Genomic DNA, 72,089 nt, shown 5'->3' on the forward strand with positions numbered 1-72,089 from the left:
AAGGGCTGCGTGAGAAGAGAGATGCAGCTAGAGTGACCGCGCCGTTGGCGGGGATAGACAAGCCGCAAGCGGCGGAAGCAGCGTCCGGTTCAGGTAAGCGGCCATTGCCGATCGCAAGGGACGAGTCAGCACCCTCTCGTAGAGAGAGATTGGGACAACATGTGCCTTTAGCAATAAAGGAAAAGATCTGGGCGGGAGAGTATGTGAATATTTTCTCCTTGCTTGTTGATCATTATGAGGTGGAGCATGTTAAGAGTCAGAAGGACCTAATGCATCCGAGTGTTTGGCGCGCAAAAATGGCCGCCTTTAAGGTAAATGAGAATATTGGCAACTGGGGCAATGCGCCGGGTATTTTTACATCGATTTTGGGGGGACGTAGGCCCGAGTTGCTTCCTGAGTTTCCCATTTATCAGTCACGAATTATGAGTTACTCGACAGCGTATCAGGGTAACCATTGGTTCTGTTATGACAACTTGTTTAGGAAAGAAAAGGAGCATAACAAAGGTTTAACGTGGGATTGTTACGATTCTGTGACATGGGACAAAATGAAAGAGTCAGGAATGTTGAAAATGCCGTTAGTAGGGAGCAATGTTGTTGATTACTCCCGCCAAAATGTGGGGACGCCCTTTCGGTCAGGTACGAGCACGGACGATTACCCGAGACCTGCCGGCAACACGGGGAAAAGGGGTTTCTGCTTCAATTTCAACAAGGGAAAATGTACCAGGCCTCCGGGATCGTGTAAATTCAAACACAAATGCAGCAACTGCGGGTCGTCCCATCCTGAGTCCTTGTGTAGAGCCAAAACAAGTGAGAATGGGGGTAAAGGAGGCGCCAAACAAGCCTAATATAGGCCGAGGGGCGCCTTTACCGACCCCGATTGATACTTTGGCGATGACTCCTTGGCTCAGTGAGTACCCAGATCGTATCTCTGCTGGGGTGCTGCGGAACGGTTTTTCATATGGTTTCCGCATCCCGGTGGGGGACTTTCAGGGTACCGGGACGTGCAGAAATCAACTTTCCGTCTTGCATCATACATCTGTAGTACAGGATAAGATCCAGAAAGAGGTTAGCAAGGGAAGGGTCGCCGGGCCGTTTATTGTACCCCCGGTACCGTATTTTGTCTGTTCTCCGTTAGGGGTGGTCCCCAAGAAGGACCCAGGTGAGTTTCGACTAATCCATAATCTGTCAGCCCCACGGGGTATTTCGGTAAACGATGCAATTGATCCAGAAGTATGTTCGGTGCGGTACGCATCATTTGATGAGGCAGTAGCCATTTTGAATCGCCTGGGGCCCGGGACGTTGATGGCAAAATCAGATATCGAGTCAGCTTTCCGGTTGCTCCCGGTACACCCTGATGACCAGCGTTTTCTGGGATTCATGTTTCAGGGATCATATTACATGGATAGGTGTATGCCAATGGGATGCTCTATATCGTGTGCATATTTTGAAAAATTCAGCACTTTTTTGCAATGGGTGTTCACGAAGAAAACGGGTTTCCGAAATGTGATGCATTACCTTGATGACTTTCTGTTTCTTGGACCCCCCGGAAGTCCCGAATGTGCCCAGGCCTTGGCTGAATTCTGTGTGTTGATGGGTCAATTTGGCGTGCCATTGGCACCAGGTAAAACTGTGGGTCCCACGACTTGCCTCGAGTTTTTGGGGATCGAGTTGGACTCTAGTGAGGGCTGTTTCCGTCTACCAGCTAGCAAAGTGTCGAAATTCAGGGCAGCCCTGCAAGTATGTTTACATACATCTAAGGTTACACTGCATCAGTTGCAACAATTGGTAGGGAAGTTGAACTTTGCCTTTAGGGTGATCCCAATGGCCCGCCCTTTTTCCCGTTCAATTGCTCAAGCGATGGTTGGCCTTAAGGAGGGTCATCATCGCACGAGGTTATCGGCCGAGGTCCGCCAGGACATGCGTATTTGGTTAGCATTTTTGGCGGACTTCAATGGTCGAGTCGTCTGGAACAAGCCAGCCGTGTCCTCTGAAGAGCTTGGTCTGTGGACAGATTCAGCGGGAAGCATAGGCTTTTGCGCCATCTTCGGCACAAAATGGTCGGCACAAAGGTGGCCCCCATGGTGGCATGAGGAGGGGCTGACGAGTAATATTGCTTTCCTTGAACTGTTTCCCATTCTGGTGGCCCTGAGAACCTGGCCCGAAGGGTTCAAAGATCATTCTGTCGTGTTCTGGTCTGACAATATGACCGTTGTAGAATGCATCAATAGTCAGGCTGCCCGTTGTAAATTGATTTTGAGGCTACTCAAAGAAATTGTCTTACTGTGTATGCAACTGAACGTGATATTCAGAGCAAAGCATGTCCCGGGGGTGATGAATCAGGCTGCTGATGCACTGTCTCGTTTTCACATGCAGGCTTTCTCGGGTTTCCTTCCCTCAGCGGACCCAGAGCCGGCACCCTTCCCCGAAGCTCTCTGGTCTCTCGGTGCCCCGAACTTCGTCACCTCGTGGGAGAGAGTCTAGCACCCAGGACGAGGAAGGCATATGAAGGGGCGTTTCGGGCCTATTTAGCCTATTTGGGGGCTGAGAGAGGGGGACTTTGGGGTCAGGAGGAGTGGGTAGTACATTTCCTGATGTCCTTACGTAGGGCTGGGAAGTCGGTGGCTACGGCCCAAAGGCATCGTGCCGCCATTTCCTTTGTTGCCAGGGCCCATAACATCCAGGACCCGACAGCGTCTTTTGTGGTACAGAAGGCGCTGCGTGGGTGGCAACGCCTGGAGGGTCGCAGAGTAGATGAGAGACGACCGATAGGTCTGGATAGGTTGTCCCCGTTGCTGGCCGCACTCCCTACCACATGCTCGTCTCCTTTCGAGACGTGTTTGTTCCGGGCTGCATTTACGCTGGCATTTCACGGGGCAATGAGGATAAGTGAGCTGGTTGCAAGGAACAAACAGGATGTGGTGGGGGGTTTGTGCCGGGAACATGTTCAGATCAGGGGTGAAACGATGATTGTCTCCTTTGCCAGGTCCAAGACCGACCAAGATGGGATAGGAGACTGCACGATCATTCGCAGGATCCCCGGGTCCTCCATGTGTCCGGTACGGTGTTTAGAGGATTATCTAGCACGAAGGGTGGCAGCATGGGGGGGGACATTGTTGAGACACGCAGACGCCACCCCACTGATGAAATTTCAGTTTCAGCGGGTGCTTGCAATGTCCATTACCGCAGCGGGCTTGGACCCGGGCGAATTCGGGACCCATTCCTTTCGAATAGGGGCTGCCACCGAAGCTGCAGCCAGGGGTCTTAATGTTGAACAAGTGAAACGAGTGGGGCGGTGGTCCTCCAATTGTTATAAGAGATATGTGCGATTGCACATGTTGTGAAGCCGTAATAATGTACTCACGCTTCTTGTCTTTTGTTTGGTTTTCAGTTACGCAAGCCTACGAGGCGAGGCGGACTATGCAGTCGACCCAACACCAGGCCAGCGGTCAGACGTCACCGGCTGTGAGACAGGAGGTGTGGGTCGTGGGCCACTCATACGTGAGGCGTGCCGCAGACGTATTCGAAACAGGTGACATGATTCACGTACCTGGGGAATACGGGTACAGAGTGTCCTTCTACGGAAGGGGCGGTCTCTGTATTGACCAGTTTCAAGAATTCTTTGAGGGTTTGTTAGGGCGGACGAGGTCACCGCCGTCTGTAGTCATAGTACATTTAGGGGGCAATGATTTGGTCACCACCGGTAGACGACTTCTCCTAGAGGCAATGCTTTCCACGGTAAGTTGGTTAGCAAGGAGAGTTCCGGGGTGCATAATTGCGTGGTCTCATATGATCCCACGTAAAGTGTGGCGGGGGGCTATCTCGATTCCTGCTTTGAATCATTCTGTTAGAAAACTTAATAACAAAGTGAGTAGGTTGTTCCGTTCCAAGACACTGCATTCTATCTCGCATAGTTGTATTAACGATGACAGTATGTATTTGGGGGATGGTGTGCATTTGTCACGGGTGGGGAATGAGTTACTCATAGGAGACTTCTTGGCTTGGTTAAAAACGTTAAAACATGACCTTTAGGTAGGAGTTTTGTGGGGGGTCCGGATAGCCGGTCAACTATCCGGACCTGTGTGAATGATGAATGATGATATGTGTAATATGTGACATCATCAGCAGTGGATTGCGGGTGCGCGATATATAGTTAGCGCATCTAACTATATATGGAATTTCAATGGTTTTATGGGAGTAAAATAAGGTTTTGTAAATGCAAATCCCTAACTATATATGGCCTAAAACCAATGGTTTTTTCATTGAATTTTCAAGGTTTTGTAAATGCAAATTCCTAACTATATATCGACTATAACCTATGGTTTTTTCAGTGAATTTCAATGGTTTTTTAATAGCAAATATGAAAAGCTTTATCAAGTACGTGATAGATAAAAACATTTTCGTATTTATGCACGCTGATGTGCTTTGAACGCTGCACCCCCCCCTCCCCTCTTTTCTCTTAGTAGTACTCTCTCTTTGCAGATAGTGAACGGTAGTTAACGCAGACCTTTACCCCCGTTGTAATCCGTCGTGCCTGCTTGTCTCTCCATTTGATTGATTGTTATCCAAGCATTTACTGTTTTAGAATTGGTTCTCTTTGGATCATTCTCTATTTACAAACAAGCACAAAGTCGCAATACTCTGTTTAGTCTTTGCAGATAGTGAAAAATCGTGTAAAAAAATAAAAGTAATCGAGCAAAATCAGTAGGCCACTAATTGGATCTCTTTTTGACCTCGCTAAAATAGAAATATTTGGAACAACCCTTCATGAGAAATATGAAAATAGTGAGATGAACTGAGCTCCACACCATGAGGGCTGCAAGACAGCTCGACTCCGTCACCCACCCCGCCCAAAATAACGACAAACCCTATGCAAATATTAAAAATATAGACAACACACCAGCAAAGAAACAGGGTAAAACATTTTATTAAATAACTATTTACATAACTATTTTATACTTTTTATTGCCCGATCCGGCTAGCTCAATCGATCGAGCATGAAACTCATGCACTCTGATAGCAAGCGTTGCTACTGATGCTATGCAGACCAAAACTGGTTTTCAGTTTGTACATTTTTCTAGATTTTTCCATCCAAGGTTGGTTGACTTTGTAGAACGATGGCTTCAGATTTTCAACATACGGTGTGGTGGCGCGGACTGGGAGGGGGCGCTTCGCTCCTGCCCCCTCCCCAAGTAAGATTTTCATACGTGAAAGTACGTTAATGGTTTTGGTCCCTGAGTTGCTTCAATGTCACTGCCATTCTCAAATGGCATAAGTTCTGGATGTTGGGTGCCATAGTTCAGAGTTCTGAGCAGCGCTTGTAACACTGTCTGAAGCTTATTTCCACCTACTGCAGCTTCACTATTCTCAAAGTAAGTGAGTGTCGTTTGTGGACCTGACTGCATTTGAAAACAATGTGATATGTTACCTTCCTAAACAGCTTGACGGAGGCCCCCGAGGGGCGGTGTGATGGCCATGGACTCGGAGAAGACGCTTGGCTCCGACCCCCTCCCCAAGTCTTATAGCACCGGTGTAGCCTGAGATCGCCCCCGACATAGGCGGCCGGCTCCCGGGGTCCGGCGGAACTTTTTGCCTTTTGATGACTCTTCTATTCTGGACCTTGTCCCACAATCCGTTTGACCTGAAGACACGCTGTAGTGGGGCGCCCCTTTACCGTTTTAGTTGCCATTCCGCTAGCTTTTGCTACACTGTGCCTCTTCCGCCATTCAGCTGTTTACCGCCCGCTCTTGCAACTACAGCGTCTCGCTCACCATGTAGTTGAGTTGCTCCCGCTCTTGCGATGCAACGATAAGCGACTGCCACAGGACTCTCAAAATGGCGGCCGGCTCTTCAGATTTGGGCGTGGTCCACTAAAATGGCCCTGGGACACCTTGGAACTCGGACGCTTCCCTGATAGGGCTTGGGTCCCATTCTCGATAGCGTCCCCTCAGCCGTGAAGATTCTACAAAAGTCTTGGGGGCCCCCGACTCCCGCAGGCTTCTGGTGGGGAGCGGCTGTCATGTTTGCTCGTGGAATGGCCACGACGGACCTACGAGATGGTAGTGCTCTCATGCTGACGCCAGCTTTAGTCTGAAACATCCAGAAACACTGTAGACTACCAATTCGATCAGTTCCGGTAGCGCCCCAACATGACCCGGTAGAGAAGAACTTGCCCTCCCCTCTTTGACTGATGGTTCTTGTTGCCTGTCCCCTCTGTTGTTATTTTACAGAACTTTTTGGACTGCTGAAAGGGGTTGTGTTCCGAACGCTGGTTGGTGGAGACATTTTGACTATATTCTTGACCTACGTTGTCGCGTAATGCTTTATATGACACGCCGCGTTAGCGCACCCGGAAGTAATCCGGGGCGCGGCGCGCAGCGCGCAACGTAAGCATAACAGGTCATGTGACTTGTTAATAAAAAATTTTATTGGTTCATTTTACTTTTGTTATTTTAATAATGAAAAGCTTGGTCATATGACCTAAAAAATACGCTTTTTATTGATTTCGAACTTTTTTTTAAAAACATATATGTTATAATATTCCAGGCTAATGTACTTTCCCGGAAAATTTACAACTGTCCTGCAAGTAAAATATATTCCTTTTTCGAGAAAAAGGGCGTTTCTTCGTTCCATGACGGAGCCGTTGAGTAAAAGAGACTCGGCCTGCTGTCTTAGTCGCCGATACGCCTGATTATCAGATTCTTATCGATCACTTTATGTTGCAGAAGTGGAAAACACAACTGCCCTTGACCATTTATCTTTACTGCGTTCCTACATATTATACCTTTTATCCGTCATGTAATTGGACTACTTTATTTCACTTGCCTTTTACTGATTCGAAAACAGTGACTAAAAGTAAAAACTTTACCAATGTAAATACTACTACCATGTTTTGTTTTAAAAACCTTTATTGTGAAAATGTCAGTATACAAATACGGGCCTATAACCACGTGGGCCGGCCACGGAGCAAACTGGAATCGTATATGATGAGGAGACATTTACATTATAGAGGAACGTAACGAACGAGCCATTAGGTTGCAAGAACTAAGGTGTCTAACAGTTGCGGAATCGGTGGACGTACATTTTGTAATTAAAATACGACAGGGCCACTTACAAAAAAGTTATCTAGATATACATTTGCGTGCAAGTACCATGGGTGACGTTAATTCGAACTTTCAATAGTACAGTAATCAATAACACATCAGAACTTAATATCAATAGGGATGTCGAAATATTCAATCAATTCTCGTCCCCGCCCGCCATGAGCATCAAAACTGCATTCATATCTCGTGATATCAAGGTTGTTCAACTAGTACACAACAATGAGTTACGAGTCCCATTTATACCGGCGCCATTTTGGGCGAGGCCGGGCAGGTCCAAGATATAGTCAAAATGTCTCCACCAACCATCGGCCAGACCAGAACCCCTTTCGGCCCTTTATGCTACAAGATGGTGTCTTCCATTCAGAAAATATTGTTGGCAGCATTTTGAAAGGAAACATAAACAGCCGTTCTCCTTGTGAGTCTCACATTGTTACATTTAGGAAGAATGTTGAAGAGTAGTATGTGGAAAATCTGAAGCCATTTTTCTACAAACTCTCAATCAGCCTTGGATGGAAAAAAAAATCCTGAAGAATGTACAAACTGAAAACCAATTTTTGTCTGCATAGCATCAACAGCAACGCTTGAGTCAGCTTTGTGTCAAGCCGCCATTTTCATTCAATCAATAGCGTCCCCCTGCACACATTCAGGGACCTGGTCGTGTCTTCAGATGAAACGGATTATAGGACAAGAAGCAGAAAGGAAAAGGAAAAAAGTTCCGCCGGACCTCGGGAGCCGGCCGCCTATGTCATGTGCGACCTTTGGCCACACCAGGGCAATAGTGAAGCTGCAGCAGGTGCAAATAAGCTTCAGACAGTCTTACAAGCACTGCTCAGAACTCTCAACTATGGCACTCAACATCCAGGACTTGCCATTCGGATCTTGGCGCCTTGTGCTGGTTCCGACCTATTCACACATCGGTCCACTACTGACATCACCTCATAAGCCAACGGGGCACCCCACGCCGACTTTTGGCGCAGCATTGTAGGATGGCCACACCAGTGCGGCAACTTGCTGGACACCACCTCGGTGCCATCCGGATCTCGGCGCGTTCGAGTCACTGTACCGCAAGAGTGACCGGAACTCAGCTGGACACGCCGTCTTTCGGCGCAGCATTGTAGGATGGCCACACCAGTGTGGCAACTTGCTGGACACCACCTCGGTGCCATCCGGATCTCGGCGCGTTCGAGTCACTGTACCGCAAGAGTGACCGCAACTCAGCTGGACACGCCGTCTTTCGGCGCAGCATTGTAGGATGGCCACACCAGTGCGGCAATTTGCTGGACACCACCTCGGTGCCATCCGGATCTCGGCGCGTTGTGCTGCCTTCGGCCTACTGTAGCCGCAAGTGCGGACGCAACTCAGTTGGACGGCGAGTGAAACACTAAGGGGCGCCGCACTGCAGCCGAGGAGCCTCCATCTTGGGGGAGACGCACAGCCCCCACTGACTGACGCGACCTCACAGGCCAACGGGGCGCCCCACGCCGACTTTCGGCGCAGCATTGTAGGATAGCCACACCAGTGCAGCAACTTGCTGGACACTAACTCGGTGCCATCCGGATCTCGGCGCGTTGTGCTGCCTTCGGCCTATTCGCACATCGGTCCGCTACTGACGCCGCCTCACGTGCCAACGGATTTTCTACGCTTTTTGTAGCCCTATGCCGCATAACAGGTCATGTGACTTGTTTATAAAACTTTTCATTGGTTCATTTTACTTTTGGTTTCCTAAAGATAGAAGGCTTGGTCATATGACCTAAAAATAACACTTTTCATTGGTTTAGAACATTTTTTTTTCCCAAACGATGAAAGCCCCACCTTGTTTCTGGATGATTCAGACTGAAGCTGGCGTCAGCATGAGAGCACCACCATCTCATGGCTCCGTCGTGGTCATTCCGCGAGCAATCATGGCAGCCGCTCCCCACCGGAAGCCTGCAGGAGTCGAGGGCCCCCAAGACTTTTGTAGATTCTTCACGGCTGAGGGGACGCTTTTCGAGAATGGAGCCCAAGCCCTAGCAGGCAAGCGTCCGAGTTCCAAGGTGTCCCAGGGCCATTTTAGTGGACCCGGCCCAAAACTGAAGAGCCTTCCGCCATTTTAAGAGTCATGTGGCAGCCGCCTATCGCTGCACTGCAAGAGTGGGAGCAACTCAACAACATGGTGAGCGAGACACTGTAGCCGCAAGAGCGGGCGCAACTCAGCTGGATGGCCGCAACCTGGGGAGGCCCGTTCACGCCGCCTCCCCCACGCCCCCCCCCCCCCCCGGGCCGCCCCACGCCAATTTTCGGAGCAGCATTGTAGGATACCAAAACCAGTGCGGCAGTTTACTGGACATCACCTGGGTGCCATCAACATCTCAGCGCGTTCTGCTGCCTTGGGACTATTCGCACAACAGACCGCTACTGACGAGGCCTCCCTCCGCACCACCCTGGACGCCCCACGCTGTTTTTCTTTGCTGCATTGTAGGATCCCAAAAACCAGTGCGGCACCCAGGTGACATCACCTGGGTGCCGTCCAGAACTCAGCACGTTGTGCTGCCTTGGGACTATTCGCACAAAAGACAGCTTCTGACCATTGTTGCTTTTTTTTGTGAAAAATGTTTAAATGTTTTTACAGTTTTTGTTCCGTTCATTATATTTAAAAGTTAATAAAGTTTTATAATCCTACTTTGTTGGAGTGTTATATATTTTTTTAAAAACGGGTGAATGGGGCCTTGAATCGGGTTATTGTCATGTGTGGGCTTTGCAAGTGTACTGCTACAGGATCGGACATTTCAAACTCAAATGCACGTTCTTTTTCTTACCTTTCCGAAGCATGGAGCGCAATAGCAGGCAGAGAAAGGGTGATGCAAGTGTTGAACACTGCCTGGCCTGGAAGTTGCTGGCAGTGCCCCCCCCCCCGCCCGCTCCTGAAAGAGGACACACACACACCGCCGCCCCGAGTACTTCACAGATCTTTAAAAGACCATGCGCTTGTTCATGAGGCTTAAATGGTTTATCACCCCTTCTAGAACCCCTGCATCGACCCTCTGACGTTTCCTGGAAGAATTACCACGTAACACAATACCAAGCCCTGTCAGCTGAAACCCCCGAGGAATCATGGGGCATATTATCAAGGGGGTTTATCTCCGCTTTTTTGGCTTTAAAAGCCAAGAAAGCGGAGATAAAATTATCTCCCTATTACCAAGCTGTCGCTAACACCAGTTAGTGACAGCTAAAAGGAGATAGCGACCATCTTGGGCCCCGCTTTGCATGTCAGTGATACTTATCACTAATGACATGCAAAGTGGACGTGCCAAGATGTTAGCGACTGGAAACAGTCCCTAACATCGCTATCTCCTATTACCAACTTTTGGAGATATTCGCGCTAAGCGCGAATATCTCCAAAAGCTAACACCTGACCTGAGCAGTTCTTAGCCATGTTATCCAATGGGAGGTGGATAACATGGCTAAGAGCATTTGCTCGATAATACATGAATATCGCTGACTTTTCTGCGATATTCATGCATTGCGGCCGTTTTTTATCGCATTTGCGATAAACCTTGCTAATAGCAAGATTTATCTGCGATAAAAATCGCCGATGTGCGGCGATAATTTTTGTCTCTAAACAAGTTAGAGACAAAAATTAACGCTAGTTGTTGGTAATATGCCCCCGGGTTTTTGCTTGCAGAAATCGGGAGGCGGGAGACTAGCACTGAAATCAGTATTCTCACGCCTGAATCGGGAGGGTTGGCATGTCTGGATTCTCTACAGCTGGGGCCATAAATTACATCCGCAGGGGTAGGTGATAGCCTGGGACCAGCCTGGCATCTAAAATGGCTGCCGTGCACGACAAAATTGTGGCATTGGAAAAAAGGCAAGATGGCGCAGACAATGTTTATCAATAAGGATTCATTTATAACAAAATATTTTATCACAGTGACAAATTGGCGGTCAACACTTCCTGATTTCCATCGAATCGAACGTTAACAGACGTCACGCAGCAAAAAAATAAAAAGCTCATGCACAGCCGCTGGAAGAGATGTATCAACATATATGAGCCTCCTCAGCCACCCTCAGGAAACATAGGGGATTAGGATACGTCTCCCGCACCCCCTTATACCTAGTAATTTAATTAAAACGAAGCACAAAATGGCGAATTCCCGTTTCGCTACCAGTTTGCGGCCCAGTTCGCGGCCCGTGAAGCGCTTCTACCGTGAAAAATCATTTTTTTTTATTTTCCCCACGGGACCCTTTAATAACCCCAGCAACATTCCTAGGGGGTCAAGAGGGGTATACCTTGCCCCCTTTCATTAAATTCCCCAAAAGGGGGCAAAGTTCCGTTTCGCGAAAAGTAAGCGAACCGGAGCGCAGCCCGGAGCGCTGTTACAGATATATATCTTGTTTTGAACGTTAATTTCTCAAAAACTACTGGAGCACATATATTGAGACCTAGCAAAGGCACATCGGGCTAACAGTCCCTACAATTTTGCCAAGTTTCGTGCAAATCCATTCAGCCGTTCGAGCTAAAAGTGAGTCCAACCGCCCTATGGAAATTAACATGGGAAAAACACGTTTTGGAACCCCCCTTTTTTCTCGGCCCCCCCTCGACAAAACCCCCCCAAATTTTCAAGGGCTGCTCAGAAACAAAATGTGCCATTTTCCTGAAAATTTCAGCCAATTCCGTCCACAAACGCCAAAGTTATTAGACATAGAATTTTCAAAAATCCCATAGGGAATAAATCCTAACTATATATACCTACTGGCGATAGCCAGTAGGTAATATATATATATATATATACATACATATATGCATATATGCCTTTATATATTGTTGTTATTTGCTTACCTGCGAATAAATGTACTCCAAATGCAAAAGTGGTAAACTTTCCATCAATGTAAAAAAATATATATATATATCCGTGCAAAGCAGGACACTGATAGTGAGGCCAAAACCACTTTGACTGTTGCTGATAACATCGAGGGCGCTGATGAGGCTAGATGCTGAAATGCATTCGCTCGTTAAGATGTGTCTTTAATAAATTTCCTCCATGGTGTCTCCCACTGCTGGCCTCTGCCTTTTCTCCGAGAAGGTTGCTTTTGGATATTGTGCACGAGGGCCAGAATCATGCTACAGAGCCCCCCACATGTAAAGTTGGCCTTGACGTTCTGGAGCTGCTTCGGCTGTGTTCTTTTCACCAAGGTATTGGTTTGCCAAGGCCCCTGTCCCTGCTGGTTGAAGGAGAAGGCGGTGAGGGAGTTATCCAACTCCACGCCGGGCTGGTAGCACTGTCTCCAGCCACTGCTGAAACTACACCAGCCCGGGATGGTATGCGGTCTGGGAGACCCGAGGAGGAATTCGCAAGTCAGAGGTCAGATGGAACATTTCCCTACAGCGCTTCACACTATACTGAGTATACGAACATTTACTTCAGCATTTTCCCCTGCACTTCTTACCTGGCTCCGGACATGGGATGCTGGGAAATGCAGTTTCTCGAGGCTTCGAGGAGTGCCACAGTTGTGCTGTACCATTACGGGGGGCGAGGCGGATATCCATCCAATCTGTGCGAAGCAGGACACTGATAGTGAGGCCAAAACCACTTTGACTGTTGTTGATAACATCGAGGGCGCTGATGAAGGCTAGATGCTGAAATGCATTCGCTCGTTAAGATGTGTCTTTAATAAATTTCCTCCATGGTGTCTCCCACTGCGGGCCTCTGCCTTTTCTTCGAGAAGGTTGCTTTTGGATATTGTGCACGAGGGACAGAATCGTGCTACAGAGCCCCCCACATGTAAAGTTGGCCTTGGCGTTCTGGAGCTGCTTCGGGGTTGGTTCCATGCACTGTTGTATGCTGGAATAAAAATATGAAGAATATGAAATACGATCGTTTGGTCTGAAAAAGTGGTGTTTGTGTCCGGAGAAAGAGTGCATTCTACGCTTCTTTGCAGCGTTTTGTGAAACTGAATATATATATATATATATATATATATATATATATATATATATATATATATATATATATTCACTGAAAAAACCATAGGTTTCACACCAGTTATAGTTAGCTGGAAATTTTACTGATATAAAACCATTGAAATTCCCACGTTATAGTTAGTCGGACTCACTATAACTTGCGCGTGCAATGCACTGCTGATGACATCACATATTACATCACTCATGACATGGTCAGTGACATCAGTGGAAAAGTGTGGCTCAGGGGTTAGAGGCGGCAGACCCGGAAGCTGAGATCGATCCTGGACCAGGGTTCAATTCCCTGCCTTGGCGGGTCTTGGGCTAAAAATTCCACGGACTCGATAATTCTCGCTCCGGTGCCTTCTCAACTCACGGGGTCACACTCTGCGACTCTGGGCAATAGCTTGCTTAATCTCCACAACGGCCCCTTGCGGCGGGATGCCTGACTTTCACCTTGTGGATACCCGCTGGGGCTATCACACAAGGGAATATCAGGACGGGTTCCCTAAGCAAGCGCCGGGACACCCACTGCGGGTAGCTGTGCGCTATATAAGCTCAATTATATTTACATTTACATCACTCATGACATCACTGATGACACCATCCAGTGAATGTGTGTCTTTCTGAAAAATAAATATGTTTTATATATGTATATGTAAAGGTCGATGGGAGAATAAATGTTTAAATAAAAGTCTAAATGGATGGTTTTAAAAAAAATAAATATTGAATAACTGGCTTATTAAGTGTATCTGAGTGAATACATATATTAGTGAGTAATGTTTAAATATTTAAATATATGTATCAGTGTTTCACTTTGTGTATAAGTAGCTGCATGGGTTGGTGAGTAGCTACATATGTGTGTATATGAGTTATTAGATGTTTTTTTTAGTATCAGTATAAGTGTCTGTATGATTTGGTGGGAGTGTTACTTAGCACATAGATGCATAAATGACTGACTCACTGTTTGTATGTGTTTTGAAGACAGCATATGTGCCGGACTGTATGGGTGAATGAGTGTGTATATGTATGTGTTAGTAAGTGAATGACTGTCTTACTAGTGTCTTTATCAGTAACTACATATGTTTTAATCTAGTATATGTGAGTATTGATGTATATAAGTGAGTATATATGAGAGTGAGAGATTGAAAGAATTCTTGTTTTAATAAGTATGTGTTTCTATAAGTGATTTTTTAAGAGAGTAAGTATGTGTAAGTTTCTTTAGAAGTAAGGTGGTAGTGTGTGTATAGCTGTATATGCAAAAAAATGGATGTTCAATAGTTTATTTGCATGTGTGAGTATGTGTGTGAGCAACTTTTGGAAGACTGTCGGTGTGTTAACGGATGTATAGGTGTCTCACTACATATGATGAGTGAGTATATGTATGACTGACTATATAGAACTGTTGATGAATGAGTGGATGTGTATATAAATGGTGGAATTACTGAATTGGTTGTTGCAACTGGTATAGATATCTCCACTTTTTTGAAAATGTTAGTTTCTATTTTTGAATATGTGTTTCAAGGGTTACTTTACAGTGAAAGGAGGTCAGTCACTCTGTCACAAGGACGGTGTCATCAGTGATGTCATGAGTGATGTCACTGACCATGTCATGAGTGATGTAATATGTGATGTCATCAGCAGTGCATTGCACGCGCAAGTTATAGTGAGTCCGACTAACTATAACGTGGGAATTTCAATGATTTTATATCAGTAAAATTTCCAGCTAACTATAACTGGTGTGAAACCTATGGTTTTTTCAGTGAATTTAATAGGTTTTTTAAATGCTAATTCCTAACTATAACTGGTGTGAAACCTATGGTTTTTTCAGTGAATTTCATAGGTTTTTTAAATGCTAATTCCTAACTATAACTGGTGTGAAACCTATGGTTTTTTCAGTGAATTTCATAGGTTTTTTTAATACTAATTTTTAACTTTTTGTAGGGCTTCATACCTATGTACGTTTTATTGAATTTCTAAGCTTATTTTTTCACAAATGTCTTTAGCTGAGAAAGGTATGTTTTTCTAAAAATGAACCCTATAATGTATATTAAGATACTATTTTTATTTTAAAATAGTTTTTTCCTTTTTTTTTATATTTGACTCTGGAGCGCTCCCGGTGCGCATACGGATAAACGCCCCGGTGCGCGCACCGTCAGCGCACCAACAAAAAAAAAGAAAAAAAAATAATGAAGGAGTGACCATAAGGAATGGGGACAGAGAGAGTGGTGTTAAGAGAAAGAGAGCTAAAGAGAGGAACACAGAGGGACTGTGTAATAGATAGTAAGACAGATAAAAAGTGTAAGAGGAAATAACTGAGAAAAAAAAATGAATAAGGGAGCAAAAGAAAAGAAGAAATAGGAAGAAGACTAAAGCAGAGGTTCTGGGAGAATGTAAATGGATGATGAAAGTAAAAGGAAGGACAGTTAAGCATGTGAATGACAGGTAGTGACGGAATGAGAGAAAAGGAATAGTAGTGATGGAGGGAAAGTAAATAGCAGTGAATATAAGCAAAGAGGGGTGAAACAGGGTACATGTAAGTGAATAAGAGTAAGACATGGGGAGTAACAGAGAGAAAGAAGAGAGAGAGTAAAAGAAGGAGTGTCACAAAGGAACTAAGTGAACCAGTAAAAAAGGTAAGTGAAGGAGTGTGCATAGACAGAGGTACTGAAAGAAGTTGAATGTGGTAGGAAGTAAACATGGAAGAAAAGAATAAGTGAGAAAAGCAAAGTAAGGAAACAGGGGTGAGGTAGGGTGAGAGAAAAATAGTGAAAATAAAACCAAAGGTGATAACAAAAAAGATTTTGTAAACACACTTACCATATAATCAATGCAAACTTGTATCTGAAAGATAAAAGAAAAAACACGTTATAATTACTTAAAAATATATAATAAATTAGAAGCAACAGTTCATGAGGTTTAAAAATCTACAAAAGTTTACTAAGAAATGAAGCAATAGTGAAGGATACAAAAACAGAAAGAAAGTAATGTAGAAAGAGAAAAAAAGGAAAAAGAAATAGAAAGAAAACAAATTCCTAAAGATAAATAAGATACTAAAAGAATGTAAGATATCAAATCAAAATCAGTAAAGATAAGAAAATAAAAGAAAAATGAGTGAAAAGGAGAGAAGTCTGATTGAGAAACTATAAATAAAAAAGAGGAATAGAAGATGATTGAGAGTGAGTGAAGTGAAGTCACAGAGTGAAGGGATGAAAGGAATGAAGTTAGTATAGAACGATGGATAAAACAGGAGTGAGAGAGTAAGTACACAGAAAGACAAAAGGAAGAACTAAGTGAACTACAGTACAATGAGTGCGAAAGAAAAAAAAATGGAGAAAAAGAAAGAGAGGGTTAGGAAACTAAAGCAGTGGTACTGTGAGAATATGAAAAAGATAAAAAGTGGTGGAAGGAACAGAGGAAATGCAGACAGTTCCTATTAGATTGAGAAGTTGTGAATGAAGTGCACTAAAGAAACAGCGATGAAAAAAGAGTGTAAATTAGTAAAGAAAGGTAAATAAGGGTGAAAAAGAAAATGAGTGTAAGACAATGTAAACACAATATAAATTACACAATGCAAACTACACAATAACTTCTACAATATGTTACATTATTTATTTTTGCTGTTCTCAGAATATATTGAATTTCACTTAAATTAGTGAGATCAAAGTCTTCATCATATAACAGCGGGAAAAAAAAAACACAATCTAAAAGATTGTGGTTAAAAAAACCCATTCAAACATACATCTCATATATGTACACTAATCTTTGATTCACTTACTTTTCCGTGAGACCAAATTGCAGATAGTGAAGGTCCTTTTGGTGGAAAAAAAGTCTGCTGTGCTCTATAACTTCCATTTCATCGACTTCCTATGAAAAAAGATCTAACAACATCATATCTTACACTTTCCTCACGGCCAATTTGTGTCAGATATATCATTTTTTTTTTACTTTGAGATCCACTTAAAGTATCTACATGAGATTGCAGATAGTGAAGGTCCTTTTGGTGGAAAAAAAGTCTGCTGTGCTCTATAACTTCGATTTCATCGACTTCCTATGAAAAAAGATCTAACAACATCATGTCTTACACTTTCCTCACGGCCAATTTGTGTCAGATATATCAGTATTTTTTACTTTGAGATCCACTTAAAGTATCTACATGAGATTAATAATTTAAAATATTAGATTAACTAACTAACTAACTAACTTTTATTATCTATTCCCGTCTTCAAAGGCCAATTCCCTTTACTAAAACTTTGGTTTTAAAAACACTAGATAAGAATTTGTAGAGTCATAAGGCAAACGTTGTTTATAAGTTAAATGAGAATCATTGCAGTAACTCCATCCATTTTCAGATTTTAAGTAGCATGTATAATGTCCTGAGGTTGTCGAAGATCCATCATGATAAATAATAGCTTCAGTTGTAAAGGTTCTTCCTGAAATTGATAACTGAGAAGCTACAACATTTTTAATAGAAGTTGTCAATTTAGTTCCATCAGGTCTACATCGTTGGAAAACTAAAATGATATACTGACCATAACTTTGTATAAATAATGTGGATACCATTGGATAGTTACATTGGGTACACACCATATTATGATCTGCTGCTTTAACTAGATTTTTAAATGACACTGATTTACAGTCTGGTAAAGTCAAATATATAAATCTTTCAGTGTCTATTCTAGTAGTACTTGATGAACTACAATTGTGGCAGTCATGCTGCCATTGATAAGAAAGACTGAAAAGATTATCTACATCTACACCTTCATCTTCCAAAACACCAAACATATACATTAAAAATTCCTGACAATCCTGCTGAATGTTCTGTGAAAATTTATCTTGACCAGAACACATATCTAAAATATTTCGAATTTCTGTTACACTTTCTATTTGTGCTGTACCACTGCTACATTTCTCAAACACAGAATTCAATAAACCACACAATATTTGATCCCGATTTTCAACAATCTGTTCTTGTAAACTTTTAAGAAAAAAAACAACATTAATCACTACATTAGCATAGCAGTTGACACCAGAACTATTTTCCAACTGAAATCCAACAACATTTTCTCCACAATTCTTTTTCTTCCTGTTTTCAATTACAGTTTTCTCTACTTTTTGTCTTTTTGCAACTACCTCACTACAATTATCCTCATTTCTTCTTTTTCGGCCTACCACACATTTTTCAAACAGAGGATATTGAGGCAAATGTGGAGCATATTCTCTTCTTAATCTATTGTATTCTTTAACACAATCTAGATCTGCAGAAATCTTTGTCTCATCACACGCAATCAAGTACAATCCTGATAAAGTTCTGACTCGTGATAATGCCACATATGCCATACCTTCTTTAAACACAGATCTTCCAATGTTCACTAAAGCACCATCTACACTTAAACCTTGAGATTTATGAATTGTCACTGCATACGCCAAACAAACAGGAAACTGTTTTCGGCGAACATATAAGTCTTTTACAAGTAAAAATCTAGCAGAACAACGACTTATTTGTTGTACTTGTTCAATGGCATCAAATTTTATTTTTAAAAATTCAATTCCATCTCTATTTCTGTAATTCACAAAATCAACAACATAACCCATTGCTCCATTTACCAGACCTCTTTCAACATTTAAATTCCTTCTCAAAATGATACGACAATTTAAACACACATTCAGAGTCTTTTCAAAACCAGCTGTTTTTGAAATACTTTTCTCCAATGAATCCAATTTAGTTTTCAAATTTTCAGACAAAACAATTGTTGCACCCATATGCTCTATTTTATCTATTGCTTCCAGTTTCACAATCTCTTCATTTTCTAACTCTAACATTTTCTTGTTGAAGATGGAACATTCTTGCAGAGTTGGCATCAAACATATCCCAGATTTCTTCTCAGTCATTTTTTTAAAAATATTCTCTGGAACAATGTTTTCATTTGGATACAAATTTGAAATTAATCGACTATGCAAAGCTTTTTTCCCAAGCTCAGTCACTTTTCCAATTCTTACATCTTGTAGAATATTTTTATAATCTTCATCCTTGGCCTGTCGCATATTTTGAACCAGTTCAGCATATTTAAAATTTAGCCATATATTAACATTTCCAATGCTTCCAAGGGACTTCCTGGTATCTTCATGTGTAAGCATTTTAAACACTGGTTGTCCTTTTACTGGAGTCAACTGCAATAGATCTCTAAAAACAATAATGTGTTTTCCTCCAAATAACACATCATACTCTGTTTTTAGAATTTCTTGCATTCTCAAATGCACAAAAGCAAGCATTAGATTTGAGACCATGCTTACTTCATCAATGATAAGAAGTTTCATTTTCTTCAAGACTCTTGAAACTTCAGAACACGCATCTCCAGATAACTTGTTGTAATGCAATTTATTATCATGTTCAACTGGCAGCATCAATAAACGATGTAGAGTAATCCCTTTAATGTTATGTGCTGCCAGACCAGTTGGAGCAGTCACAACACAAGACAGTGGTGAATCAGTCCTTTTCTGCAGATAACTTGCAATGGCTTTAATTAGAAAACTTTTTCCTGTCCCCGCTTCTCCACTTACGTACAGTCGGACAGGGTCAAACGATATACATGAGCACTCTTTTTCCTCATGTCTGAATCCATGTTCAATCTGCTCTATGACTTCATCATATATCTTTTTCTGCTCAATGTTTAGTTGCTTTACCAAATCTTCTAAGTTAACTCCATCCTCTTGAGCTTGTTCCATAGCTCTTTCCACCTCATCCATGGCAGTGGCAGCTTCATTTTGGATAATTGGTCCTCCTAGTGGATCCTGGCTCAATGAAGTAGAACTCTGACTATCTTGAGAACTGTTTCTAGCTATCTCTTCAGCAATTGTGGTTTCTTGCTCCATTTCTGCATTCAACATTTGCAGATAATTTAGAAAAATAGGACATTCTATGGTATCCTTAGTTGCATTAAAAGAGTCTTCATAACAGAGAAAATCTCCAAGTAGTTCCTCTTCTGTACGCCATGGCTTAAAGAGTTGCAAAAGAGCTAAATGGTAAAATTCTCTTTTGTCTGGAACTTCACAACTCAATTTTCGATGATTAATCAAATGGCCTTTTTTCTGCTTTACTAGACATCCTTCATAGCCAATGAGTGCATATTTTCCATTATTGATATCTTCTGTGATGTTCCTCTTATAACTGTAGTTTTGAAGAACTTCATACAAACAAGTGTTCTCAAGGTGAGTACTTCTATTTGGATAGTATGTATCCAACATATTTGTCTTCAAAATATCTGTACTGTTTGGTTCTTTCTCCGCCAAATATTCAATTTCTTGTACAGATTTCAAAACTCGGTTTCGTGTTGCAGCAAGACCAAGACTCACCCAAATGATTGTTCTTGATTTGGCATAGAGACTTGCTGATGATAACCGATCAGAACATTCATATGCTCCAATTTCTCGATGCGACAACATCTTCAGACTGAAACTGTATAATTTCTTGCTTAGACTCTTTTCATGTGAAATGTCCTCCCACATTTCCTTTAGTTCTGTCTTTTCTTATTTTGTGATGTAAGATGTCACATATCGAGCCACAGCAATAGAATTGTCAGCAACGAACTGAATATCCATGTTAGCATTCCACATGGACAAATCACTGGGTTGTAATCGTTGATGTACTTAGATTCTTCATTTCTTTTCAAATTATATGTATTTTTGGGAGATTTCCTCGTCACAGTATGTCGTAGAGATGACATTAAATTATTTACTCTTCCCTTAGAAATCACTGGTCGAGGAAATGCAAAACGGCATTTCGTGTAGTACTTTTCCTTGTTTTTAAATTTTCGACGACAATACTTTCCACAACGATGAGATTGAAAACGTAAAACTTGTTGCCTTAAATTGTTTTCTTCAGTAGATTTTGGAACAGCACATGTTGAATACTCTTCAATGAAACTCATCACTGTTTCATCTGAATCTGATCCAAATTTGGGTGCATCTTTAATCCACAACAACATATGTATATGAGGAGCACCTCTTGCTTGATATTCCTTCCTCCAAAAGAAATCCAAAACCTCTCCAAGGGGAGGATTTTTTTTGTTGGTAATAAAAGACATCATAGCTTCAAATCTATGATTAAAATATCTGCAAACATTCACTGGATCTAAAGAACACAGTTCTCCTGGTGTTTTCAATTCTATATTTCATATGTTTTCATTTGCCTCCCGTAGAAATTGAAGTAAATCGTCCCATGCATACTCAGCACAGCTAAGAGTGAGGAACCATGTAGGAGTTCCTAAGTTTCTTAGCATACATTTCAATTCTCCATGACGACGAAACCAATACTCGTTGGTTCCACGTTGACATGCCATGAGATTGATTAGCTGAGATTCCAAAATACTGTCTTGCAGATTAACTTTCTCCATAAAGTCCCTTGCACAAACATTTTGAAAATGAGCTCCACTTTTCAATATATGATTAACTGCATAAGAAAGCCCAGACAAATCACTTTCAAACAGAAGATGAAATAAATATGGAATACATTGACGAAACCTTGGATCTTCAGCATATAATCTTAGAGTCCGGTATTCAGCTGCAGGAATTTGAACTGGTCGATCATCATATCGTCCACCACAACCTGTTGGAAATAATTGTGGAAAACAACGAGCTTCCAAACTTTCTTCCCATACACTAATGGGACTTCCTTTTGCTGCTTTCATTTGAAACAAGTCAATTGCATTTCCCATTACTTCTTTTGAATGCAAAGGATGAACAGTATAATGTTCATATATTTCTTCAGTTCTAGACACATCAACTTTTTCAATTTGACCAACTGAAGAATCACTATCTTCTTCTATAGCTGTTTCCTCTGCTCCAACACTTACATCTTTGTAGTACTCATTGTTTTTGACCAAATACAACGTTGCCTTTTTGACTTTTTTAACATCCACTAAATCTTGCCAGATTTTCTTACTCTTTGTTGGAACTCCATTAACTAGAATAACTAGAGGATCCTCTTCTACTCTTTCTACACCAATTGTATCAATATTTTTCTTTACATCTAGAGGCAAATAAACAACTCTTCCCTTTAATCCTCTCAGTAAATCTGATGGAGGCAATTTCCCTGTCTTAGGCTCCATGCGTACAATAGCCTGAAAAGGATGGACACATTGAATCAAAATAGATTCATAAGTATTTAGATCCATCAATTCAGAAGGAATATCTATCAACTGAAGATTATTATAAACTGCTCTAGCAGGCATTTTATTTTCATTTAATTTATTTAAACAATAATTACAAATACGCTGATCCAAACTCAAATCAAATGTATTCTCCACCAACAAATAACTTACAAAATCCTTCCATTCACTATTATTTTCCAATTCACTTTTTGCATATAAATCAACTAACCTAGTCTGAATTTTATAATGAGTCCGTCGACAACACACACAAGTTAAATTAGGCCTTTCACTTGCTTTCACCTTAAACTTGATAATTTCCTCATCAAACTTTTCAATACTTGAAATCTGTCCATTATCTTCTGCATTACCATCCATTACTATATCTATTTCTACACTGTCCTCTTTGTTCCCAAAATAACAAAACTCAATTTCTTCACAAATAGTCTTCACATCCACTTCAGATCCATGCAAAAGAGCACTGTTTAACTGTTTAAGCTTAAGTGCGGGACTTTTTGCATAATACAACTTTCTCACTAATTTCCTCACGTTATTATGATGCACTGCTAACATCCTAAAATGATAAAACTCTCTGACAAACTTTTCTAGAAAGACAAGCTAGTAAATGCCCATGCAAACCTGTGCTTTCTCTCACTCTACAAGGATCTAACTCTTGCAGGATCTTCATTTTTTGTTTGAGACTTTTCTTACTATATGTACGTAAGAAATTTCTAAGCAAATCGATTGATTCCTGTCGCACACTACAAATACTACTGCATTTCCATGTGTACACTGGACCCTTAGTACGTCTCCCTAAAACTTCATCAGCTAACACCTCTTCTGCATCTCTAGATACAAGTTTCTCTTTTTCCATCACACAACCATCTTTCACTTCATATCCTCGACCACTGGTGTCAACTGCATGCACCAAATCATTTTCCTGAAAGTAACTCTCCTCATTGAAAAAAGGCTCAGAACTTGAACTATGTATCCATTCACCAGAAAATACTTCACAAAAATTACTCTGATTAATAATTCTTTTCCATCTACTGTTCGATTTGAAAACATCAATGGCCTTATTAAGTATCCTAATTCTATTGATTATTAAAATAAATAATTTTTTCTTAACTTCAAAAGCCTGATCAACAATCTTTTCTACACTTTTCTTTTTCTTGTAAAAAGCAGCTCTCAGTTTACTTTTCCTATCATTTTTTAGCAAATTTAAAACTACCCTATTGCGAAACATTCGCCTATGAATGTCCCTAAAAAGATTTACCCTTCTATTGCTATCCATTCTCTTCTCTCCTGCTCCAATCGAGACATTTTTTGTGGGCCTCTCCTTCCTTTTTAGATTTGTTGACTTTTTCTGTATATTCACATTAGCAATATCATTTTTTTTTCTACGACATATGTTGCGAAGAAAAGACTTAATTGGCTTACCAGAAACTTTTCTGGTGTTTTTTGAAGTAGTTGTTGAAGAGGATTCCATAAACTCTGTTGTTGATGTTCTCCTTTTCCGTATGGTATTTTTGATAATTCTTTGCCTTGAAGGCATTTTTGCTTGCTTTTCAGAAGTTGATTTGAATCTGTTGTTCTGTTAAAAAAACACATGAAAGACCACTATTAGTAAACAACAAAGTAATGTTAAAAAGCAAACAATATAAACAATAAATTGCAACATATTTAAGTTTATACAATAGCATCTCAGGGCCTTATTTATAAAGGCCTTGCGCCACCAGTGCGTCACTTATTACCCATGTTTAAAGTGATGCATCAGCTGCACAAGGCAATCATAAAAAAGGGCCAAATGCAAATATCAATCAATTGAACCCCAAAATCGATTTTAAATAACATGAAAGAAACACTGCGCAGAACCTATCCACAACCACTCAATATCAGCAAACAAAGTCAAGGCCTCATTTATAAAGTCCTTGCACCACCAGTGCGTCACTTATTACCCATGTTTAAAGTGATGCATCAGCTGCACAAGGCAATCATAAAAAAGGGCCAAATGCAAATACCAATCAATTGCACCCCAAAATCGATTTTTGAATAACATGTAAGAATCACTGCGCAGAACCTATGTACAACCACTCAATATCAGCAAACAAAGTCAGGGCCTTATTTATAAAGGCCTTGCGCCACCAGTGCGTCACTTATTACCCATATATAAAATGATGCACCAGTTGCACAAGGCAATCATAAAAAAGGGCCAAATGCAAATACCAATCAATTGCACCCAAAAATCGATTTTTGAATAACATGAAAGAAACACTGCGTAGAACCTATGTACAACCACTCAATATCAGCAAACAAAGTCAGGGCCTAATTTATAAAGGCCTTGCGCCACCAGTGCGTCACTTATTACCCATATATAAAATGATGCACCAGTAGCACAAGGCAATCATAAAAAAGGGCCAAATGCAAATACCAATCAATTGCACCCAAAAATCGATTTTTGAATAACATGAAAGAAACACTGCGCAGAACCTATCTACAACCACTCAATATCAGCAAACAAAGTCAGGGCCTTATTTATAAAGGCCTTGCGCCACCAGAGCGTCACTTATTACCCATGTTTAAAGTGATGCATCAGCTGCACAAGGCAATCATAAAAAAGGGCCAAATGCAAATTCCAATCAATTGCACCCAAAAATCGATTTTTGAATAACATGTAAGAATCACTGCGCAGAACCTATGTAGAACCACTCAATATCAGCAAACAAAGTCAGGGCCTTATTTATAAAGGCCTTGCGCCACCAGTGCGTCACTTATTACCCATGTTTAAAGTGATGCATCAGCTGCACAAGGCAATCATAAAAAAGGACCAAATGCAAATTCCAATCAATTGCACCCAAAAATCGATTTTTGAATAACATGTAAGAATCACTGAGCAGAACCTATGTACAACCACTCAATATCAGCAAACAAAGTCAGGGCCTTATTTATAAAGGCCTTGCGCCACCAGTGCGTCACTTATTACCCATGTATAAAATGATGCACCAGTTACACAAGGCAATCATAAAAAAGGGCCAAATGCAAATACCAATCAATTGCACCCAAAAATCGATTTTTGAATAACATGAAAGAAACACTGCGCAGAACCTATCTACAACCACTCAATATGAGCAAACAAAGTCAGGGCCTTATTTATAAAGGCCTTGCACCACCAGTGCGTCACTTATTACCCATGTTTAAAGTGATGCATCAGCTGCACAAGGCAATCATAAAAAAGGACCAAATGCAAATTCTAATCAATTGCACCCAAAAATCGATTTTTGAATAACATGTAAGAATCACTGTGCAGAACCTATGTACAACCACTCAATATCAGCAAACAAAGTCAGGGCCCTATTTATAAAGGCCTTGCGCCACCAGTGCGTCACTTATTACCCATGTATAAAATGATGCACCAGTTGCACAAGGCAATCATAAAAAAGGGCCAAATGCAAATACCAATCAATTGCACCCAAAAATCGATTTTTGAATAACATGAAAGAAACACTGCGCAGAACCTATCTACAACCACTCAATATCAGCAAACAAAGTCAGGGCCTTATTTATGAAGGTCTTGCGCCACCACTGCGTCACTTATTACCCATGTTTAAAGTGATGCATCAGCTGCACAAGGCAATCATAAAAAAGGGCCAAATGCAAATAGCAATCAATTGCACCCAAAAATCGATTTTTGAATAACATGTAAGAAACACTGCGCAGAACCTATGTACAACCACTCAATATCAGCAAACAAAGTCAGGGCCTTATTTATAAAAGCCTTGCGCCACCAGTGAGTCACTTATTACCCATATTTAAAGTGATGCATCAGCTGCACAAAGCAATCATAAAAAAGGGCCAAATGCAAATACCAATCAATTGCACCCAAAAATCGATTTTTGAATAACATTTAAAAATTACTGCGCACAACCTATGTAAAAGCACAGAATATCACTTTTGAAACATCACTGTTTCCCCAAAAACAAATCCTTTATCTTTCAAATGTTGATATCAAGCATTATCAAAAATCCAAAATCAAATCAACAGAAACAAAGTCAGAGCCTTATTTATGAAGGCCTTGTGCCACCAGTGCATCACTTATTACCCATGTTTAAAGTGATGCATGAGCTGCACAAGGCAATCATAAAAAAGGGCCAAATGCAAATACCAATCAATTGCACCCAAAAATCGATTTTTCAATAACATATAAGAAACACAACACAGAACTTATATACTAGCATACCATTTGACTTCTAAAACATAACTATCTGCTTATAAATATTCTCCATAGAGTAAACAAGTCTCTATGTAAATTAAATAAATCATTACTTACCTTTACAAAAGCTTTGGAAGATTGAAAACAGTGTCAGACACACACACCAATTTCTCTTTAACAGAGCAAAAAGTGTGCACTCAATACACTGAAACCACAGACTGGCATAGAAAATCTCTAACTTTGTACACATATGCCTTAATTCAACCAATCAAAAGTTTTCCCTCACTATTTTGAAACCAACACCCTTCCCCCTCTCAGATCTTTCTATCTGTTTCCATAGCAACTCCCTCCTAACTGAACTCTCAGGTTCAAAAGTTTATTGTACAATGTTGCAAATTAACTCAGCAAGGCTGTTTAACCTCTCAATACACCAGCCTATCCAGAGTATTTTAGCTTTTAGTGACTTTTTTTTAACCATTCAAATTGCTTCTTTAACACAACACAACCATGCACCCTAACTTTAAGTTTTCAACTATCTGAATCCACCAATCATTGCTTCTGATTCAAAAGCAGTGAAACTCCACAATTATTTTTTTGTAAACTCCTACTGTTCCAACTGCCATTTCATTCCCACACATCATCTGACTGCATCAGAACCATCTCTCATCATGTTTTCTGTCTGGATCCTTGGACACAGCTACATCCACTGGGCTCAAAGGTATGCAGATAGCAGACATTTTCACAACCTTGATTTATCAAATGTGGAAATCAAGTGGATTGGCCAGAGAGGATTAAAATGTCACCAATTGATACCATTGGTGAAAACCTTTATGCATTTGCCAAAACCAGACCTCTTAATAGTGCACTGTGGAGGAAATGATTTAGGCACTATGACTGGGGTTGGTCTGGAAATGCTTTTAAAGGACACCTTTGATCAATTAATGACACTCTTTCCACAAACTGCCTTGGTATTTTCTAATATATGCCAAAGACAGAAATGGAACTGGTCCAACCAATTTTGTCCACAATTTGAGAAAGCACGGAAACATGTGAATAAATCTGTTTCTGCTTACATGAGAGACTATGGAATGGGTTCAATATACAATAATAACTTGCGTTACAACATGCAAGACATCTACAGAGGAGATGGTGTGCACTTCTCAGATGAAGGGAATAGAATATTCCTCCTGAATTTAAGAATGTGCATTGGAACCTACTTGTAGGTACCTAAATCAACCACAAAACCCAAAAGCTCTTTTCAGAGCTACCCTACCTCTGATCATTCAAAACATTTATCTTTTTCTAACTTTTTTCACTATTTTTCACCAAATTACGCTTTCCGGTACCCTTAAAGGTGCGCGCACCAGGCGCTCCCCCCGTGGAAAATGAAAGATTTTTTTTTTTTTAACCTTTATAGGCCTCCTAAGCCCCCCTCAGAAAACCTAGATGGTCAAAAAGTCTCTACCGTGCCCCCTTCTACCCATACCGAACATTGTTTACCCTCCATCTTGTGTCTCGATTGTACCGAAACACAAAATGGAGGACTCCCGTAACGCTGCCAGTGCGCGTAAAGGAGCGCGCACCAGTAAGCGCTCGATAAAAAAAGGTGGGAAAGCAATTTACAAAAAAACCACTAGAGACACTTTCATCAAATATAGAATAGGCCCTACTACATAGCAGTCCCTACCATTTACCCAAATTTGAAGGAATTCCATTGAGAAAATTATGCTGTAGGCCTGACTAAATATCCTGAGGTAAATTACATGACAAAAACACATATGAAATGTTAGAATTTACAACCAATTAAAAACTTTCTTTCATTTTCTACGACTATTTCCTGACGTTTCATTGGTTAAGTACAAGAATATATATAAAAGAAGAGAGGGAAACACAGCCATTTTGACTACTGCTTCCAGAAGTACATTTGAGAACAAATTACACTGACAACTTCACCTGATTTCTCCAAGGTAAATTGTTATTATGGAAGTATATTGTACACTTTAAGTTAATTTCAGAAAAAATATTCTGTTAGTTATATACTATCCCTCTGTAAAAATTATAGATAGAGATAGACTTCTCTGTAATAGTTATGGATTGAGTTAGGCTTCTCTGGTATACAGTACCCTAACTCTACTAATATAGTTAATTTGTATGCAATTTTCAGAAAGAAAATGGAAGGAGAAAATCAAGGAAATGTTACTTCTATCAAAATAAAGGAGGAAAAACAAGAAGACCAAAAAGATGAACTAGATTTCATGGATGACTCTTTGGATGAACAGTTAATAGAATGTTTGGAAGAAATGGAATCATGTACTTATAATTATGAGGAAATTCCGGACAATATTATGTTAGAAATTTTATTAAATTATGAAAAAGAATCAGAGGAATAAATTTATCTTTAATAATTTCAAATTGTTTCAGACAATATTCATTTTTATATGTAATTCATAAAGTATTACCAAAAATGTTTAAAATATAAAGTGAGACTTATAGTATACTGTTCAACTATTTTTCTGTTACATAGTAAGTTTACTCATAGTTACTACCTTTCTCCCACTATATTATCTCATATGAATATTTTACACCTCATTTTCATAAGGGAGCAGGATAGACTACTCATGATCCCCTAGAAATTCTCAGGGAGTGCTTAAAAGATCTGTTTCTCCTTTCCAGACAGACTATGTTATGAATTCCATATACCACAAAAAATACAATAACAACATGCAAGATGTCTACAAAGAAGATGGTGAACATTAAATTTAAGTCTCTTCATTAGTACCTACATGTAGGTACTTACATAAAATAAAAAAATTAAAAAAAAACAATTAATAAACATACAATTTTTTGAAATGATTATTTTTCCATAGTACCCTCCTCGATGCGCTCCCCCGTGCGCGTACCAGGCGCTTCCCCCGCGAAAATCGAAAAAAAAAAAAAAAAGGTGAGACCCCGCGGGGCCCTTTAATGGCCCCCACATCAAACCTAGGGGTACAGGGGGTGTCTACTCTGCCCCCTTATGGTCATTTCCCCCTTTGTTTTGGCCACCTCTCGTGTCTCGATCCTACCGAGACACAAGATGGCGGCCGCTCCGAACTGTTTAGAATGTTTACAGACAACTGAGAGCCAATCAGCTTCCTGCGCGCAAGTCGCGTGTCGCGCCTGGAGCGCTCTCCGGTGCGCGCACCGGAGAGCGCCTATAGATATATATATTTTTTTGAACCTAAATTACTCAAAATCCACTGGAGCACATATCTTGAGACATAGCAAAGGCACATCGGGCTACCAGTCCCTACAATTTTGCCAAGTTTGGTGGAAATCCATTCAGCCGTTCGGGCTAAAAGTGAAATCGACCGCCCTATGGAAATTAACATGGGGAAAACGCGTTTTGGGACCCCCCTTTTATCTCGGCCCCCGCTTGACGAATCCCCCCCAAACTTTAAAGGAAGGACCGGAGCTCGACGAGGCCATTTTCAGGAAATTTTCAGGCAGATTCGTCAACCGGTGCCAAAGTTATTCCAAATAGAATTTTGAGATTTAACATTGAAAAAAATCCTAACTATAACTACCTACTGGCGACTGCCAGTAGGTAATATATATATATATATATATATATATATATATATATATATATATATATATATATATATATATATATATATATATATATATATATTCACAGAAAAAAACCATAGGTTATAGTGGATATATAGTTAGGAATTTGCATTTACAAAACCTTGAAAATTCAATGAAAAAACCATAGGTTATAGGCCATATATAGTTAGGAATTAGCATTTACAAAACCTTATAGCTGTTTCCACATGCACTCTTGAACTCATACTCCTAGTGAATCAACTGCTTACACATCTATGCACAGAGTCACGCACCTCCCAGCCACCCACACACACACTCAGCCTCCCATTCAAATACTTGGGCAACCAATCAATAACCCATATGGCCACTCTTATAGCTACTGATCAACACATGCAGCAGCTTACACAACAACAAACATACTGATGCACGAATTAAGACAGTTTAGTCACTATTCAATATGTGAAACATATTTAAACTTTACAGACACATACAATCACTGGATGTTGTGATCAGTGATGTCATCAGTGATGTCATTTGAGATGTCATCAGTGATGTCATCAGTGATGTCACTGACCATGTCATGAATGATGTAATATGTGACATCATCAGCAGTGGATTGCGGGTGCGCGATATATAGTTAGCGCTTCTAACTATATATGGAATTTCAATGGTTTTATGCGAGTAAAATAAGGTTTTGTAAATGCTAATTCCTAACTATATATGGCCTATAACCTATGGTTTTTTCATTGAATTTTCAAGGTTTTGTAAATGCAAATTCCTAACTATATATCCACTATAACCTATGTTTTTTTCTGTGAATTTCATTGGTTTTTTAATAGCAAATATGAAAAGCTTTAAAATGTCAAGTACGTGATAGATAAAAACATTTTCGTATTTATGCACGCTGATGTGCTTTGAACGCTGCACCCCCCCCCCCCTCCCCTCTTTTGCCTTAGTAGTACTCTCTCTTTGCAGATACTGAAGGGTAGTTAACGCAGGCCTTTACCCCCGTTGTAATCCGTCGTGCCTCCTTGTCTCTCCATTTGATTGATTGTTGTCCAAGCATTTACTGTTTTAGAATTGGTTCTCTTTGGATCATTCTCTATTTACAAACAAGCACAAAGTCGCAATACTCTGTTTAGTCTTTGCAGATAGTGAAAAATCGTGTAAAAAAATAAAAGTAATCGAGCAAAATCAGTAGGCCACTAATTGGATCTCTTTTTGACCTCGCTAAAATAGAAATATTAGGAACAACCCTTCTTGAGAAATACGAAAATAGTGAGATGAACTGAGCTCCACACCATGAGGGCTGCAAGACAGCTCGGCTCCATCACCCATCCCGCACAAAATAACGACAAACCCTATGCAAATATTAAAAATATAGACAACACACCAGCAAAGAAACAGGGTAAAACATTTTATTAAAAAACTATTTACATAACGTTGGTTTATAAGATGATGTCAGTAGTGGACCGATGTGTGAATAGATCGAAAACAGCACAAGGCTCCAAGATCCGGATAGCAAGCTCCTGGATGTTGGGTGCCATAGTTTAGAGTTCTGAATTTCAGCCTTTTTCAATGCCTGTGCTTTGTTGAATCAAAATGGCGGCTTGACACAAAGCTGACTCAAGCGTTGTTACTGATGCTATGCAGACCAAAACTGGTTTTCAGTTTGTACATTTTTCTAGATTTTTCAATCCAAGTTTGGTTGACTTTGTAGAACGATGGCTTCAGATTTTCAACATACGGTGTGGTGGCGCTGACTGGGAGGGGGCGCTTCGCTCCTGCCCCCTCCCCAAGTAAGATTTTCATACGTGAAAGTACGTTAATGGTTTTGGTCCCTGAGATGCTTCGATGTCACTACCATTCTCAAATAGCATAAGTTCTGGATGTTGGGTGCCATAGTTAAGAGTTCTGAGCAGTGCTTGTAACACTGTCTGAAGCTTATTTCCACCTACTGCAGCTTCACTATTCTCAAAGTAAGTGAGTGTCGTTTGTGGACCTGACTGCATTAGAAAACAATGTGATATGTTACCTTCCTAAACAGCTTGACGGAGGCCCCTGAGGGGCGGTGTGATGGCCATGGACTCGGAGAAGACGCTTGGCTCCGACACCCTCCCCAAGTCTTATAGCACTGGTGTAGCCTGAGATCGCCCCCGACATAGGCGGCCGGCTCCCGGGGTCCGGCAGAACTTTTTGCCTTTTGATGACTCTTCAATTCTGGACCTTGTCCCACAATCCGTTTGACCTAAAGACAAGCTGTAGTGGGGCGCCCCTTTATCGTTTTAGTTGCCATTCCGCCCGCTTTTGCTACACTGTGCCTCTTCCGCCATTCAGCTGTTTACCGCCCGCTCTTGCGACTACAGCGTCTCGCTCACCATGTAGTTGAGATGCGCCCGCTCTTGCGGTGCAGCGATAGGCGGCTGCCACAGGACTCTCAAAATGGCGGCCGGCTCTTCGGTTTTGGGCCTGGTCCACTATAATGGCCCTGGGACACCTTGGAACTCGGACGCTTGTCTGCTAGGGCTTGGGTCCCATTCTCGAAAAGCGTCCCCTCAGCCGTGAAGATTCTACAAAAGTCTTGGGGGCCTCCGACTCCCGCAGGCTTCTGGTGGGGAGCGGCTGCCATGATTGCTCGTGGAATGGCCACGACGGAGCTACGAGATGGTAGTGGTCTCATGCTGACGCCAGCTTGAGTCTGAAACATCCAGAAACACTGTAGACTACCAATTCGATCAGTTCCGGTAGCGCCCCAACATGACCCGGAAGAGAAGAACTTGCCCTCCCCTCTTTGACTGATGGTTCTTGTTGCCTGTCCCCTCTGTTGTCATTTAACAGAACTTTTTGGACTGCTGAAAGGGGTTGTGTTCTGAACGCTGGTTGGTGGAGACATTTAGACTATATTCTTGACCTACGTTGTCGCGTAATGCGTTTTATGACACGCCGCGTTAGCGCACCCGGAAGTGATCCGAGGCGCGGCGCGCAGCGCGTAACGTAAGCATAACAGGTCATGTGACTTGTTAATAAAACTTTTCATTGGTTCATTTTACTTTTGTTAATTTAATGATGAAAAGCTTGGTCATATGACCTAAAAATTAAGCTTTTTATTATTTTCGAACAATATTTTTTTTTCAAACATATGTTATAATATTCCAGGCTAATGTACTTTCCCGGAAAATTTACAACTGTCTTGCAAGTAAAATATATTCCTTTTTCGAGAAAAAGGGCGTTTCTTCCTTCCATGACGGAGCCGTTGAGTAAAAGAGATTCGGCCTGCTGTCTTAGTCGCCGATACGCCTGATTATCAGATTCTTATCGATCACTTTATGTTGCAGACATGAAAAACACAACTGCCCTTGACCATTTATCTTTACTGCGTTCCTACATATTATACCTTTTATCCGTCATGTAATTGGACTGCTTTATTTCACTTGCCTTTTACTGATTCGAAAACAGTCACTAAAAGTAAAAACTTTACAAAAGAAAATACTACTACCTTGTTTTGTTTTAAAAACCTTTATTGTGAAAATGTCAGTATACAAATACGGGCCTATAACCACGTGGGCCGGCCACGGAGCAAACTGAAATCGTATATGATGAGGAGACATTTACACTGTAGAAGAACGTAACGAGCGGGCCATTAGGTGACAAGAACAAAGGTGTCTAACAGTTGCGGAATCGGTGGACGTACATTTTGTAATTAAAATACGACAGGGCCACTTACAATAACATTTTCTAGATATACATTTGCGGGCAAAGAGTTACGAGTCCCATTTATACCGGCGCCATTTTGGGCGAGGCCGGGCAGGTCCAAGATATAGTCAAAATGTCTCCACCAACCATCGGCCAGACCAGAACCCCTTTCGGCCCTTTATGCTACAAGATGGTGTCTTCCATTCAGAAAATATTGGTGGCAGCATTTTGAAAGGAAACAGAAACAGCCGTTCTCCTAGTGAGTTTCACATTGTTACATTTAGGAAGAATGTTGAAGAGTAGTATGTGGAAAATCTGAAGCCATTTTTCTACAAACTCTCAATCAGACTTGGATGGAAAAAAAAAACCTGAAGAATGTATAAACTGAAAACCAATTTTTGTCTGTATAGCACCAACAGTAACGCTTGAGTCAGCTTTGTGTCAAGCCGCCATTTTCATTCAATCAATAGCGTCCCCCTGCACACATTCAGGGACCTGGTCGTGTCTTCAGATGAAACGCATTGTAGGAAAAGAAGCAGAAAGGAAAAGGAAAAAAGTTCCGCCGGACCTAGTGAAGCTGCAGCAGGTGCAAATAGGCTTCAGACAGTCTTACAAGCACTGCTCAGAACTCTCAACTGAGGCACTCAACATCCAGGACTTGCCATTCGGATCTTGGCGCCTTGTATTTTTGTTTTGTTTTTGATGGAGGGGAAACAACAAAAAACAGGCATTGAAAAAGGCTCAACAGTGCAGGGCGCCTTGTGCTGGTTCCGACCTATTCACACATCGGTCCACTACTGACATCACCTCATAAACCAACGGGGCACCCCACGCCGACTTTCGGCGCAGCATTGTAGGATGGCCACACCAGTGCGGCAATTTGCTGGACACCACCTCGGTGCCATCCAGATCTCGGCGCGTTCATTCAATCAATAGCGTCCCCCTGCACACATTCAGGGACCTGGTCGTGTCTTCAGATGAAACGCATTGTAGGAAAAGAAGCAGAAAGGAAAAGGCAAAAAGTTCCGCCGGACCTAGTGAAGCTGCAGCAGGTGCAAATAAGCTTCAGACAGTCCTACAAGCACTGCTCAGAAATCTCAACTGAGGCACTCAACATCCAGGACTTGCCATTCGGATCTTGGCGCCTTGTGCTGGTTCCGACCTATTCACACATCAGTCCACTACTGACATCACCTCATAAGCCAACGGGGCACCCCACGCCGACTTTCGGCGCAGCATTGTAGGATGGCCACACCAGTGCAGCCACTTGCTGGACACCACCTCGGTGCCATCCGGATCTCAGCGCGTTCGAGTCACTGTGCCGGAAGAGTGACCGGAACTCAGCTGAACACGCCGTCTTTCGGCGCAGCATTGTAGGATGGCCACACCAGTACGGCAATTTGCTGGACACCACCTCGGCGCCATCCGGATCTCGGCGCGTTCGAGTCACTGTACCGCAACAGTGACCGCAATTCAGCTGGACACGCCGTCTTTCGGCGCAGCATTGTAGGATGGCCACACCAGTGCGGCAATTTGCTGGACACCACCTCGGTGCCATCCGGATCTCGGCGCGTTCGAGTCACTGTACCGCAACAGTGACCGCAATTCAGCTGGACACGCCGTCTTTCGGCGCAGCATTGTAGGATGGCCACACCAGTGCGGCAATTTGCTGGACACCACCTCGGTACCATCCGGATCTCGGCCCGTTGTGCTGCCTTCGGCCTATTCGCACATCGGTCCGCTACTGACGCCGCCTCACGTGCCAACGGATTTTCTACGCTTTTTGTAGCCCTATGTCGCATAACAGGTCATGTGACTTGTTTATAAAACTTTTCATTGGTTCATTTTACTTTTGGTTTCCTAAAGATGGAAGGCTTGGTCATATGACCTAAAAATAACACTTTTCATTGGTTTAGAACATTTTTTTTTCCCAAACGATGAAAGCCCCACCTTGTTTCTGGATCATTCAGACTGAAGCTGGCATCAGCATGAGAGCACCACCATCTCGTGGCTCCGTCGTGGTCATTCCGCGAGCAATCATGGCAGCCGCTCCCCACCGGAAGCCTGCGGGAGTCGGGGGCTCCCAAGACTTTTATACAATCTTCACGGCTGAGCGGACGCTTTTCGAGAATGGAGCCCAAGCCCTAGCAGGCAAGCGTCCGAGTTCCAAAGTGTCCCAGGGCCATTTCAGTGGACCAGGCCTAAAACCGAGGAGCTGTCCGCCATTTTAAGAGCCATGTGGCAGCCGCCTATCGCTGCACTGCAAGAGTGGGAGCAACTCAACAACATGGTGAGCGAGACGCTGTGGCCGCAAGAGCGAGCGCAACTCAGCTAGATGGCCGCCACCTGGGGAGGCCCGTTCACGCCGGCTCCCCCACGCCCCCCCCCGAGCCGCCGCACGCCAATTTTCGGAGCAGCATTGTAGGATACCAAAACCAGTGCAGCAGTTTACTGGACATCACCTGGGTGCCTGTCGTACATGTTGTGTCAGCCATGTGACACTGGACACAGACCGCTACTGACGAGGCCTCCCCCCGCACCACCCGGGACGCCCCACGCTGTTTTTCTGTGCTGCATTGTAGGATCCCTAAACCAGTGCGGCACCCAGGCGACATCACCTGGGTGCCGTCCAGAACTCTGCACGTTGTGCTGCCTTGGGACTATTCGCACAACAGACCGCTACTGACGAGGCCTCCCCCCGCCCCACCCGGGACGCCCCACGCCAATTTTCGGAGCAGCATTGTAGGATCCCTAAACCAGTGCGGCACCCAGGCGACATCACCTGGGTGCCGTCCAGAACTCTGCACGTTGTGCTGCCTTGAGACTATTCGCACAAAAGACAGCTTCTAACCATTGTTGCTTTTTGTGTTGAGAAATGTTTAAATGTTTTTAGTTTTTGTTCCGTTTGTTAAAGTTAGTAGTTAATAAAGTTTTATAACCTTACTTTGTTGGAGTGTTATCTATTTTTTTAAAAACGGGTGAATGGGGCCTTGAATCGGGTTATTGTCATGTGTGGGCTTTGGAAGTGTGCTGCTGCAGGATCGGACATTTCAAACTCAAATGCACGTTCTTTTTCTTACCTTTCCGAAGCATGGAGCGCAATAGCAGGCAGAGAAAGGGTGATGCACGTGTTGAACACTACCTGACCTGGCAAGTTGCTGGCAGTGCCCCCCCGCCCGCTCCTGAAAGAGGGCACACACACACCGCCGCCCCGAGTACTTCACAAATCTTTAAAAGACCATGCGCTTGTTCATGAGGCTTAAATGGTTTATCACCTCTTCTAGAACCCCTGCATCGACCCTCTGACGTTTCATGGAAAAATTACCATGTAACACAATACCAAGCCCTGTCAGCTGAAACCCCCAAGGAATCGTGGGGCATATTATCAAGGGGGTTTATCTCCGCTTTTTTGGCTTTAAAAACCATGAAAGCGGAGATAAAATTATTTCCCTATTATCAAGCTGTCGCTAACACCAGTTAGTGACAGCTAAAAGGAGATAGCGACCATCTTGGGCCCCGCTTTGCATGTCAGTGATACTTATCACTAATGACATGCAAAGTGGCGTGCCAAGATGTTAGCGACTGGAAACAGTCCCTAACATCGCTACCTTCTATTACCAACTTTTGGAGATATTCGCGCTAAGCGCGAATATCTCCAAAATCTAACACCTGCCCTGAGCAGTTCTTAGCCATGTTATCCAATGGGAGGTGGATAACATGGCTAAGAGCATTAGGTCGATAATACATGAATATCGCTGACTTTTCTGCGATAATAGCAAGGTTTATCTGCGATAAAAATCGCCGATGTGCGGCGATAATTTTTGTCTCTAAACAAGTTAGAGACAAAAATTATCGCTAGTTGTTCGTAATATGCCCCCGGGTTTTTGCTTGCAGAAATCGGGAGGCGGGAGACTAGCACTGAAATCAGTACTCACACGCCTGAATCAGGAGGATTGGCATGTCTGAATTCTCTACAGCTGGGGCCATAAACTACATCCGCAGGGTTAGGTGATAGCCTGGAACCAGCCTGGCATCTAAAATGGCTGCCGTGCACGACAAAATTGTGGCATTCGAAAAAAGGCAAGATGGCGCAGCCGCTGGAAGAGATGTATCAACATATATCAGCCTCCTCAGCCACCCTCAGGAAACATAGGGGATTAGGATATGTCTCCCGCACCCCCTTATACCTAGTACTTTAATTAACGAAGCACAAAATGGCGAATTCCCGTTTCGCTACCAGTTTGCGGCCCAGTTCGCGGCCCGTGAAGCGCTTCTGGAAAGGGGCGACCACTCGGTCCCCCCGAACGTATGGCTGAGTGCCTCGATCCCCCCGGGAAGCCATTTTTGGGCGGGAGGCGCGTCTCGGCTGGTATGCCCGAAGCGGCGTAGCCGGGGCGCGCTTTTTCCCGCCCTAGAGTGGGCTGGCCTAGACACCGACGCAGCCAGCCACGCCCTCGGGGCAGGCAGGGGCGGGTTTTCGCCCGCCCTGAAGACGGATAAAAGAAGGCGCAAGACCAGAAGACGTCCTCTTGTTCTTGTGCTCCGAAGCTGCACCTCCTCGCTACACGTGAGCTCGGGACGGAACGAAGAGCCAATTTTGAGCGTTTTGATCTTTTTCTTTGTCTTACAGATACTTCCTCGGAGAGATGCCCAAGAAAGGCGCAAAAAGAATGACGACCGACCAGATGGTGCGGGCCCTTTGCAAAGAGGTGTCCGACATAAAGAAACGGTTGGCGGAGCGAGATGGGGAGGAGGGTTCGGGCCCTGCGCCGGCTGGAGGGAGACCTAAGAGGCCGAGAAGGGTTCCAGCCGGTGGAGACGCCCCGGTTCCCTCTGCCCCGCTCGAGGCGCCGACCCCAGTACCGATCGAGGGTAATCCAATCCCCGTTGTCGTCACCCCGACATCCAAGGAGGACATGCCCCCCGAGCTGGCAGCACAGCTAGCAGCATGGTTGGGGGATAGCAGTGATGGCGCCACGGCTGCCGAGGCACAGGCGCTGATAAAAGGGCTTCGTGAGAAGAAAGAGGCAGCTAGAGTGGCTGCACCGTTGGCGGGGATAGACAAGCCGCAAGCGGCAGAAGCTGCGTCCGGTTCAGGTAAGCGGCCATTGCCGATTGCACGGGACGAGTCAGCACCCTCTCGTAGAGAGAGATTGGGACAACATGTGCCTTTAGCTATAAAGGAAAAGATCTGGGCAGGGGAATACGTGAATATATTTTCCTTGCTTGTTGATCATTATGATGTGGAGCATGTAAAAAGTCAGAAAGACCTAATGCATCCGAGTGTTTGGCGCGCAAAAATGGCCGCCTTTAAGGTAAATGAGAACATTGGCAACTGGGGCAATGCGTGGGGTATTTTTACATCGATTTTGGGGGAACGTAGGCCCGAGTTGCTTCCTGAGTTTCCCGTTTACCAATCACGAATTATGGGTTACTCGACAGCGTATCAAGGTAACCATTGGTTTTGTTATGATAATCTGTTCAGGAAAGAAAAGGAACATAACAAGAGTTTGACTTGGGATTGTTACGATTCTTTAACATGGGATAAAATGAAAGAATCGGGAATGTTAAGAACGCCATTGGTCGGGAGCAATGTTGTTGATTACTCCCGCCAAAATGTGGGGTCGCCCTTTCGACCAAGTACGAGCACCGACGACCAGTCGAGGCCCGCAGGCAATACAGGGAAAAAGGGTTTCTGTTATAACTTCAACAGAGGGAAATGTACCAGACCTCCGGGATCGTGTAAATTTAGACACGAATGTAGTACGTGTGGGTCATCCCATCCTGAGTCATCGTGCAGAGCCAGAACAGGTGAGAATGGGGGTAAGGGAGGCGCCAAACAGGTCTAAGCTAGGCCGAGGGGCGCCTTTACCGACTCCGATTGATACCTTGGCAATGATTCCCTGGCTCAGCGAATACCCGGATCGGACTTCTGCCGGGGTGCTGCGGAACGGTTTTACACATGGTTTCCGCATCCCGGTAGGGGACTTTCAGGGTGTAGGGATGTGCAAAAATCAACTTTCCGTTTTACAACATACATCCGTAGTGCAAGGGAAAATTCAGAAAGAGGTTAGCCGGGGACGGGTCGCCGGCCCGTTTAGTGTACCCCCGGTACCGGATTTCGTTTGTTCTCCGTTAGGGGTGGTCCCCAAGAAGGACCCAGGTGAGTTTCGTTTGATTCATAATCTGTCTGCTCCACATGGTCTTTCAGTGAACGACGCAATTGATCCAGGAGTTTGTTCGGTGCGATACGCATCGTTTGATGAGGCAGTAGCCATCTTGAATCGCCTGGGGCCCGGGACGTTGATGGCGAAATCAGATATCGAGTCAGCGTTCCGGTTGCTCCCGGTACACCCAGACGATCAGCGTCTTTTGGGATTCGGGTTCCAGGGATCATTTTACATGGATAGGTGTATGCCAATGGGATGCTCTATATCATGTGCTTATTTTGAGCAATTCAGTACTTTCCTGCAATGGGTGTTCACTAAGAAAACGGGTTTTCGAAATGTGATGCACTACCTTGACGACTTTTTGTTCCTTGGTCCCGCCGGAAATCCCGAATGTGCCCAGGCCTTAGATGAATTCTGTGTGTTGATGGGTCATTTTGGCGTGCCGTTGGCACCGGGTAAAACTGTGGGTCCCACGACTTGCCTCGAGTTTTTGGGGATCGAGTTGGACTCAGGGGAGGGGTGTTTCCGTTTACCAGCTAGCAAAGTGTTGAAATTCAGGACAGCCCTCCGAGTATGTTTGAATACACCCAAGGTTACACTGCATCAGTTGCAACAATTAGTGGGGAAGTTAAACTTTGCCTTGAGAGTAATCCCAATGGCTCGCCCCTTTTCCCGCTCCATTGCCCAAGCGATGGTTGGCCTAAAGGAGGGTCATCATCGCACGAGGTTATCGGCTGAGGTCCGCCAGGACATGCGGATATGGTTAGCATTCTTGGCGGACTTCAATGGCCGAGTCGTCTGGAACAAGCCAGCCGTGTCCTCGGAAGAGCTTGGGCTATGGACAGATTCAGCAGGAAGCATAGGTTTTGGCGCCATCTTCGGCACGAACTGGTCTGCTCAAAGATGGCCCTTATGGTGGCACGAGAAGGGGCTAACGAGTAATATCGCTTTCCTTGAATTATTTCCCATTCTCGTGGCCCTGAGAACCTGGCCAGAAGGTTTCAGAGATCATTCTGTCATTTTTTGGTCCGACAATATGACCGTGGTAGAATGCATCAATAGTCAGTCAGCCCATTGTAAATTGATTTTGAGGCTGCTTAAAGAAATCGTCCTATTATGTATGCAACTGAACGTGGTATTCAGAGCAAAACATGTCCCAGGGGTGATGAATCAGGCTGCTGACGCATTGTCTCGTTTTCATATGCAGGCTTTCTCGGGTTTCCTTCCTTCAGCGGACCCGGAGCCGGCACCCTTCCCCGAAGCTCTCTGGTCTCTCGGTGCCCCGAACTTCGTCACCTCGTGGGAGAGAGTCTAGCACCCAGGACAAGGAAGGCATATGAAGGGGCGTTCCAGGCCTATTTAGCCTTTTTGGGGGCAGAGAGAGGGGGTCTTTGGGGTCAGGAAGAGTGGGTAGTACTCTTTCTTATGTCTTTACACAGGGCTGGGAAATCGGTGGCTACGGCCCAAAGGCATCGTGCCGCCATTTCCTTTGTCGCCAGGGCCCATGGCATCCGGGACCCAACAGCGTCTTTCACAGTACAAAAAGCGCTGCGTGGGTGGCAACGCCTAGAGGGTCGCAGAATAGACGTGAGACGACCGATAGGTCTAGACAGGTTGTCCCAGTTACTGGCCACACTCCCGAACACATGCTCGTCCCCTTTTGAGACCTGTTTGTTCCGGACTGCATTTACGCTGGCGTTTCACGGGGCTATGAGAGTTAGTGAGCTGGTTGCAAGGAACAAACAGGATGTGACGGGGGGCTTGTGCAGGGAACATGTTCAGATCAGGGGGGATGCGATGATTGTCTCCTTTCTCAGGTCTAAGACTGACCAAGATGGGAGAGGGGACTGCACGATCATTCGCAGGAACCCCGAGTCATCCATGTGTCCGGTACAGTGCTTAGAAGATTACCTAGCACAGAGAGTGGCATCATGGGGAGGGACATTGTTGAGGCATGCAGACGCCACCCCGCTGACGAGGTTTCAGTTTCAACGGGTGCTTGCAATGGCCATTGCCGCAGCGGGCTTGGACCCGGGCGAATTTGGGACCCACTCCTTTCGTATAGGGGCTGCCACTGAAGCTACAGCCAGGGGTCTTAATGTGGAACAGGTGAAACGTGTGGGGCGCTGGTCCTCCAATTGTTATAAGAGGTACGTGCGATTGCACATGTTGTGAAGCTGTAATCATGTACTCACGCCTCTTGTCTTTTGTTTGTTTGCAGTTGCACAAGCCTACGCGGCAGGGCAGACTGAGCAGTCAACCCAACACCAGGCCAGCGGTCGCACGTCACCGGCTGTGAGGAAGGAGGTGTGGGTCGTGGGCCACTCATACGTGAGACGGGCCGCAGACGTATTCAAAGCAGGTGACATGATTCACGTACCTGGGGAATACGGGTACAGAGTGTCCTTCTACGGAAGGGGCGGTCTCTGTATTGACCAGTTTCAGGAATTTTTTGAGGGCTTGTTAGAGCGGTTGAGGTCACCGCCGTCCATAGTCATAGTGCATTTGGGGGGCAATGATTTGGTCACCACCGGTAGACGACTTCTCCTGGAGGCTATGCTTTCCACGGTAAGTTGGTTAGCGAGGAGAGTTCCGGGGTGCCTAATTGCGTGGTCTCATATGATCCCACGAAAAGTGTGGCGGGGGGCTATCTCGATCCCTGCCTTGAATCATTCTGTTAGAAAATTGAATAACAAAGTGAGTAGGTTGTTCCGTTCCAAGACATTGCATTCGATCTCGCATAATTGTATTAATGATGACAGTATGTATCTGGGGGATGGTGTGCATTTGTCGAGGGCGGGGAATGAGTTACTCATAGGAGACTTCCTAGCCTGGTTAAAATCTTTAAAACATGACCTTTAGGTAGGAGTTTTGTGGGGGGTCCGGATAGCCGGTCAACTATCCGGACCTGTGGCGGTAAGGTCATGATCGGTGAGCACTAATTGGTAGATCCCTATGAGTGGGCGTCACCCAACACGGATGGGAGCGCTCGGGAGAGGTGGCCATTGGCCCCTCAGTGGGGAGGCGGTCCCGTCTAAGGGCGGGACGCCGGAAGTAAAGGAAAGGCGGTCAAGGCCCCTTCCTTTGTAGGAGGGGTTACAGCCCCCTCCTGGGGAATTTCCCGGGGCCAGTGTCATCTGCGACGGCAGATGCGGTAAGTTGTGTGGGGTGGGGAGAGGTCAACGATACCTTCTAGATACCACACACAAGTGTTCGAACGACCTTTAAATGGCGTCGAGTCTTAAGTGCCCCCGTCAAGTCAAGGGAAATTGTTAGTAGTAGCACTTGAGGTAAGCCTCTGTGCTGTCGCCCCTCCCAAGTGGGAGGGGTAAGTCTGGTTAGGGATCTTGACACCGGTTAAGACCTTGCCGTTGGCCCTTAAACGTTAGGATGTACAATTTCAGTGTTCTTAGAGAATGTTTTTGTAGGATGCTAGTTCGGCTAGGAGAACCTCTGTATTAGAGATTATGTTAAGGTTAGCCAAACTCGTAATGTGATAATGAAATTGTACATAACATGAAAACGTTTAATGTTTTAATTTTTTGTTTTAATAAATACGGCCGGGATGGTCACTCCATCCCACATCCAAAAACTTTAAGAACTGTTTCCGGTTTCCCTCCTTTTGGGGATTGTGTTGAGAGGGGGTGGCGGGTATCTCAGCCATATGGAAAGGGGCGACCACTCGGTCCCCCCGAACGTATGGCTGAGTGCCTCGATCCCCCCGGGAAGCCATTTTTGGGCGGGAGGCGCGTCTCGGCTGGTATGCCCGAAGCGGCGTAGCCGGGGCGCGCTTTTTCCCGCCCTAGAGTGGGCTGGCCTAGACACCGACGCAGCCAGCCACGCCCTCGGGGCAGGCAGGGGCGGGTTTTCGCCCGCCCTGAAGACGGATAAAAGAAGGCGCAAGACCAGAAGACGTCCTCTTGTTCTTGTGCTCCGAAGCTGCACCTCCTCGCTACACGTGAGCTCGGGACGGAACGAAGAGCCAATTTTGACCCACCCACCAGCCCCTGAGGACAGCAAGTTGTTGTGTAATAAAGTGAATTTATAAGTTTGTTTTTTCCATTTCGTTTACAGGCTGTGTCAGTATCAGTTTGTGGTTAATCATAATAAAGTATGGTGAATATCGTCTAGGTTGTTACGATTAAAATGATTTGATGTAGTGTTGCATTTCTAGCATGTTCTTTCGGTCGTAGCGACCAATGTTTTCATAGGTTTGAGTAAGAATTGTCGTATTTATTTTTGGTAGGCGGTAAGGTCATGATCGGTGAGCACTAATTGGTAGATCCCTATGAGTGGGCGTCACCCAACACGGATGGGAGCGCTCGGGAGAGGTGGCCATTGGCCCCTCAGTGGGGAGGCGGTCCCGTCTAAGGGCGGGACGCCGGAAGTAAAGGAAAGGCGGTCAAGGCCCCTTCCTTTGTAGGAGGGGTTACAGCCCCCTCCTGGGGAATTTCCCGGGGCCAGTGTCATCTGCGACGGCAGATGCGGTAAGTTGTGTGGGGTGGGGAGAGGTCAACGATACCTTCTAGATACCACACACAAGTGTTCGAACGACCTTTAAATGGCGTCGAGTCTTAAGTGCCCCCGTCAAGTCAAGGGAAATTGTTAGTAGTAGCACTTGAGGTAAGCCTCTGTGCTGTCGCCCCTCCCAAGTGGGAGGGGTAAGTCTGGTTAGGGATCTTGACACCGGTTATGACCTTGCCGTTGGCCCTTAAACGTTAGGATGTACAATTTCAGTGTTCTTAGAGAATGTTTTTGTAGGATGCTAGTTCGGCTAGGAGAACCTCTGTATTAGAGATTATGTTAAGGTTAGCCAAACTCGTAATGTGATAATGAAATTGTACATAACATGAAAACGTTTAATGTTTTAATTTTTTGTTTTAATAAATACGGCCGGGATGGTCACTCCATCCCACATCCAAAAACTTTAAGAACTGTTTCCGGTTTCCCTCCTTTTGGGGATTGTGTTGAGAGGGGGTGGCGGGTATCTCAGCCATATACCGTGAAAAATCATTTTTTTTTTATTTTCCCCACGGGACCCTTTAATAACCCCAACAACATTCCTAGGGGGTCAAGAGGGGGATACCTTGCCCCCTTTCATTAAATTCCCCCTTAGTTTTTCACCTTTTCTTCTCTCTCGATCCTACCGAGAGACAAGATGGCGGCCGCTCCGGACTGTCACGCAGCAAAAAAAAAAAAAAAGCTCACGCACAGCCGCTGGAAGAGATGTATCAACATATATCAGCCTCCTCACCCACCCTCAGGAAACATAGGGGATTAGGATACGTCTCCCGCACCCACTTATAACTAGTAATTTAATTTACGAAGCACAAAATGGCGAATTCCCGTTTCGCTACCAGTTCGCGGCCGCGCTTCTACCGTGAAAAATCATTTTTTTTTTATTTTCCCCACGGGACCCTTTAATAACCCCAACAACATTCCTAGGGGGTCAAGAGGGGGATACCTTGCCCCCTTTCATTAAATTCCCCCTTCGTTTTCCACCTCTTCTTCTCTCTCGATCCTACCGAGAGACAAGATGGCGTCCGCTCCGGACTGTTTAGAATGTTGACAGACACCGGAGAGCCAATCAGCTTTCTGCGCGCAAAGTTCCGATAAGCGAAAAGTAAGCGGACCGGATCGCTGCCCAGAGCGCTGTTACAGATATATATCTTGGTTTGAACGTTAATTTCTCAAAAACTACTGGAGCACATATATTGAGACCTAGCAAAGGCACATCGGGCTAACAGTCCCTACAATTTTGCCAAGTTTCGTGCAAATCCATTCAGCCGTTCGAGCTAAAAGTGAGTCCAACCGCCCTATGGAAAAATGAATGGGAAAAACGCGTTTTGGGACCCCCCTTTTTTCTCAGCCCCCCCTTGACGAAACCCCACCAAATTTTCAGGGGCTGCTCAGAAACAAAATGTGCCATTTTCCTGAAAATTTCAGCCGATTCCGTCCACAAACGCCAAAGTTATTAGACATAGAATTTTCAAAAGTCCCATAGGGAAAAAATTCTAACTATATATACCTACTGGCGATAGCCAGTAGGTAATATATATATATATATATATATATATATATATATATATATATATATATATATATATATATATATATATATATATTTCACCAAAGGAAACAGCGTTCTCATGCCCGTGTGTTCATTGTCTCTTGCCTGACCGGTTTTGGAGTCTCCTGCTCCTTACTCATAGGCTTGTCCGCAGCACCATCGCCCATCTCCGTCTGTGAAACCCAAAGGCAGCATGGCAGCATGCTTCTCCTATTTCAGTGACTCTCAGTGGGTGTGGTCCTTCAATGGGTGTTTTCTTCTTCCAGGTGAGTCGCTAAGCATGTTGGGACTTGTGGTTTCTTTTCACGCATGACTTCCCCATTGGTGGAAGTCCGATTTCTCTGCAGCTTTAATTTTTCTGTTTTTAGCCCTCCAGTGGGCTCCAGGCATGTGAGCGCTGTCAATTTTCATAAACGCTGTAGTGCTGTCAACTGGCCCGACTTGGATCGAGTCCCGGCAGATCCATTATTAATTTCGATGGAGGTACAATTTCCTGCGGCTTGGACGTGCCGCATACAAACATTTCACCAAAGGTGTCCAACTGCTTAGAAACGCACTCCACTCGGCGAGTCTGTTCAAGACATTTTATTGGAGAAAACAGCGTTCTCATGCCCGTGTGTTCATTGTCTCTTGCCTGACCGGTTTCGGAGCCTCCTGCTCCTTACTCATAGGCTTGTCCGCAGCACCATCGGCCATCTCCGTCTGTGAAACGCAAAGGCAGCATGCTTCTCCTATTTCAGTGACTCTCAGTGGGTGTGGTCCTTCAATGGGCGTTTTCTTCTTCCAGGTGAGTCGCTAAGCATGTTGAGACTTGTGGGTTCTTTTCACGGCATGACTTCCCCATTGGTGGAATTCCGATTTCTCTGCAGCTTTAATTTTTCTGTTTTTAGCCCTCCAGTGGGCTCCAGGCATGTGAGCGCTGTCAATTTTCATAAACGCTGTAGTGCTGTCAACTGGCCCGACTTGGTTCGAGTCCCGGCAGATCCATCATTGATATTTGCCAGAAGGGAGCCGTTGACAGCCCATTTAAACCGGTAAGCACGTTTTTGCCTGTCATGCCTAAAGATGCGGTAGATATTTATCATGAATGTGTTATTGAAGATTTAAAAAAGCTACACCGCACGTCACAGGCTCAAACCCTTAAACACAATGCCATTTTGAATCAGTACAATATGTTAATGAAAAAGTTAAGTCAGAACCACGAAGTAGTGGTGAACAAATCCGACAAAGGCGGAAATATTGTATTATGGCAGAAAAAAGACTATATTGTTGAAGCCATGAGACAATTAAATGATGCCAATTGTTATGTGAGATCGAATGGAATGGCATATAAAAAAGCAAAGGATGAACTTAAAAAGATGCTACTAACATACAAAAGAAACAATTCCATCTCACAAACAGAATTTGACTTTTTGCATGTGGAACATCCGATATTACCTATTTTGTACTTGATTCCTAAGGTGCATAAACAGAAAGTTCCAACACCGGGCCGACCTATAATATCGGCCATCAATAGTATTGGGGAAAACATCTCCCAGTACATTGATTTCTTTCTTCAGGACATTGTTAAAGGCTTACCAAGTTACCTTAAAGATACAGGTGACTTTTTGAATAAATTGGACTCGATCCAATGGCAGGAAAATTGGTGTTTGATGACTCTTGACATCGAGTCTTTATATACCTCTATAGACCACGCTAAGGGTATTGAAGCAATTCCTCAGTACCTGGGGTTAAGATCATGCGAATACTACAGTCACAATAAGATGTTATGTGAATTAATACGTTGGTGCTTGCATAATAATTTTTTCATGTTTGCTAAAAAAGTTTGGAAACAAATCAGGGGCGTGGCGATGGGATCATGCTTCTCCCCCAGCTACGCGTGTTTACACGTGGGCTGGTGGGAGGGGCATGGTCTCATCGAAACACCTGGATTTAATCATGTCAAATACTGGATGCGATTTATAGATGACGTGTTCTGAATATGGGAAGGTGATGAACAAAGCGCCTCAAATTTTGTTGATGCTTTGAATTTGAATCAGGAAAATCTCTTCTTCACCTCTAACATGAGCAAAGTGCAGGCAGATTTTTTAGACGTGCACATCACCATTGATACCAACAGGGTGACAACATCGCTTTTCCGGAAACCAACGGCCGGGAATAGCATATTGCATGCCAGTAGTAAACATCCGAAACATGTAATTGCCAATGTTCCTTACGGAGAATTGCTGCGCATAAAAAGAATCAGCAGCACTCCAGAGGTTTTTGAAAATGAGGCTAAAAACACCATCACCAGACTCGAAGCTAGAGGATATAATAATAAAATTTTGGAAAGTGCTCTGAGACGCAGTCGAGAAAGATCTAGGGAGTCTCTGTTGAAATCTGAAGCACAAGAATCAGAGAGTAATATCAATACTCTTCGCTTGATTTTATCCTTTAGGAAACAGGAAAGACAAATCAGGTCTATTGTAAAGAAACATTGGCCAATTCTCATGACCGATGGGTTCTTTAGTGATACATTGCCAGCAACACCTACAATAACCTATAAAAAGTCCAGAAGCATGCACAACAGTTTCTTGAAATCTAGTCCAGAGCTAGGTGGTGGCAGCACCTGGCTCAAACAGAAAGATGGTTTTTACAAATGCTCCTTGTGTAGGGCGTGCAAATTTGGTATCAATACCACGCACTACAATACGCCGTTCTGTCCAATCAGTAAAGCTATTCGGGGGAACTACAATTGCCATAGTGACTTTGCAGTGTATGTTCTGACGTGCACCTGTGGCCTACGGTACATAGGCAGTACCAAACTGCAGGTGCACGTCAGGATTTTACAACACCTGCATGCAATAGTCAACAATGACAGCGCATACCCCGTAGCTCGCCACTTTAAATCAACTCACAACAATGATCTGAGCAACTTGACATACTTTGTCATTGATGCAGTGGCCCCTCTGAAACGAGGGGGAGATAGAGAAAAACTACTGAGGAAAAAAGAGACTGAATATATAGTGGAGCTGGATAGTAAATATGTAAATGTAAATGTACATGTATTTATATAGCGCAAATCGCCCACATCGCAGGCATCTATGCGCTTGCTTAGGGAACCCGTCCTGGTATTCCCCTGTGAGATATCCCGGCAGGGTATCCACAAGATGAAAGCCAGGCATCCTGCCGCAAGGGGCCATTGTGGAGATTAAGCAAGCTATTGCCCAGAGTTGCAGAGTGTGAACCCGTGAGTCGAGTAGGCACCGGAGTGAGAATTATCGAGTCCGTGCAATTATTAAGCCCAACCCCCGTCGGGGAGGGGAATTGAACCCTGGTCCAGGGCCGATCTCAGCTTCCGGGTCTGCGGCCTCTAACCCCTGAGCCACACTTCTCCACAAATACCCAAATGGACTTAACACCACAGAAGATTTACATCACTTTTTGTAGTTATTTCAACTGTATATTCATGTATTTGTGTTTCAGTATTTCATCATGGGTTGATTAATTTTGAAATCTGATTGGCCCCTGTTACTTCATGGGTGAACACGTTGATCTGAAAATTCAACTATTATGAAATTTGCAGCTGATACAATTTATCCGTTATTGGTATACATCCAGATGAAATTTTGTAAATATTGTTTAAAATAATTTTTTCCAAAGTTCTTTCTTCTCTTTTTATACTCACTTTTTTTAGGTAATTTTAAATCACTAATTGGTTATGGTTATTAGTAGCACATAGGCATCTAGGGCACATAAATCACTTTATGATTGATAGCAGTAAGATTACATTTATCATATACAGGGATTGAAACTGTTTATATATATTTTAATCATAGACCCGGTATAGTTTTGTGTAAATTGAGGCCAAAAGATTAAATTTTTGGCATTTTTTGTATATAGGTATATTATATGTAATTAGTGTAAATAGGTCTATATGTATTTGTATATACATTAGTTCATTTGATCTGATTTATATATGGGTAACAGTTATGAAATTTAATTTCCAGGGTATTTTTTGTCCTACTGTATATGATTTAAGGAGATTATGCATTCATGCAGCAATGTTGTCTTTTTTTTGCCCTCATTGTTCTTATTTTCACATTCATGCGGTGCATAAACTAGTATTTTGTTTGTGTTTATGTAACACGTGACTCAATAGAGAGGTGGAGCATCACTTTAAAAAAAAAGTATTTAATGGCTTGCTAACCAGGTGTATGGTGTGTGATCAAGAGCACTAGTTGCTCGAAACGCGTCGCCTGAGAGGTTAAATAAATCTACCTTACTACAGCATGGGGTCCGTGTCTTCATTTCGCCGAGAAGTTGGAGGTTATGAAGATTGCGCTATATATATATATATATATCAATGCTCGAAGGTGTCCACCTTTGAGTAGCACACAAACAGCAGCTTGGTTTATGTATAGGTGAGGATGGGGACCCACTCGTAGACGCCGCTCCGTATTGGATCTGCCCGATGCGTTTCGAAGCTCCATCTGCTTCTCTTCAGGGGCTTTAACGGAAGCGGTGTGCGCAACCGCCGACCCACTTCCCCATTAATACAATGGTAAGCACAGAGGCCTAGATCTACAAATCCTTCATGCATTATTCGGCATAACAGGCGTTAGTAACGCAGTAGGCACTTCCATATAGACACCACTTCAACGCGGCACTATAACAAGTAAAATGTACCAGGTACACTGCACTCGTAAAACTGTAGTGTTAGCTTTATTTGTGAAACGAGAGAGGGCCATATTATCAAGCCTTAGCGACAAAATTATTGCCACTTTATCGACAGCAAACTGCAGCTAAAGTGGCTATAATAGGTTTGATAATATGCTCTATTAAATTCCAAATGAAGGACATCTAACATGAGCTTCGATTGGAATTCCAAAGAGCATATTATCAAACCCATTATCAGCACTTTAGCGACACTTTCCTGCCGATAAAGTGGCAATAATTTTGTCGCCCAGGCTTGATATCATGACCCAGAGTGCGTAGTGTACAGCACCTTCTATATAAAATCTATAATTACCTCCAAGCAATGACAACAGATAGGTAACAACAGTCTGACAAACAGATCAACAACCTTATTACGCCACTTTTGAGTCACTGTTAACATGGGTAAAGTGATGCAAGGAGCTAGTAAATCTACATCTCACTTTTCAATAAAAAATCTCAACTCCACACTTTGCGACACAGTTTTAATGTTGTTTTCGAATCACTGACAGATTATCGATTTCTAAAAAATCGACCTACTATAACATCGAGTCTCTAATATCGATAGCACTAATATCGACACCCTATACTTAACATGTAAACTACAAAAATATCGAGCAAACTATATCGATGCACAAAAATATCGTCTACAGAAATATCGTTAGCATTATTTTCGAATACCATAATATCGACACTCAATACTACATATACCACACTACAAGAATATCGAATACAAAAATTTCGATAGCACTATTTTCGTCAATATCAAAATATCGATAGCTAAATTATACTCCTTTTTTTATATATCACACCAATAAATCTATTCTCTAAGTAATACACACATTTCTAATGACTTCACTAATGTATTTTCAAATTATTAAGTAACATATAGTGTACAATATTGTGTTTTCGCTAACTGACGAAATTTGTATATAAACTCTTTGTAAACATACTTATTTAATACTTAGTACTCATTTTACATAAACGTTATTTATTACAAGACTTTTATTTTACATTAATATATCATTTCAATTCCTTAACATAAACTATATAAGATGATATATCTTAAATGTTTTACTTAAAAAAAATTCAAACTAACCAATAGTAACTCGTCTTTACATATCTGACCAATCAGATGGCAAACTTAATTACACATAGACTATATAAACCAATCACAAACAGCCATACAAGTTGCAGGAAATATTCTTCGTGACCACATACTGCCAATTTTGGGAGCACCATCTATATTCTTCTCTTCAAGAAAATTCGTCCTAAAACTACAAGTAAGTAATCATATAGCTCTGTTAATAAATTCTAATTTTTTTGTCTATTAATTATAGACCAAGATTTGTAACCTAATTTGTTATTTCTTTATGTACTTTACCTTTAAACAGACTCTACAAACAAATCAAGTTATACTTCAACTTCAAGATACAGGACACTTTACATTTAAAAAAGGTATCTACATATGTTTAACATTTACTTAGCGTTCTTTGCCAATTATTGGCCTAATTTAAAACTCTATACTTTGTTTCTTAGCCTGTAAATCTTAATACATATTGTGCAGGCAGAATTTTTTGAGGACAAAAAGTTACAATGCTGTGTTAAAAATATTTTCTTCCTGTTCTTAAATATGTTTTAATGTGCTTTTACTCATAATACATGTGTCATCCTCGGTTCTTTTTAGCAATTAAGTAACAATGCTTTATAACAAATGTGTATTATTTATATAACATATAAACGCATTAGTAATTTTCATCAACTTTCTCTCAAAACAGAACACAAAGGTACAGAAAACAGATAATTCACATCAAAGAACAAACATTCTGCTACTACTTTAATTCTCTTGGTAAGATCATAAATAAAACATAACTAGTCTTTATAAACTCTATGGAATGTACTAGAAATAAAATGCCTCTTGTTATGCATCTGTTAGTATAATCTTCCTGTTCTTAAATATGTTTTTTTGTGCTTTTACTCATAATACATGTATCATCCCCGGTTCATTTTAGCAATTAAGTAACAATGCTTTATAACAAATGTGTATTATTTATATTACATATAAACGCATTAGTAATTTTCATCAACTTTCTCTCTAAACAGAACTCAAAGGTACAGAAAACAGATAATTCACATCAAAGAACAAACATTCTGCTACTACTATAATTCTCTTGGTAAGTTCATAAATAAAACATAACTAGTCTTTATAAACTCTATAGAATGTACTAGAAATAAAAATGACTATTTTTATGCATCTGTTAGTATAATCTTGGAAATTTCTCTTTTTACATTCAATAAACAAAACTATTTTTAGAGACGTTATAACGTAAAACAAAAGTTACCAAGAAAAAAATGGTAACTTTTCCTATAACATACTTAATTATTTCTCAACAGACCGTGGCAATACAAGAACAACATCTAACTGAACAAGCATCTACTTTCGATAAATAGAACATTACTGTTGGTAAGTAAATTACTAGAAGAATACTAGCTTTAATTAAAATCTTTTATACATTTCATATTGTATTAATATTTGTATATTAACTTTTCTAGATACCAGAAGTAAAGAATGACTGATGATGCAAGATTTATTACATCTCAGAAAGGGAAATTTTTGTTATGCTATATGGGCTACATTTATACTCAAGAGAAACAAAAAGACCTTAAAGTGAATTGGAAGTGTACAAAATATTACTCCAATAAATGCTATGGCCGTGCTACAACAAGGGAAACTAGTGTTATAAATACCACTGAACATAATCACCCACCAAACATCTCCGAAATAGAAGTGAGATCCACTCTTGAAAATATCAAGGAATTAAGTACCAGATCAGAATTACCTACCAACGTCATTCTGAAAGAATTACTACCTAAAGTTCCCAAAGAAGCAAGAGGTCAGCTACCATCTATTGCTACCATTAAAAGAACAATAGCAAGAACAAAAAAAGCAAGTAGACCCAATATACCAACTCCAAAAACTTTTGAAGAAGTCATAATTCCGCCAGAGCTTGTAATTACTCATAATGACGAGCCATTTATATTTTATGATAATCATAGCAAGGACAAAAGAATAATCATGTTTGCAACTAATAACAATATAAAAAAATTAACTGAAAGTACTACTTGGATGATGGATGGTACTTTTTCAATATGCCCAAAACCTTTCTACCAGTTATACACAATTCATGGGCAATATCATAATACCTGTATCCCCTTCATATATTGTTTATTACCAAACAAACAAGCCACTACTTACTCTGAAATCTTACAAAAAATAAAGGAACAAAGTTCTGACTACTTCCCAATGAAAATCATCATAGACTTCGAGCAAGCTATGATTAATTCTATTTTGAAAACGTACCCACACACATCCATTCAAGGATGTTATTTTCATTTCAATCAATGTCTCTGGAGACATTTACAAAAATCTGCCCTTAGTGTTGAGTATGCAACAAATATAAATTTTGCATACCAGATCAAACATCTCATTGCTCTGGCATATGTACCAGTAACTGATGTGGCCGAACATTACAATTTGTTAATTGAAAGTCCTTTCTACACCCAAAATGAGCAAAGACTCGCCCCACTTTTAGATTACTTTGAGGACAACTGGGTAGGAAGACTACATAGGTCAGGCCACAGACGCCAGCCAAAATTTGCAATTCCCTGGTGGAATGTCTATCTACCAACACTCAACCAAGAAGCAAAAACGAACAATGCTGTTGAAGGTTGGCACAATGCCTTCCTCTCTTCTACTGGACGTACAACACCCACATTACACAAGCTAGTCTCAGCTATACAAAAAGAGCAAAGCTTTCAGGAACTACGTATGCAGCAATCAGTCATACAACTGAAACCAAAACTCTCTAGACAAACTGCTCAAATGTATTTATATCTACAACAGCAAGTCCAACTATATCCTACAACAAGAGGACTGGAATATTTAAAAATGATAGCCAAAACATTGAACTAATTGCTATAACTAAATGAATTGATAGAGATCAAACAATATCCTTAATTTAAAAAAACACATATTTTAATATAATAAAAAAATATTTATTTAGTCTAATTTATTTTTTAACACTATTCTAAAAAGACTAAATAAATATATTATTATATCACAATATTTGTTTTTAAAAACTGCTTCCATCCAAATAAAATAACATAAACGTATAACTTACCTTTAAATAGAACATCATAAAGATAATCCTTTATCCGACAATACAATGTGTAAATATCAAACACTTAATCCAACGAATCATTAATTATGTTTTCTTTAACTCTGCAAAAACTATCCATCATCCAAATTAAACGACTATTTAAATGCCATTTACAATAACGACTGTTATCTTAAAGTGTGATAAATATATCAGAGAACTCAAAATATAAAGGAAGAATGTAAATCATCTCCGTTCTAACAACTGAAACACACTTCCTTTCTCTTAAAAAAAAATTATCGGAAACGGAAATAGCTGTTTCAAAATACGAGAAAAAAAAACAGCTAAACAATCCCACCGACATAACACTAACGAATATCCCAGAATATATAAACATAATATTCCTATTTATTTATAATTTCATTAAATTATACCACATACTCATTAACTCCAACTATTTTAAATGGCTCAAAAATTTGTGACCGAAAATACGTATTGATTCCACTCCATTATATGTAAATAGTCATACTTTAATTCTCAACCCCAAAATACCAAAATATAACCTTTAATTATAATTTACAATACTTTAACAATATAAAAGTAGATTCGTACCTACTCAAAAGTGAACCTGCTTCCAACCGCGACTTTCCCTTTACCAAAATAACGCAAAAAGACAAAGAGTGGTTACAAAAGAAACGATCCAAATTATATGTAACTGTGAAAAGAACTACTATAAATGTCGATTATTGTTATATATATGGCTCGAAATTATGTGTAATGTTAAAAAAATGGTATAGTATATTGTGAATAGAAAATGTTTTTGCCTGTATATTAATTATATATTACATACTTTTAATATTTATTACATTAAGTATAAAAATATAAAAATATTTAATGTAATATTTATTAAAATTATTATATAACTAAATGTGTAATATTGTTTTTGTTTATCAGATTTAAATGTTTACAATATGACTAATATGTGAAAATTGTTATTATTAAAACGTATTTATTAATAATAATAATCATACATAAGAATATTGTAATGTTAAAAGAATCATTGATGATGATGTCCATGTTCTAATTAGGATATTTATATTATATTATAATTTTAAAAGTGTTCATATGTTAATATCATCATCAGTATATCACTATATGTATGAAAAATTAGTGACTTATGTTTTTCATTACACATGTTGATGTTTTATTAAGAAACAATAATAGTATTATGTATGTATAATATCATACATTACATTATGTGAACTAACCATTTTTTCTCTACAAATTAAAAGTACTTGTCAAGAAAATTACTACAAAATGTGATTATTAAAAGGACATTGTCCTCCATTTTTTTTTATATGTATACCAAAGATAGCTTAATAAAATGTATATATGTTCGTATATTTCAAGTGTTGAATAAAAAAATTTACTGGAAAGAAAACTGGTGTCATTATTTTGTATTACCTATGACAAAATGATTTTTAAGAATTGTTGCAAATGTATTATAACTGTAATGTTCTATCTATTTCTATATACCACATGTAAATAAATAACATACTATACACTGAAGTTATAAAAATTATTATTCATACACCCATATACATATAATATCAATATTTGGAATACACATAATTAAATGTTTAAATATTCCGACTCCAATAACCATTTACTTTAGGTAATTGCATCTCAAAAACAGTAATTAATTTACAATTAGAAATGCAATCACCATTTAATTAGAGTAAGTGCAGAACACAGAACATATTAAATTTACTCTTCCAACACCAATTAACACTTAATTTAAGTAACTGCAGGACATTAAATATTAATTAATTACTATAAAAAATGAAATGTAAAAAAATTAATAATGTAATAGCATTAAATTTAATTTAATATAATAATTTTAATTTAAAAATAATCTTAATTTATGTTTTCCCTGTACCCCTATAATAAAAAACTGACCCTGAAACCTAAAAATACCCCTTCACCCACAAACTAAAAACTGACCCTGAAACCTCACAAAACCCCTTTACCCACAAACTAAAAACTGACCCTGAAACCTAAAAATACCCCTTTACCCACAAACTGAAAACTGACTCTGAAACCTCACAAAACCCCTTTACCCACAAACTAAAAACTGACGCTGAAACCTTACAAAACACCTTTACCCACAAACTAAAAACTGACCCTGAAACCTAAAAATACCCCTTTACCCACAAACTAAAAACTGACCCTGAAACCAGACAAAACCCCTTCACCAACAAACTAAAAACTGACCCTGAAACCTAAAAATACCCCTTTAACCACAAACTGAAAACTGACTCTGAAGCCTCACAAAACTCCTTTACCCACAAACTAAAAACTGACCCAGAAACCTAAAAATACCCCTTTACCCACAAACTGAAAACTGACTCTGAAACCTCACAAAACTCCTTTACCCACAAACTAAAAACTGACCCAGAAACCTAAAAATACCCCTTTACCCACAAACTGAAAACTGACTCTGAAACCTCACAAAACTCCTTTACCAACAAACTAAAAACTGGCCCTGAAACCTTACAAAACACCTTTACCCACAAACTAAAAACTGACCCTGAAACCTAAAAATACCCCTTTACCCACAAACTAAAAACTGACCCTGAAACATTACAAAACACCTTTACCCACAAACTAAAAACTGACCCTGAAACCTCACAAAACCCCTTTACCCACAAACTAAAATCTGACCCTGAAACCTTACAAAACACCTTTACCCACAAACTAAAAACTGACCCTGAAACCTAAAAATACCCCTTTACCCACAAACTAAAAACTGACCCTGAAACCTGACAAAACACCTTCACCAACAAACTAAAAACTGACCCTGAAACCTAAAAATACCCCTTCACCAACAAACTAAAAACTGACCCAGAAACCTAAAAATACCCCTTTACCCACAAACTGAAAACTGACCCTGAAACCTGACATAACCCCTTCACCAACAAACTAAAAACTGACCCAGAAACCTAAAAATACCCCTTTGCCCACAAACTGAAAACTGACTCTGAAACCTCACAAAACCCCTTTACCCACAAACTAAAAACTGACCCTGAAACCTGACAAAACACCTTCACCAACAAACTAAAAACTGACCCTGAAACCTAAAAATACCCCTTTACCCACAAACTAAAAACTGACCCTGAAACCTGACATAACCCCTTCACCAACAAACTAAAAACTGACCCAGAAACCTAAAAATACCCCTTTACCCACAAATTAAAAACTGACCTAAAAACATAAAAATACCCCTTTACCCACAAACCAAAAACTGACCCTGAACACTTAAAATACCCCTTCGCACATACACAAAAACCAGACCCTAAACGCACAAAATGTACCTTTGATAAAACTAGCCACCCTGACCTACTATAAACTCTACATCCCACTCCTAAAAATATGATACATTTATTTATTTAATATCTACTACATTATATATTTTTGAATCTTTTTACTACATACACAAAATACCTCAAATTAGAACAACAACCTAATAGTGTTCATAATTTCGTATTTTAATAATATTTTTATAAAATTTAGATTCGAAACTAAAATGAAATACAAGGCGAAATTTTTACTTCTATGATTAGAGTATACTTTGTTTATACACTACCCACCCTTATCCCCTTGAAAATATACATCCCACTCATAACATAATTAGACAAATATTTTCAGAAAATATATGAAAATAGTATAATGACAAATATCTTTTAGTACATAGACTACAGCAAACTTAAAAAATAAATACTATATTCGAATTAAATCGATATCATTTCGCAAATATCGAAATATTAATTTCAATTTTAGAAATTTCGCAAATTTATATGAAATTGCGAAAATTAAATTTATATAATTACCCTATATATTTTTAAAACACTACCCACCCTTATCCCCTATAAACTCTACATCCCGCTCCTAAATTTATAGTAAAAATATTATAAATATGTAATGTAATATTTTAATATTTATAAATCTTTTTTGTACATACACAAAAATTATTCATAATGTTTAATGTACTCCCTAAATTTCGATCAATTTTCGACTACTCCCAAACAATTTTTATAAATATCGAAATTTTGAAATCTAAAGGAAATGCGAAATTTTAAATTTTACTATTTCACTATACTTTTTTAAAACACTACCCACCCTTATCCCCTATAAACTCTACATCCCGCTCCTAACATTAATATACAATTATTTAGTAAAAAAATAAATATTTAGATATATTATACAATTTAATAATATATATCCAAAATCAAAGAACAAATAATTTAACAATACTCAATAATTTTATATAAAATTTCGCATTTATTAATATTTTGAATTAAATTTCGCAAATTTATAAATTTACTTCAAATGCGAAATTTATTATTCCATATTTACACTATACTTTTTTAATACACTACCCACCCTTATCCCCTATAAACTCTACATCCCGCTCCTAGACTTCTAACTAAAAATAATAAAATTATATATAAAAATGATCTTATATCTAAACAACATGTAAATAAATCATTACTTAACATACCTTAAAACATCACTTTAACATATCGATATTTTTGACAATCGATATTTTCACCATCGATATTACTGATTTCGACATTCATGTCTTCGATATTTTTAACACACACATAAATCGATATTTTCTACGACGATATTTTTGTTTTCGACATTTCGTACCATCGATATTTTGGACTCGATATTATGGTACATCGACATTAACAACTCGATATTTTGACTGTCTACCGTTGTTTTCGCTCTCTTTCTCTCTCTCACTCTCTGTGACATCATTTCTCTTTCTCTCTTAAACTTAGACACTGCTGTCTTGGACATGTACTGAGAGAAGGGGGGTCCCAGGAATGAGCAACAAATTCAAACAATTAAATAGCAATAGAAAAACTCAATTGGCCTGCATTGTTGTTTATTCACAATGTAGGTATATGCTGATCATCGTCAGTTTAAAAACATAATCACAAATTGTTCATAGTGCCCCTGGAAGGGAGGGAAGTGGTATAGTGCAAGGTAGTGTGGGTATAGGATAGTGACAATATAAAAACAGGCCAAATGGCCTCACTGTACTATGTATCAAAATCCAGACGTAGACAAAGAAAAAGACCATTGGTTCACTAAGTCATTAGGTACAGGTCATGCTCCACATATCACATTAAATGACTACATCATGGGGTGAAGCTGAATAAACATAAAAGCTGTCAGATAGCTTTTATGTTTATTCAGCTTCAATTGAGTTTTTCAATTGCTATTTAATTGTTTTAATTTGTTGCTCATTCCTGGGACCCCCCTTCTCTCAGTACTGACACTACCCAGGTCCCAGTGACTTCGTGTGGGTGAACCCTTTTCTATATCCGTCTTGGACATGTAGACGTATGGAAGAATTGTTCAAAATAAGTTGTGACACCAACTGCCTGAAATGTTTACCCGCAAAGTTTATACAACGGTAAGCACAGAGACCTAGATATACAAAGCTTTCATAGGAATGCATTAGAAATAAGTCGCCATAACGGGTGTCAGTAACACAATAGGTACTTCCATGTAGACACCACTTGAACGCGGCACTATAACAGAACTGGAATGTATGAGTCACACTGCACACGTAAAACCGTAGAGTTACCAAAACTTGTAGGGACATAGTATCAAGAACGGCAATAAAATAATCGCTGTTTCAGCGGCAGGAAACTGCCGCTAAAGCGGAGATAATGGGCTTGATAATATGCCCTCCTGAATTCCCATAGTAGCTCAGGTTAACACCAGAACCTGGACTGCTATGGGAATTCACAACAGCATATTATCAAGCCCATTATCACCGCTTTAGTTGCAGTTTCCTGCCGCTGAAACGGCGATAATTTTATCGCTGTTCTTGATAATATGCCCCGTAATGCTTCAGCTCATTTACTCACATCTACATAATTCTAAACTCTAATTTTCTTTCTTCTTTTGCAGATTACCAATCGGACACCTTTTGGAATCCATTTCACAATTTGTTTATAACATTGTTTAAGTTATTTTTCCAGTTCTAATATAGTTATAATTGAGTTACATTTATATTTATTGTTTAATAAAAGTTCATTAAAAAAAACTACATACCTGTTTTATTTTGTGGGGGAGGGGTATGACAGCCCACAATAAAAATAATGTTGAAATACTATAGTAAGATATTCAAGACTAGGATTGAAAACTACATAGTTCTAACTAACAGATATAATAAAAACAACAGTGAGAAACTACGAAAATGGTGATGGACGGAGTACGTAGTCAACGTTTGGCGCCTCGGCACTACCTTTCAAATAAATATATAAAAAATTTGACTATTAATACTGTACAAAAGTACAGCAGCGGATTACACACACGAACTGGGAAAAGAAAGCGACAGATTTATTAACTGATACAAAGAAAGGTTTGCTTGTTGAACTTGAAGAAAAAGAAAATGTGGGCTTCGAAACGACGCTGAGCATGCGAAGAGAGTACAACTGCTACACCAAAAAAAAGGAAAGCTTTACATACTATCATAGAAATGAAGGAGCCTATTATCAACAAAAGGCGATACATTATCGCCACTTTTATCGACAGGAAGGCTATGCTCTGGTGTTAACATGGGCTTCTATGGGAAATAACAAGGCTGAATTATCATGGTCATTATCGCTGTTTTATTGGCAGTTTCTTGCCAATAAAACAACGATAATTGTAACACCGGTCTTTGATAATATGCATCTGAGTTTACTGGTCAAAAAAAGAGCAATGAGCCATTTTTTCCACAAAAGGCAATACATTATCGTCGTTTTTATTGGCAGCAAACTGCCGATAAAGCGGCGATAATGGGCTTGATAATATGCCCTTGTGAATAACTATAGGAGCCCAGGTTAATACCAGAACCTGGGCTGCTATGGGAAGTTACAAGGGCCTATTATGAAGCACAATATTGCCGCTTTATCTGCAGTTTCTATGGCAATTAACAAGGACGTAATATCAAGCCCACCCTCCGAACATTAATAAAAAACCATAGGCCCTTGTAAATTCCCATATGAGGTTCCGTGACAATTGTAAGTGGTGTTTTCGACTCGCACGAATATGGTCGAGTCTGGTATCTATGAACCGCAAATGACGAGTTTAGTGGGTGTACGCGTTTTCGCTGTACTAGCCTAAACCGTTCGTTTGTTTTGTGGGTTTCTTCATCTGAACCCACGGGTTCCATTTTAGATATGGCATCCATTTTGTTTCTTGCCCTCAAGTAGCCAGCGAACGGACGCTGTCCGTTTCGTGACCCTGGGATTCCCAAACTCTTGCGGAAGCACATGTTCCTTTGAGGGTGTCTTTATGATGAGGGGGATGACACTGTAAGGCAGATGGCCCCGCTGGAGGCTCATCTTGCCGTGCCGGTCTATTGTCTTAGTTGTGCATTTCATTAGGCACGTCCTTTTGATCCCTGCAATCGTGTTTCCTGACACCACCCCTTTTACACCTTCTTCGATCTGTTCGCTATCCTTCGTCTTCCTCTGCACCTGTTTCTGACTCTTCCTTGATTCGTTTACAGCCAAACGGAATGCACTAATGGTGGGAAGATGTACTTTTACAGTTGGGAACTGCCAAATGCTACTGTAATTATGTTCCGGGCCCTGAATACATGAAAGCGACCCCCTATGATATTTACTGTGGGAACTGGATTGTAACCTTTTGTTTGTCATGTTATCCTATGACGAGAAACTGTATAAAAAGAGCGATCCGCAGATACAATTTGAAGCAGTCTCCTAGAATCTACACGTGTTGTACTTCTTGTGCCTTCTGTGTTCCCTGCAGTAAATAAACCTCGAATCTTTGACGCCGAAGGAAGTGTCCCGTGTCTCTGTCATTTGTACGCCGGAACAGGTAACCCACAAAGGTTTCAGGTGTTATCCCTGGCACCGCTGGGTCTTAGAATAACCCAGTCCTTCAGTTGGCGCCCAACGTTGGGCTGCATCAGTGGTACCGGTCCAAAGCCCGACGATCGTGAGGAACTTTGTGTGAAATCTCCGAGGGAAGGTGGACCCCGCTTCATCGATCCTGTTGTCGAAACAAGTGGCCCGACGACTTTTCCCGCGAAGATCCCTGCCTCCTGACGGCTGCGACGGACTGCTGCCCTGACTGTAGACCTGTTTTGGCGCCTGGCATAGACCTTGGTACAGTGAGACGATTGACGGGCCTTCCTGGTGACGCCATTGATCTTTGAGTTAAGTATTTGTGGGTCGCTCCCAGAGTCCTTTGTTGTTGTGGGTGCTTAGTTGTTGCATGGTTCCATTGCATTTGTGGTTCTTGGTATTTTGTTCTTTGTAGTTTTATTTGACGTCTGCAGTCGCCAAAAACCGAGGGTTTTTGCACTTTTAGCATGGACATTGTAATATTATAACCCTTGACGTTTGTGAAACTCGGTTAGTGTGCACGATGCCTGGCCGTAGTACTTTGTTCAGTTGCTTTAGAGGTTGTGGTAAGGATTCCCGGTTGGAGGACTCGTGTCCGATACCTCCGGTTGGAACTCCAACTTACGAATTATACAGTCGACATGGTTTGGGTCCGATCACGTTCAATGAGTGTTGGGTTCACTACACCAAAAAGGACGGTGTCCTTAGTTGGCCACCTCATGGTAGTTTCGAGGCCCCGATTTTAGATAATCTTGAAGCTAAATTATTTCAAAGGAAAGCAAGGCCGGCCATGTTTGATTCCTTTCGGTTGTGGCGTAAAGAAGCCAAACAGAGAGAAATCAAGCAGCTTAAACGTACTAGGAGAGAATGTATTGTTACAACGATGAGAAATGCAGAGCAATTTCAGCGAGACAAGGAGGAGAAGGAAAAGGAAGTTTTTGATAGATTGCAGCGTATGACAGTGGATAAGTGTTACCCTGCTTTACCGACGGGTACGGATAAGAAGGGAGAGGAAGCAGTAGAGGACCCTTTGTTGTCTTATCTATTGAAGTCGCCACCTCTGTATGCACAGGATACCACAGTTCCTGTGGTCCCTCCTGTTCCTCAACCTGCTCCTGTTCCTCAACCTGCTCCTGTTCCTACTGCTCCTCCGTCTATACCTTCTCATACTCCTGTTCCCGCTACTTCTACTCTTGTGGTTACGCCTGCTGTTCCTTCTGTTTCCGACACTTCCCTTGTTTTGGGGCTGTACTTGTGGCCTTTTCACCAGGGGTATTTGAGTCTAGCATGGGCCTAGTCTTTCTGTAGGTTGTCTTGAATTTAAACATCATGGAGTGCATGGATGGATTGGGATTGTGCTGATTTTTCAGTCATTTTCGTTTTTTGGGGCTGTACTTGTGGCCTTTTCACCAGGGGTATTTGAGTCTAGCATGGGCCTAGTCTTTCTGTGGGCTAGTTTGAACTTAAACATCATGGATGGCATGGATGGAATGGGATTGTGCTGATTTTGCAGTGTTTTTCGATTTTTGGGGGTGTTCATGGGGAGGGACAGGCCATGTGGCTGGTGGCCATTTTGAGTGCAGCTACAGGCACTGGCCATGTGCTGGCAGGCAAGTGGCCATTTTGAATGCAGGCTTTGTTGTTAGGCCTGCAACCATTTTGCCTACTTTTCAACCTTTATTTATGCCCAGGGGTAGTGAGTCTTGCATGGGCCTAGTCTTTCTGTGGGCTGTCTTGAACTTAAACATCATGGAGGGCATGGATGGAATGGGATTGTGCTGATTTTGCAGTGTTTTTCGATTTTTGGGGGTGTTCATGGGGAGGGACAGGCCATGTGGCTGGTGGCCATTTTGAGTGCAGCTACAGGCACTGGCCATGTGCTGGCAGGCAAGTGGCCATTTTGAATGCAGGCTTTGTTGTTAGGCCTGCAACCATTTTGCCTACTTTTCAACCTTTATTTATGCCCAGGGGTAGTGAGTCTTGCATGGGCCTGGTCTTTCTGTGGGTTGTCTTGAATTTAAACATCCTGGAGGCCATGGATGGAATGGGATTGTGCTGATTTTTCAGTGATTTTCGTTTTTTGGGCCTGTACTTGTGGCCTTTTCACCTGGGGTATTTGAGTCTAGCATGGGCCTAGTCTTTCTGTGGGCTGTCTTGAACTTAAACATCATGGAGGGCATGGATGGAATGGGATTGTGATGATTTTGCAGTGTTTTTCGATTTTTGTGGGTGTTCATGGGGAGGGACAGGCCATGTGGCTGGTGGCCATTTTGAGTGCAGCTACAGGCACTGGCCATGTGCTGGCAGGCAAGTGGCCATTTTGAATGCAGGCTTTGTTGTTAGGCCTGCAACCATTTTGCCTACTTTTCAACCTTTATTTATGCCCAGGGGTAGTGAGTCTTGCATGGGCCTAGTATTTCTGTGGGTTGTCTTGAATTTAAACATCATGGAGGCCATGGATGGAATGGGATTGTGCTGATTTTTCAGTGATTTTCGTTTTTTGGGCCTGTACTTGTGGCCTTTTCACCAGGGGTATTTGAGTCTAGCATGGGCCTAGTCTTTCTGTGGGCTGTCTTGAACTTAAACATCATGGAGGGCATGGATGGAATGGGATTGTGCTGATTTTGCAGTGTTTTTCGATTTTTGGGGGTGTTCATGGGGATGGACAGGCCATGTGGCTGGTGGCCATTTTGAGTGCAGCTACAGGCACTGGCCATGTGCTGGCAGGCAAGTGGCCATTTTGAATGCAGGCTTTGTTGTTAGGCCTGCAACCATTTTGCCTACTTTTTAACCTTTATTTATGCCCAGGGGTAGTGAGTCTTGCATGGGCCTAGTCTTTCTGTGGGCTGTCTTGAACTTAAACATCATGGAGGGCATGGATGGAATGGGATTGTGCTGATTTTGCAGTGTTTTTCGATTTTTGGGGGTGTTCATGGGGAGGGACAGGCCATGTGGCTGGTGGCCATTTTGAGTGCAGCTACAGGCACTGGCCATGTGCTGGCAGGCAAGTGGCCATTTTGAATGCAGGCTTTGTTGTTAGGCCTGCAACCATTTTGCCTACTTTTCAACCTTTATTTATGCCCAGGGGTAGTGAGTCTTGCATGGGCCTAGTCTTTCTGTGGGTTGTCTTGAATTTAAACATCATGGAGGCCATGGATGGAATGGGATTGTGCTGATTTTTCAGTGATTTTCGTTTTTTGGGCCTGTACTTGTGGCCTTGTCACCAGGGGTATTTGAGTCTAGCATGGGCCTAGTCTTTCTGTGGGCTGTCTTGAACTTAAACATCATGGAGGGCATGAATGGAATGGGATTGTGCTGATTTTGCAGTGTTTTTCGATTTTTGGGAGTGCTCATGGGGAGGGACAGGCCATGTGGCTGGTGGCCATTTTGAGTGCAGCTACAGGCACTGGCCATGTGCTGGCAGGCAAGTGGCCATTTTGAATGCAGGCTTTGTTGTTAGGCCTGCAACCATTTTGCCTACTTTTCAACCTTTATTTATGCCCAGGGGTAGTGAGTCTTGCATGGGCCTAGTCTTTCTGTGGGTTGTCTTGAATTTAAACATCATGGAGGCCATGGATGGAATGGGATTGTGCTGATTTTTCAGTGATTTTCGTTTTTTGGGCCTGTACTTGTGGCCTTGTCACCAGGGGTATTTGAGTCTAGCATGGGCCTAGTCTTTCTGTGGGCTGTCTTGAACTTAAACATCATGGAGGGCATGAATGGAATGGGATTGTGCTGATTTTGCAGTGTTTTTCGATTTTTGGGAGTGCTCATGGGGAGGGACAGGCCATGTGGCTGGTGGCCATATTGAGTGCAGCTACAGGCACTGGCCATGTGCTGGCAGGCAAGTGGCCATTTTGAATGCAGGCTTTGTTGTTAGGCCTGCAACCATTTTGCCTACTTTTCAACCTTTATTTATGCCCAGGGGTAGTGAGTCTTGCATGGGCCTAGTCTTTCTGTGGGTTGTCTTGAATTTAAACATCATGGAGGCCATGGATGGAATGGGATTGTGCTGATTTTTCAGTGATTTTCGTTTTTTGGGCCTGTACTTGTGGCCTTTTCACCAGGGGTATTTGAGTCTAGCATGGGCCTAGTCTTTCTGTGGGCTGTCTTGAACTTAAACATCATGGAGGGCATGGATGGAATGGGATTGTGCTGATTTTGCAGTGTTTTTCGATTTTTGGGGGTGTTCATGGGGAGGGACAGGCCATGTGGCTGGTGGCCATTTTGAGTGCAGCTACAGGCACTGGCCATGTGCTGGCAGGCAAGTGGCCATTTTGAATGCAGGCTTTGTTGTTAGGCCTGCAACCATTTTGCCTACTTTTCAACCTTTATTTATGCCCAGGGGTAGTGAGTCTTGCATGGGCCTAGTCTTTCTGTGGGTTGTCTTGAATTTAAACATTATGGAGGGCATGGATGGATTGGGATTGTGCTGATTTTGCTGTGTTTTTCGATTTTTTTGTGCTGTATAACTGAACTGATGTTCCTCTGTCTTCCATTGTTTTTAGGTGCACAAGACTCAAGAGAACCACCAGTACCAGGAAGAAGTCCTGCAGCGGTGTGTGTGTGCAGCATAACGTCACGCGACGTCACGTCTGGCCTCAGACAACTCTACAATTCGTGCAACTGCGGCCTGCTGTCTGACCTGCTCTGAAGAAGATGGCCCCAAAAAAAGGTCTCCGTAGCTCCTCTAGCAAGAAAGTTGCTAGTAAGGAGCAGAAGAAGCAAGTTACCAAGGAGGCTGGTGTGCCACCCGCCACGTTTTTTGGGAGAAAAAAAAAAAGTACGCCTGCAGCAGCAGGATCTGCTGGGGACCAAGCTGGGAGCAGCACCCCTTCTCCATTGGGTTCAGTGCCTCTACCACCACGCCAACGCAAGTCAAAGCCCTTGAGTGCTTCAGAGGCAGTCAGTGTACTTCTCCAATCACCATCGACCAGTGATGTTGGCTCATCGCAAGAAAGTAGCAGCAATGTCCCTGAATCAACACAGGTTGTTGTAACTCATCTGACAAGTGTTGAACAACCACAGCCGCAACAACACCACCATGTGCAAGTACACGCCCAAGTACATGTGGAAGGAGAGGCATCAAAAGGAGATGCGCAAGCAAAGGTGCATGGAGGTTCACAAGTGCCCACAATAGTTGTTCCTCCCGAAGTAGGGGCACATCAGGAAATCGACAATGAAGCCGAGGTGTCATTGGAAGCCACTCCTCCTGATGATCATTCATTGTCTTCCACATCCCTAGCAAGGAAAAGATCAAGGGGGGTGTCTACATCTTCTTCAAGCCCACCGCCTTCTGATGATCTGGATGATGAATGGGTACCACCACGGCAGCCTGAGAGTGAGGCACACCATGATCTGACACCGGTACCTAAGCGTAAAAGGAAGGTCGTCGAAAAACTCATACCTATGGAGTGTGATGAGGCTCAACAAGAAGTGACAGATACTGCTGGTGATGAAGCCTCTCACGATGACGACGAGCCAGTCATCACAATGGTCACTGCAGGCCCACCGGGCATGCAGCAAAGAGACATTTTGACCCTATCCCGAGAAGCTGCTGAGCGTGATGATGATGTCGACGAGGAGGCAATGGAAATGGAATCATTAGATTTGGAGTTAAGTAGTACACCAAAACCTACCGCTTCCATATTTCTTCCTCGCAAGAAGGTACCCACCTCGACCTCAATTCGTGGTGGTGAAAGTGCAAAACGTACTGAAGTTCGGCAATCCACATCCTCCACTTCATCTGGCATTAGCAGCAGGACCACCACCACCAGTATCGCCGCCTCCTCCGGCCCCCAAAGACATTTCAAGTCTCCAGTTTGGGACTTCTTTAGTGTTTGCCCAAAAAAGGAAAACGTAGCCATTTGTAGCATTTGTAAGCTTCGAGTTAGTCGTGGTAAGTTTGGTACCAACTATGGTACCGGAGGCCAGAGAGGTCATCTTAGGAGAACGCACGCTGTCCAATGGTTTGCGCACCTAGACGCGGTCAAGGAAGCCCGAATTGCACGTAATGAAAACGTTGATTTTTCATCTGATGATGACGAGGAGGAAGAAGACGATTCAAACACTTCACTTACACCCAGTACCCCTGTCAGCAGCACACCCCATGTGAGCCACACTAAGAGTGTGGGAGAGAGTGAGACATCAATGCGGAAAAGTTCATCAGCGAGCGTAACTGGGTCGAAGATATCATCATCATCCCGTAAATCCTTGGTCCAGGGCAACATTAAAAAGATGTTGTTTACAGAAACGCAATATGAACGCAACCACCCACTGGCGCGTCTGTATAACAATAAGCTGGCTAAAATGCTAGCTCTGGACCTTCTTCCTTTTTCTTTTGTAGAAGGGGTTGGTTTTCTAGAATTAGTGGCAGCGCTCTGCCCTAAATGGAAGGTTCCTAGCCGGTTCTATTTTGCCCGAGTTGCGGTTCCAGCACTACATGAAGATGTTCTGAAGGTGATTGGGGCAGCTTTGCAGAAGAGTGCTGTTCACACTATACATCTGACAACAGACATGTGGACCAGTGGCGCAGGCGCTGATTACATGTGCATCACTGCACACTGGGTCTCTTTTTCAGGGGCTAAAGCAAAGCTAAACACAGGTGTTGACACGGACATTGTTTTTAAAGCTGCTCGGAAACATGCAACACTAGCCATGTTTGGTTTGGAGAAACGTCACACAGCAGAAAACATTTTGGATGTCTTTAACACAAAGGTCCTTAACTGGCTGTCCCCACTAAAACGCCAGGTTGGTTATGTTTCCACGGACAATGGCGCCAATATAGTTAAGGCCATGAGGGACGGTTACTATTTCAGAGTGACGTGTTTGGCGCACTGTATAAACCTGGTTGTCCAAAAATTCTTGGCTAATAAAGCCAGTGCAGCGTACAGTGTATTGGACACCTGCCGAAAAATGTGCAAGCATTTCAGCCATTCTTTTAAGGCCCGGAAGCAGCTGAGGAGCCTGCTATATCAACGTAAAATGCCAGTGAAAGCACTCATCCAGGAGGTGGTAACACGTTGGAACTCAACCTTCTACATGCTTGAGCGTCTGTATGAGCAGTATATGGAACTCGATCAATATTTCCTTACAGAGGGTCCAGAGGAGCTGAGGATGGGTGGGCCGCAATGGAACATAGTTCAAGGCCTGACACGCATGCTTCGTCCTTTTGAGTTCTTCACGCGTGCAGTCAGCAAGGAGGACTCTAATTTGGGAAAAGCTATCCCATTGTTGTACATGCTGGAGGACCAACTGAAGGAGGTGTGTTCTGTGTTTGAAAAAGATGACAAAAACCAAGACTCTTTGCTTCTGGCTGAGCAATTATTAGAGCTCCTACAAGGTGATGAACGTCTTAAAAAGATCCACTCAGAACAGCATTACATTTGTGCTACTATTCTGGATCCACGCTACAAAAAGGCGCTGGCAGGCCAAGCATTCTTTCCTTTTGATGATGAACATGTTCCAAAGTACAAACGTTGGCTAGCCTTGTCAGCCAAGAGGTTTGAAACAGAACGGCTGAAAATTGAAGGAAATGGCAGTACATCAGCAGGCCATCCCCAGTCAAAACAATCCACTTCTGCACCTGTGGCTGTGGCACAAGTGACCTCTCAGCCGTTAAAGACACCGGCAACCGGATCATCTGCACGAGACACAACAGAAACATTGGAGGCTGAAGAGGATTGGCTAGCTCTGCGTGGGTTTGGTTCTCAAAAGGTCAGAGGCACAGCAAGAGCTAAGCAAAGTGGAGGAACCTTGGAAGAGGACCTTGAGTCGATGGTGAAGGACTATCTGAATGACTCAACAGAGGTCTATGTTAATTCTGACCCATTGGCGTATTGGCATGGGAAAAAAGAATTGTGGCCACAGCTCACCAACCTGGCTTTAAACTACTTGTCTTGCCCACTCGCAAGCGTGCCTTCTGAACGGGTTTTCAGTGCTGCTGGTGGCATTGTAACTCCCAAACGGAGCCACCTCTCGCCCAAAAATGTGGAGAGGTTAACAATGATCAAGATGAATCAGCACCTCATACCACCAGATTTCAGAGTACGAGAAAGCGTGCCGGATGAAGAGAAGGTGGCCAGCAACATAGATGAGGGAATTTCTACTCTGTCAGGTGACACTGAGCTCACCCTGCCTGAATTCGCAGAGTATGATGACGAAGCCTTATTCTTATTCCTGGACCGTGATACCGAGCCCTGAAAATTAGACAACGAATCAATAACTTTCTTTTTCGTCCCTATTCACTTTTATTCCTGTCTGTCTGTCTTTCTTTGTTGTGCACAGTTAATATATTTCAAACTTTAATCAGATAATCACAAAATCAAGCCCATCAGCAGAACTGTCTTCACTGGTTTGCTAATTGATTTGAAGTTGCCGCAGTCTGCATTCCTCAGGTTCACAATTTCAGAAGAACATGCTCCTCTATCCTCCTCCTCCAGACTCCTATTTCCATCAAACCAGAGGGCTGGTTTACGCCAAATGAAGAAAGACTCAGCACTTGTGGGGGTGTTGTTGTACCTCTTTGCAGGTGAGTTGACGGCTCTGGGGCCATTGCTGGGAAGCTCTAATACCGGATAAAAGTGTTTTGGACCAAATCCCAGGCGGAAAATTATTTGTGTTTTTGATGACTTGCTTGCCTTTGAGGTGCTCTTAGGGGGGCTTCCTGATGTTTGCGGGTGAGTTTCGTGGTCTGGGAGCACTGCTGGGACACTCTAATCTTGATTGCATTTGCTTTTCAGAAAATCCGTCGTGGCAACCCCGACTTATGGCCTAGCTACGCAGCGCGTTTGGCCCGAAGGCCGAGAAATATTGCAAGTATGAGATTTTGCTTTTGGCCTGTTTGGGGGTGTTATGCTTCTTGGCGGGTGGGTTGGCGGGTCTTGGGGCATTCCTGGGAAGGTCTAATAGCGGGTAGAAGTGGTTGGGACAAAATCCAGGCCGATTTTTTTTGTGGCTATTTCTGACATTTTGCTCAATGTAGCGTTTTCGGGGGCCTGTTTGGGGGGCTTCGTGGTGTTTGTGGGTGGGTTTCGGGGTCTGGGCGCACTGCTGGCTATATATACTTTACTTTGCAAGAGGTTTGAAGCAAATCCATGGTGGCAGAGGGGAGTTAGGGCCTAGCTGCAGAGCGCGCGCGGAGTGATTTGGGAAATTTGTGAAAAATTGACTAAGTCCCCATTTTTGTACTTTTGCTCTTTGGCTGTTTGGGGGTCTTCTACTCGTTTTCTCCTGGGTTGACGGCTCTGGGGCCATTGCTGGGAAGCTCTAATACCGGATAAAAGTGTTTTGGACCAAATCCCAGGCGGAAATTTTTTTGTGTTTCTGATGACTTGCTTGCCTTTGAGGTGCTCTTAGGGGGGCTTCCTGGTGTTTGCGG

Source organism: Lissotriton vulgaris, chromosome 12, assembly GCF_964263255.1.
Source record: "Lissotriton vulgaris chromosome 12, aLisVul1.2, whole genome shotgun sequence".
Lineage (NCBI taxonomy): Eukaryota > Metazoa > Chordata > Amphibia > Caudata > Salamandridae > Lissotriton > Lissotriton vulgaris.